A 72,089-nucleotide genomic window follows, 5' to 3' on the forward strand; every position below is an offset into this window, starting at 1 on the left:
TATTTGACCCTGCTGGTCATCTATCAATGTTTGATCATCTTGAAGAAGTATCTGGCCTTAATGGTCGTGTACTCTTATAATCTCCCCTCGGCACAGCCACAAGAGGACTGGACACCCCTCAGACCATGGTTCCTCTCTAGGTTACTTCCTAGGTTCCTGGATTTATAGGGAGTTTTTCCTAGACACCTTGCTTCTACATCTGCATTGCTTGCTGTTTGGGGGTTTAGGCTGGGTTTCTGTCTAAGCACTTTGTGACATCTGATGTAAAAAGGGCTTTATAAATGCATTTGATTTAATTTGATAGAGTAAAGTGAGAAACCTGAAATTACGTGTAAAATAACACATGGGCAGAGCGTGATTCGGATCCTAAGTTTGGTTTCCACTAGTTACCACAGCCACAAATTTGGCAATATCAAAAGAATTCATGAAAACTCCGTATTCGTGGCCTGGCCTTTCAGAAAAGGCATGTTCGACCCTCCCTCAGGAAGACGTTTCCCGTTTTCTAAAACCTTACATTCTGCACATTTTCAAGACAACATAAACATAAGCAGGAGGCTGCATAAAGTGTTTAGTGCGTAAAAGAAACACATGAACAGAACATTGGGAGTTTTAGAAAACAGGAAAAGGCATCCTGCTGGTGGGACAAACACAAGTCACAGAGACACTTCGTTTAGTAATGATCAAGCGCTGAATGGAAAGGGAAAGGGGATACCTAGTCAGTTAGTTCCACAACTGAATGCATTCAACTGAAATGTGTCTTCCTCATTTAACCCAACCCATCTGAGTTAAGCTACTGACCTCTCCGTGCTGATCACAATGACTTGTCTGTTCCTGTTTTCGTTTCCTGTAGAAACAAAGTAACATGAATTACGTATTTCATTGAACATTTTACTCCTACTCAACAATAGATACAAAATGAGACCACAGTGCTTTAGGCAATGCAGATTTGATTGAATTGAGCTCTTAGGCACACGACTCTGAGCTACTCACCTACACAGCCAGACTATACAGCAGATGTTAATGCAGAGAACCACTCCTCCAATAGCAGATGGAATTGTGAAGAGCAATAACTTCCGTAGGCCATGTTCAGCATGATCTGTGTTAAGACAAACAGACAGAAACAATTGTGGCTTTCAGGAGAGTTGACAAGTCTAAAACAAGTGTTATATTCCTTTGCTTTTTGACAATATAGTAAACAATTGGGAGATAATAACCAAATAATAACATTATAACATTCAGTATTGATGGTTTGCAATAATTATCACAATAATTGATATTTTTGTTCATATCAAAATTCAACTTCAGAAATGTGCATATTTATATCTAGCATTACAGAATACAGTTTCTTCTCCACATGTTACAATATAAACAGAACATTACTTCCATTACCTGTGAGGTTATTAGTGATGGTCAAATTCCACTCCATTGTCCGTACACCACTTTGATCATCTGTTATTTGACAGCTGTAGCTCCCTGTGTCATGTAACTCTACATTAAAGATAGTCAGCTTTGTAGGCGGATCAACACTCATCCTGTCAGAGGTGAATCTTCTTTCAGTTTTATTCAGTGTGTCACTATGAGAGAAAATGAGAACTGTGTCCTTCTTCCAGATGTATGATGCATCCATCTCTGAGTTATTGCAAACCAAAGTAACAATTTCTCCCAAAGAAGCTGATTTATTTTTCTGATATTTTGTTGTGTCAGCTGCTGACTCTATGGGACAGAAAACAACAAAGACAATGTTGTAAGTACTTTACTTTAAATGACATTGTGAGATTTTTTTTATATTTTAAGAAGTCATAAGAATGCAAACCAAACACACACAGACAGGTAGGTAGGCAGGCAGGCAGGCACAGACACAGACACAGACACACACACACATACACACACACACAAACACACTGTACTATGATCATCCACTGTAGCTTACCTGTAGAGACAAGGAACAGCATGATGACCACAGACACCAGGTCCCAGGACAGGAAGGTTTCCATGACGATATTGGACGTAGCTGACTGACAGAGAGAGAAATGGACAGAGTGGAGTGGAACGTCAGGGTCTGAGATCAGTGTCACAGCTAGCTAACCAGGAACCACTCAGAGAGGGCAGGACATGAACATTTTGGGTAGTCTGAGGTGCATGGTAAACAGAGGAAGTGGTCGTGTGAGAGAGAAGCACAGCAGTGAGTTTGCCTTAAATATCCCAGTCATTCAACTCAGAGACATTACACATATCCACTCAGCATTTTATTACTGAGTGATTTACTGTGTGCTCAGAGTTGGATTTCAAGGTGAATTTCATATCCAAAGCCTCATTCCCCATCGATGATCCCGTCCCCGAAAACTGTCAGACTGGCCAATAGCTTCTTCCCCTCGACCATCAGGCTGCTGAATAGCCACTAAGCAGCTATCTGCTCCCCCTGTCCCCCACTTGCCACCTGGACTTACCCACACACCAGGGTGTCACCAGTGTTTTATGTTCATGTTAGCTCTAGTGTTATTGTGTTCCATCAGGAATCTGACACCAAAGACTTGTGGCGAGCAGAATCAACAACCTCTGCATCATTCAAGACTGTTGCTTTGTGAGAAGGTGGTAAAATTGACAGTTAGCCGTTGCTATGTAAATGCCAGCTGAAATGTACCCAGGCCTTGCCTTGGCTCCGAGACAGAACAGGTCTGCCAAAGCCATGGCCCAGTGAGACACAGGTGCCAGCCCAGGCAGTTGGAAACAGAAAAGTTTGAGCCTTTTGGGTAAAACACTGGGCTAAATCCTCAGTGGAAATACACCAAGAGAGTGCAGGAGTCTGGCCTAGTGGTAGCGCTGCCCACTCCATACCACACATCCCCCTGGCAACGGGGATTTGAGCCCTGTCTTGGCCACTCTGTCTGAGCCATAGAAATAGATTATATTAAATGTTTTATGATCTGAGCCCCTTCTATCTAACCCTCTCTGTATTTCTCACTGACATTTCATAAAATAAACCACATAAAGTGCTGCAACTCTAAGGGGTCTGACACCCCAGAACATACTACATTCTGAACTACCTCAGTGTAGAATGTAGTACATGACATTAAGATCAGTTTCACATTGACTCAATCACATTAAATCACTTGGTGTTTTTCAATGCTTTTGACCATTTAGTTCTGGTTTTTGATCTTTACATTTGGGATGAAATGATCAACTCAAGAGTCTGCCTATATACTCATGCGATCCATGGGTAACTATTAGTTTTGCTATTTTGTTAGTTTATGTGTGTACTGTCGCAAACAACTGTTGACAATTTTATGTTAGTCTAATGTACAGAGGTGTGAGACAAATATGCTTAAGAGTGGCTGGGGTAGTCAAACTGATACAGGATGTGTTTGTGTGGTCTGAGAGGGGAGGGGGTAGAGAGAGAGTGTAAGACTGAGAGAGTTTTTTTCTTCTTCTTTGAAACAGTGTTCTGAGGAAATACCACAGTATAAAGGGTGTGAGGTTACATTTTGGAACATGCACTCATCAATTCCATTCAGGTGCTGCCTTGACTTTGACAGAGAGATAGGCATCTGTGGAGAGCTAATGTATTCAGCTCAGAGGAAGTAACTGTTTGTCACTTCCTGAAACCCCTGAGGGTTCGCCAGTAAGCGGGGCAGCAGGTAATGCATACTTCATGCACATGGAACAAACAGTAAACGTGTGCACTTAAGTACACCATTCACACAACCACAGAAACACACAAGCACACACAAACTCACACAGTTAAATAACGTTGAAGTAAACTATAAAAGTTGAGTTCTGTCAACTTTCTGTGATTCAAATCAAATTCTCCACCTATGCATCATAGTTCTATTGTCACATACAGATAGTGGTTTTGACTCTTTCATCAACCATGTTTACCTGCTTTAATGATGGTGTTGGAGTTGCGTTTGGCCACGCAGTCGTGGGTGAACAGGGAATACAGGAGGGGACTAAGTACACATACCTGAGGGGCCCCAGTGTTAAGGATCAGCATGGCAGACGTATAGTTGCCTACTCTTAACACCTGGGGCGGCCGGTCAGGAAGTCCAGGATCCAGTTGCAGAGGGAGGTGTTTAGTCCCAGAGTTAACTCAGAAAGGAGAGAGAGTGTCCTAAGAACCTTACTCTATTAAATAAAACAACCATTTGGTGCATAAATGTAACATAATCTTGTAATCCTGCTACCACAAGGTTTACTAGAAAATTTCTTCCATCCTACCCAAATTTCCTCATCTGTTTTGGTGCTTCCCTTTTGCACTATGCTTTTCCGTGCGCAAACTTTTACTATACCACAGGTCAATATAGTCTAACTGTCTATCCTGACCTCTATCCACCATTCATAGTGACAATAGCAGTAGGTGGATTGTGTGTCCATGAAAGATTGCATGAAAGAACAGCGAAGACATGAGACACACAGCTCAAAAAGTTCCGCTATTAATAACGTAGACTAGCCTACAACACCACAATGCAATGAATAATTGCGTTGTTGTTTTCAAGTGAGTACAACATTCAACTCTAGGCTGCAGTGAAAATGTCATTTGAATAACAGCGCAAAAATCCCTTTGATTTGAATGTTTCTTTACATTTGGATAAGTTGTTGGTCTACTCTGGACAGTTTACAGCATTTAGAAAGGCACAGTAGCAGGCCAGTCTGGCTGTATTTTTACTTCTGGTACTGAGATGCGCTGCCTATTGCAGATCATCAAGTCATCCTGTAATAACGTGACCACATGTGCTCCCTACAGGCAGAGTTATTCAGGAAAGCTTAAAGATGCAATATGTAATTTTTTTGGCGCACTAACCAAATTCACACAGAAATGTGAGTTATAGATCTGTCATTCTCATTGAAAGTGAGTTTATGAAGCACTAGATCTGTTCCATGTGCACTATTTCTATGCTTCCCGTTCTTAACTTTTGTTTTGGCATCTTTTACTTTCGGATTTGTTGACCAGCTTGAACCAGCTGAAAACACAATATTTTTGGTTATGGAAAATATATGAAACAGCGGTTTAGATGGTACAATGATTATCTACACTATCATTGCTTGTTTTGTAACATAAACTGAAATTAGGCAAACTATTACAATTTTTGCAACCAGGCAATGGCAGAGCAATTTCAGCATAGGGCACCATTAACGGCCACTCTGCCTCCTCTCCAATCCGAGCAGCTATTCATTGTGCACGTAGAACCTAACGCTTCAAAATAGCCTAAATATTTATCAAAATCAAATCAAATCAAATCACATTTTATTGGTCACATTTACATGGTCAGCAGATGTTAATGCGAGTGTAGCGAAATGCTTGTACTTCTAGTTCCAACTGTGCAGTAATATCTAACAAGTAATCTAACAATTTCACAACAACTACCTTATACACACAAGTGTAAAGGAATGAATAAGAATAAGTACATATAAATATATGGATGAGCGATGGCCGAACGGCATAGGCAAGATGAAGTAGATGGTATAGAGTACAGTACAGTCGTGGCCAAAAGTTTTGAGAATGACACAAATATTAATTTTCACAAAGTCTGCTGCCTCAGTTCGTATGATGGCAATTTGCATATACTCCAGAATGTTATGAAGAGTGATCAGATGAATTGCAATTAATCACAAAGTCCCTCTTTGCCATGCAAAGGAACTGAATCCCCCCAAAAAACATTTCCACTGCATTTCAGCCCTGCCACAAAGGGACCAGCTGACATCATGTCAGTGATTCTCTCGTTAACACAGGTGTGAGTGTTGACGAGGACAAGGCTGTAGATCACTCTGTCATGCTGATTGAGTTCGAATAACAGACTGGAAGCTTCAAAAGACAGGTGGTGCTTGGAATCATTGTTCTTCCTCTGTCAACCATGGTTACCTGCAAGGAAACACATGCTGTCATCATTGCTTTGCACAAAAAGGGCTTCACAGGCAAGGATATTGCTGCCAGTAAGATTGCACCTAAATCAACCATTTATCGGATCATCAAGAACTTCAAGGAGAGCGGTTCCATCGTTGAGAAGAAGGCTTCAGGGCGCCCAAAAAAGTCCAGCAAGCGGCAGGACCATCTCCTAAAGTTGATTCAGCTGCGGGATCGGGGCACCACCAGTACAGAGCTTGCTCAGGAATGGCAGCAGGCAGGTGTGAGTGCATCTGCACGCACAGTGAGGCGAAGACTTTTGGAGGATGGGCCTGGTGTCAAGAAGGGCAGCAAAGAAGCCACTTCTCTCCAGGAAAAACATCAGGGACAGACTGATATTCTGCAAAATGTGCAGGGATTCGACTGCTGAGGACTGGGGTATTGTCATTTTCTTTGATGAATCCCCTTTCCGATTGTTTGGGGCATCCGGAAAAAAGCTTGTCCGGAGAAGACAAGGTGAGCTCTACCATCAGTCCTGTGTCATGCCAACAGTATAGCATCCTGAGACCATTCATGTGTGGGGTTGCTTCTCGGCCAAGGGAGTGGACTCACTCACAATTTTGCCAAAGAACACAGCCATGAATTAAGAATGGTACCCAACACATCCTCCGAGAGCAACTTCTCCCAACCATCCAGGAACAGTTTGGTGACGAACAATGCCTATTCCTGCATGATGGAGCACCTTGCCACAAGGCAAAAGTGATAACTAAGTGGCTCGGGGAACAAAACATCGATATTTTGGGTCCATGGTCAGGAAACTCCCCAGACCTTAATCCCATTGAGAACTTGTGGTCAATCCTCAAGAGGCGGGTGGACGAACAAAAACCCACAAATTCTGACAAACTCCAAGCATTGATTATGCAAGAATGGGCTGCCATCAGTCAGGATGTGGCCCAGAAGTTAATTGACTGCATGCCAGGGCGGATTTCAGAGGTCTTGAAAAAGAAGGGGCAACACTGCAAATATTGACTCTTTGCATCAACTTCATGTGATTGTCAATAAAAGCCTTTGACACTTATGAAATGCTTGTAATTATACTTCAGTTTTCCATAGTAACATCTGACAAAAATATCTAAAGACACTGAAGCAGCAAACTTTGTGGAAATTAATATTTGTCATTCTCAAAACTTTTGGCCACGACTGTATATACATATGAGATGAGTAATGTAGATTATGTAAACATTATATAAAGTGGCATTGTTTGAAGTGACTAGTCATACATTTATTACATCCCATTTTTTATTCTTAAAGTGGCTAGAGATTTGAGTCAGTATGTTGGCAGCAGCCACTCAATGTTAGTGATGGCTGTTTATTAGTGTGATGGCCTTGAGATAGAAGCTGTTTTTCAGTCTCTCAGTCCCAGCTTTGATGCACCTGTACTGACCTCGCCTTCTGGATGATAGCGGGGTGAACAGGCAGTGGCTCGGGTGGTTGTTGTCCTTGATGATCTTTTTGGCCTTCCTGTGACATCGGGTTGAGTAGGTGTCCTGGAGGGCAGGTAGTTTGCCCCCGGTGATGCGTTGTGCAGACCTCACTACCCTCTGGAGAGCCTTATAGTTGTGGGCGGAGCAGTTGCCGTACCAGGCAGTGATACAGCCCGACAGGATGTGCATCTCGATTGTGCATCTGTAAAAGTTTGTGAGTGTTTTTGGTGACAAGCCAAATTTCTTGAGCCTCCTAAGGTTGAAGAAGCGCTGTGCGCCTTCTTCACCATGCTGTCTGTGTGGGTGGACTATTTCAGTATGTCCGTGATGAGTATGCCGAGGAACTTAAAACTTTCCACCTTCTCCACTACTGTCCTGTCGATGTGGATAGCAGGGTGCTTCCTCTGCTGTTTCCTGAAGTCCATGATCATCTCCTTTGTTTTATTGACGTTGAGTGTGAGGTTATTTTCCTGACACCACACTCCGAGGGCCCTCACCTCCTCCCTGTTGGCTGTCTCGTCATTGTTGGTAATCAAGCCTACCACTGTAATGTCGTCTGCAAACTTGATGATTGAGTTGGAGGCGTGCATGGCAACGCAGTCATGGGTGAACAGGGAGTACAGGAGAGGGCTGAGAACACACCCTTGTGGGGCCCCAGTGTTGAGGATCAGCGAGGTGGAGATGTTGTTTCCTACCCTCACCACCTGGGGGCGTCCCGTCAGAAAGTCCAGGACCCAGTTGCACAGGGCAGGGTCGAGACCCAGGGTCTCGAGCTTAATGACGAGTTTTGAGGGTACTATGCAGTTAAATGCTGAGCTGTAATCGATGACAGCATTCTTGCATAGGTATTCCTCTTGTCCAGATGGGTTAAGGCAGTGTGCAGTGTGATTGTGATTGCGTCATCTGTGGACCTATTGGGGCAGTAAGCAAATTGGAGTGGGTCTAGGCTGTCAGGCAGGGTGGAGGTGATATGATCCTTGACTAGTTTCTCAAAGCACTTCATGGTGATGGAAGTGAGTGCTACGGGGCGATAGTTGTTTAGCTCAGTTACATTAGCTTTCTTGGTAACAGGAACAATGGTGGCCCTCTTGAAGCATGACTGGGATAGGGATTTATTGAATACGTCCGTAAACACACCAGCCAGCTGGTCTGTGCATGCTCTGAGGACGCGGCTAGGGATGCCGTCTGGGCTGGCAGCCTTGCAAGGGTTAACACATTTAAATGTTTTACTCACATTGGCTGCGGTGAAGGAGAGCCCACAGGTTTTGGTAGCGGGCCGTGTCAGTGGCACTGTATTGTCCTCAAAGCGAGCAATGAAGTTGTTTAGTTTGTCTGGGAGCAAGATGTCGGTGTCCGCGACGGGGCTGGATTTCTTTTTATAATCTGTGATAGACTGTAGACCCCACCACATACGTCTCATGTCTGAGCCGTTGAATTGCGACTCTACTTTGTCTCTATACTGACGCTTAACTTGTTTGATTACCTTGCGGAGGGAATAGCTACACTGTTTGTATTCGGTCATGTTTCTGGTCGCCTTGCCATGATTAAAAGCAGTGGTTCACACTTTCAATGTTGCGCGAATGCTGCCATCAGTCCACGGTTTCTGATTGGGGAAGGTTTTAATAGTCACCGTGGGTACAACATCATTTGCTAATAAACTCACTCACCGAATCAGTGTATACATCAGTGTTGTTGTCTGAGGCTATCCGGAAAATATCCCAGTCCACGTGATCAAAGCAATCTTGAAACGTGGAATCAGATTGGTCGGACCAGCGCTGAACAGACCTGAGCACGGGCATTTCCTGTTTAAGTTTCTGTCTATAGACTGGGAGCAACAAAATGGAGTAATGGTCAGACTTGCCGAAAGGAGGACGAGGGAGGGCTTTGTATGCGTCACGGAAGATAGAGTAGCAATGATCCGGGGGGGGTATACACGGTTGTGATTTATGTATTTACATAAATATTCAGACCCTTTGCTATGAGACTCGAAATTCAGCTCAGGTGCATCCTGTTTCCATTGATCATCCTTGAGATGTTTCTACAACTTGATTGGAGTCCACATGTGGCCAATTCAATTGATTGGACATGTTGGAAAGGCACACACCTGTCTATATAAGGTCCCACAGTTGACAGTGCATGTCAGAGAAAGAACCAAGCCATGAGGTTGAAGGAATTGTTCGTAGAGCTCCGACACAGGATTGTGTCGAGGCACAGATCTGGGGATGGGTGCCCCAAAATTTCTGCAGCATTGAAGGTCCCTGATAGAAGAATTTGTATGTTTAAGATAATGACTAAAGTATTCCACCCTGAAATGTGTGAAAGGTGTTAGAGTCTAGGCCATTGTGTTTCTATTTCGCAATATGAGCAGGGTATAGTTGAGACATTCAACTGAACTGTCGACTTGTGATAACGGTGAAACTAATAACTGGAAAGAGGCCTCCCCACCCACCCTCGGGAGGAGAAAAACTGTTAGAAACGGCTAGGCTTGCAGAAGATGATGAAACATGTTGCAGAAGTGTGATAAACAATGTATGTGAACTGTGGAAAAATACAGCCCACCTAAAGCGAGGTGGAGTTTCTACTGATGTGAGTTCATTTGTGTGTGTGATATAAAAAGACTGTGTTCTCATTTTGAAGACAGAGCGCTCTCTGAATAAAGGACTGATATATTGCAGAATCTGAGACTTTGTCTACTTCTCTATTAACTGAAGCCTTACAACCTTCAGGAAATAGACAAAGCTTTGAGTAGTAGTTGAATTCAACCATTGAGATAAAAAATTATTGTGACAGTCCCCAAGAATACAGTGGCCAGAGACATGAAGACTCTGGCAAGTGTGCTAGTCCAGTGTCACTTTGATTATGCCTGCACGTCATTGTTCACCAGCAGCCACAAACATCTAAAGAATAAGCTTAAGACCAGTCAAAACAAGCTTGTAAGCACTGTACTTAAACTCCTCCCTCATGCTCATCTGGAAGTTAAGCATTTTTTTGTCTATATCTCTGGAATCTGTCTGTATGTATCTACGTAATTGTATACCTAGTTATGTCAGAAAAAAGGGACCACATTGGAATTAAGTCCCCGACTTTATTGTGCAATCCCAATTTTTTTGTTCTGAGTGTATACGTGGATTTCTTTTCTTGTGACAAATAAAACCAATCAATCAATCCAAACTGTACAGCTGCCATTTGATGAATGGAAAGAGACATCTGTTACAAAACACCAAAAAGTTTACTTTAATTCTGATTGTCAGGCCAAGCCCTCAATACTGGGTAGGCCTACAAGGTAGAGATGAATGTATTTTCTGGCCCCTACCTTTCTCTTTTCTCTCTCTCTCTCCCTCTTGCACACACAAACACACACACACACACTCACTTTTGCTCTCTGTTTCTACATTTCTCAAGGGCATAAAAACAAACAAACAGGCATGTTTGTTTAACATTTCTGGGTCCCCCTTTATTTTTATTGTCTGGATAGTCCATCTGTACATGGTCATACTATCAACAAACTATCTGTTGATAAGCAACTGCTTGCTAAAGTTACTGTTAGGGTTAGGGCTAGGGCAAGGGTTAAGTTTAGGGTGAGGATAAGGGTTAAGGTTAGGGCTAGGGCTAAGGTTAGGGTTAGTAGATACAGTAGTTAGTTGAAATGTTACTGATGTAGATAGTCTGTCGCAGTCTGTAGATAGTCTGCATAGTGTATAGATAGTCCATCTGATATACAGATGGACTATCCAAATGAAGTTTTACCAATTTCTGTCCATGGCTGATAGGTGTTTGGTTTAGACACTGTGTAAGCAATGATGAAGGGGAATGAGATGACTTCTGCCCATCTGTCCTGCTCCTCTAACCCTGGTCCCTCACCCCATACGGGGTAGAGAGGACCACCTTCCATATGGTGAATATGAATATAGGATCCTTTTTGTGTGTGTAAGGGACTGATGCAAGCAGTAAAATTTGATTTAAAAAACAGATTAGAAAACACCTTATGGAACAACGGGAACTATGAATCATCACAAACATAGGCACAGATACATGCATACACACACACATGATAACATACGCACTATACACACATACACATGGATTTAGTACTGGTAGTGGTAGAGTATGGGCCTGAGGGCACAGTGTGTTGTGAAATCTGTGAATGTATTGTAATGTTTTTAAAATTGTATAAACTGCCTTAATTTTGCTGGACCCCAGGAAGAGTAGCTGCTGCCTTGGCATATTATTGCGTAAGTAAATTCAAGCCATTCAATTTAGTATGATATGTTTTGTATGGTATGTATTAATTTGTGGATGGCCATGATCCATTTCGTATGATATGTTACGAATTGCAAGTTGTCCTGGATGAGATCCAACACACAACTTTTGGGTTGCTAGATGTTTGCGTTATACACCTACCCATCCACCCCGACCAACCACCCTCCTTTAGTTTTTGCCATAAAGATGCACTATGCAGAAATCGCTCCGCCATTTCCTGGGTGCAAAAATGTGAATAGTTGGAAAAACAAGCAAGTATAGCATAGAGAATCATTGTACCATCTAAACCACTGTGAAATATATTTTACATAAGCAAAATTATTGTTTTTTCAGCTGTTTGAAGTTGGTGTACAAAACTGAAAGTAAAAGCAAAAATGAAACTTAAGACTGGGAAGCACAGAAATAGCACATATTGAACAGATCTACCGCTTTTTTGGTTTGCTTTCTTTCTTTCTTTTTTATTTTTTTTAAATCACCTTTATTTAACCAGGTAGGCCAGTTGAGAACAAGTTCTTTTTACAACTGCGACCTGGCCAAAGCAGTGCGACAAAAACGACAATACAGAGTTAGACATTAACAAACGTACAGTCAATAACACAATAGAAAAATCTATGTACAGTGTGTTTAAATGTAGTAAGATTAGGGAGGTAAGGCAATAAATAGGCCATAGCGAAATAATTACAATTTAGCATTTACACTGGAGTGATGGCTGTGCAGATCATGATGTGCAAGTAGAGATACTGGTGTGCAAAAGAGCAAAAAAATCAATAACAACATGGGATGAGGTAGTTGGGTGTGCTATTTACAGATGGGATGTGTACAGATACAGTGATCGGTAAGCTGCTCTGACAGCTGATGCTTAAAGTTGGAGAGGGAGATATAAGTCTCCAGCTTCAGGGATTTTTGCAATTCGTTCCAGTCATTGGCAGCAGAGAACTGGAAGGAAAGGCGGCCAAAGGTGGGGATGGCTTTGGGGATGACCAGTGAAATATACCTGCTGGAGCGCGTGCTACGGGTGGGTGTTGTTATGACAGAGTCGAAGCCTTGGCCAGGTCGATGAAGACAGCTGCACAGTACTGTCTTTTATCGATGGCGGTTATGATATCGTTTAGGACCTTGAGCGTGGCTGAGGTGCACCCATGACCAGCTCGGAAACCAGATTGCATAGTGGAGAAGGTAGGGTGGGATTCGAAATGGTCGGTGATCTGTTTGTTAACTTGGCTTTCGAAGATTTTAGAAAGGCAGGGCAGAATGGATATACCGTAGGTCTATAACAGGTTGGGTTTAGAGTGTCTCCCCCTTTGAAGAGGGGGATGACCACGGCAGCTTTCCAATCTTTGGGGATCTCAGACAATATGAAAAAGAGGTTGAACAGGCTAGTAACAGGGGTTGAAACAATTTCGGAGGATAATTTTAGAAAGAGAGGGTCCAGATTGTCTAGCCCAGCTGATTTGTAAGGATCCAGATTTTGCTGCTCTTTCAGAGCATCAGCTGTCTGGATTTGTTTGAAGGAGAAGCGCGGGGGACTTGGGCAACTTTCTGCGGGGGGTGCAGAGCTGTTGGCCGGGGTAGGGGTAGCCAGGTGGAAAGCATGGCCAGCCGTAGAAAAATGCTTATTGAAATGATCAATTATTGTAGACAAATTACAGTTTTAGAAACTTTAGGGTGATTTCTATCCAAAGCCAATAATTATATGCATATTATAGTTACTGGGCAGGAGTAGTAACCAGATTAAATCGGGTACGTTTTTTATCCGGCCGTGTAAATACTGCCCCCTAGCCCTAACAGGTTAACTTCTCTAGGGTAGGGGGCAGTATTTTGACGTCCGGATGAAAAGTGTGCCCGTAGTAAACTGCCTGCTACCCAGACCCAGAATGTAGGATATGCATATTATTAGTAGATTTGGATAGAAAACACTCTGAAGTTTCTAAAACTGTTTGAATGATGTCTGTGAGTATAACAGAACCCATATGGCAGGCAAGAACCTGAAAAAAAAAAATATATATAAAAATCCAACCAGGAAGTGGGAAATCTGAGGCTTGTAGTTTTTTCAAGTGATTGCGTATCTAACTCACAGTGACTTAGGGTTCATTTTGCACATCCTAAGGCTTCCACTAGATGTCAACAGTCTTTAGAAAGTTGTTTGAGGCTTCTATGGTGAACAGGGAGCGAACAAAGGAAGTTGTTGACTCAGGAAAGCACATGAGTTCATTGGCGCGCATTCACGTGAGAGGTAGCTGTGTTCCATTAAATTTTTCAAGACATTGGAATCGTCCGGTTGGAATATTATTGAAGTTTTATGTTAAAAAGGCCCTAAAGATTGATGCTATACATCGTTTGACATGTTTCTACGAACGTAAATATAACTTTTTTTGACTTTTCGTCATGAAATTTTCAGCGCACTTCCTACATTTGGAGTAGCTTACTGAACGCGCAAACAAAAAGTAGGTATTTGGACATAAATTATAGACTTTATCAAACAAAACAACATTTATTGTGGACCTGGGATCCCTGGGAGTGCATTTTGATGAAGATCATCAAAGGTAAGTGAATATTTATAATGCTATTTATGATTTTAGATGACTCCAAAATGGCGGGTATGTGTATTGCCTGCTGTTGTTTTCTGAGCGCCGTACTCAGATTATTGCAAAGTGTGCTTTCCCCATGAAGCTTTTTTTAAATCTGTCACAGCGGTTGCATTAAGGAGATGTTTATCTATAATTCTTTGAATAACAGTTTAATATTTGATCAATGTTTATGATGAGTATTTCTATAAATTGATGTGCTCATTCACCGGGAGTTTTGGAAGGAAAAACATTTCTGAACATTACGGGCCAATGTAAAATGGAGTTTTTGGATATAAATATGAACTTTATCGAGCAAAACATACATGTATTGTGTAACATGAAGTCCTATGAGTGCCATCTGATGAAGATCATCAAAGGTTAGTGCTTAATTTTAGCTGTATTTCTGGTTTTTGTGACACCTCTCCTTGGTTGGAAAATGGCTGTGTGGCTTTTATTTTTTAGGCGCTGTCCTAACATAGTCTAATGTTTTGTTTTCGTCGTAAAGCCTTTTTGAAATCGGACAATGTGGTTGGATTAACGAGAATCTTATCTATAAAATTGTGTATAATACTTGTATGTGTGAGAAATTTGAATTATGAGATTTTTGTCGTTCTGAATTTGGCGCCCTGCTTCACTGGCTGTTGAATAGTATGTCCCACGGGTTGGACGGTCACGTCCCACATACCCAAGAGAGGTTTTAAGTAAACTGTTTTAGGTAACCATACCAAACATAACATGTCATAGTAATTTCAGGGGGAAAGATTTTTTGTTTTGTTTATTATGTTACGTCTAGTCTATGAGACCAGGCTGCAGTTATACGTGCTGCAAACATTTTGTAATGTCTGCACAGCTATTTGCTCATCCGACAAACCACAAACGGACAATAACCCGCAACCATAAACCAGATAGGTCTAACTGTGAGCAAGTTCTCTCCTGTTCTCAAAAAAGTAATGTACAGTAGTACAGTGTAATGATGCGAATCCAGGTTTTAGAACATATGAACAAACTGCCACATTCTCCTATTGCCATTACTGTCAACAGGGGTGAATTATTCGGGACCGCAAAATATGCCTGGTCCCCTTTGGACCTTGGATTAGGAATGTTCTGTCGGTAAATGTTCCAGGGCTCAGGACATTTATTTTCATTGGTCACGTCATAGCGGGGAGAGACTGTAGACTACGAATTCCTCAGCGCTCCTGAAATCCCAGACCTCTCTCTCGCCTCTGTTACCGGCACACATTCATCGAACTCCTCCTCGCAGCAGACGCCTGAACGAAGCCGCTTTCCAGAAGGGTATAGAATAATTGTCATAAAAATAGATTAAATATTGCTCTTTATTCCTTGATTATTTAACCATTTTACTTGACATTAACCTATAACAGGATTTTATTTTCCTTTCTCTCTTCCCAGATGTTGCGAAATGTCCCCTTCCTTGTACTGCTGGCCGTAGCGCTCTGTCAAACCGAGGTAAAAGTTGGACTTCAGATTGTTTTGTTAACTTGTGATCAATGCAAAATTTTATATAATATTACGATTGTCATAAGTTAGGCTACTCCGATATTAAACAGGAAAGGTTATGTTCCCTTTACGGCATTATGGTTTGGTGCGTTTATGCTATTCTGTCACATGACGGCACAGCTGAAGCACTTAAAATGTAGGCTAGTCTAGTTATGTTTGTGATAAACGCAATACTAATAGTCTTTATAGATGTATTTTAGATACTTTTGGTGCTGTAGTGTATGTGGATACCCCTTCAAATTAGTGGATTCTGTTATTTCATCCACACCCGTTGCTGACAGGTTAATACAATCACGCACACAGCCATGCAATCTCAACAGACAAACATTGGCAGTAGAATGGCCTTACTGAAGATCTCAGTGACTTTCAAAGTGGCACTGTCATAGGATGGCACCTTTCCAGCACGACAGTTCGTCAAATGTCTGCCCTGCTATAGCTGCCCTGGTCAACTGTATGTGCTGTTATTGTGAAGTGGAAACATCTAGGAACAATAACTGCTCAGCCGCAAAGTGGTAGTCCACACAAGCTCACAGAATGGGACTGCCGATGGCTCTAGTGTGTACAAATAATTTGTCCTCGGTTGTGATACTCACTACCGAGTTCCAAACTGCCTCTGGAAGCAAATTCAGCACAATAACTGTTCGTCGGGAGCTTCATGAAATGGAGCCTAAGATCACCATGTGCAATGCCAAGCGTCGGCTGGAGTGCTGTAAAGCTCGCCACCATTGGACTCTGGAGCAGTAGAAACGCGTTCTCTGGAGTAATGAATCATGCATCACCACCTCGTAGTCCGACAGACAAATCTGGGTTTGAGAACTAATGTATAGTGCCAACTGTAAAGTTTGGTGGAGGAGGAATAATGGTGTAGGCCCATTAGTTCCAGTGAAAGGAAATCTTAACTCTACAGCATACAATTACATTCTAGACAATTCTGTGCTTCCAACTTGGTGGCAACAATTTGGGGAAGGCCCTTTCCTGTTTCAGCATGACAATGCCCCCGTGCACAAAGCGAGGACTATAAAGAAATGGTTTGTCGAGATCGGTGTGGAAGAACTTGCCTGGCCTGCACATAGCCCTGACCTCAACCCCCATCGAACACCTTTGGGATGAATTGGAATGCCGAATGCGAGCCAGGCCTAATCGCCCAACATCAGTGCCCGACCTTACTAATACTCTTGTGGCTGAATGGATCAAGTCCCCGCAGCGATGTTCCAACATCTAGTAGAAAACCTTCCCAGAAGAGTGGAGGCTGTTATAGCCGCAAAGGGGGGACCAACTCCATATTAATGCCATTGATTTTGGAATGAGATGTTCGACAAGCAGGTGTCAATACTTTTGGTCATGCAGTGTATATTCTTCATGATTATCCAAAGGTTTTTTTTTTAATGGGAGAATAAAACGGGGCATTATCCAAGGCACATTGCTCATTATGAGACTTAATTAGGGAGACAATTAGTCCTAGCCAGTTCAATTAAACTACTACAGGGACCATTACATTTTAATTGCAAGAACGTCTTCCAAATCCGTTTGTAGATTATGATGCCCACACAGCACATTATTTTATCATCATGATTTGTAGGCCAACTAAAACAAGCACAGATATTTATCTTTGATGATGTAGTTTAGCTATGTTCTTGTCTTCTATACCCGTGAATTTCCCCTCAGTGTTTGTTAAGTTGATGAAGTGATAGTGTTGCATGTAGATGAGGATGCTCATTGTTTTCTTTGTCGCCATGGGTAACAAGCAGAGTTAATAGACAGCTGGGATAACTATAGGTAGGTGTGTGTGTGTGTGTGTGATAACGCTCTCCTGGGTGGGTCTCACACATTGTGGTGCTGAAGTAAAGTGATGGGAGATGAGGTGTCTTGAAACTGCACACTGTTAGTACTGTCACACACTGGCATGCTCACACACACACAACACAAACACACACCAGGTGTATGGGTCAGCACCGTACCTCATTTGGCAGCTGTTGAGCACCTGGTTTGATGTCATGTATTTGGGACGTTCTCATGTTGACCTGCTTTAAGTGGGTCTAGATGTCACGTGTGAGTTATGTATTTGTCAGTTGCTGTGTGAAGTAGGGCTAGGATTGGGTTGCATGTCATTGCAGATTGGGGTTAGATTGTGGAAAACACGTTGGAATTCTAAAGATTTTCAGGTGTTAGGCTACTTTGGAATTTATTTGCTTTTCAGGATTACCCTAGTGTTTGGAGTGAGATTATGGGTCATGGTTTGGAAGGGGTTTGTTTTGGAGGTGAGGTTTTTCAGGGTTGTAGCACTCTGTCTAGATGTTGGAGGTATACTGCAGGGTTAACTAAGTGAGCCTCTACTCTACATTGTCCTTACATGTCCATACAGTCATCATCACTATCAGTACCACTGTCTGCCACATTACTCACAGTGGAAACTCTACCTCCAGGCCCTCTGCTGACCTTCTAGTGCTGACCCTGTCATTGCCTGCTGAAATATGGGCTTTGAGTGTGTCTTTATTGGATGTGTGACCTCTCTCATTGGTGAGCTCTCTCATTGGTGTGCTCTCTCATTGGTGTGCTCTCTCATTGGTGTGCTCTCTCATTGGTGAGCTCTCTCATTGGTGAGCTCTCTCATTGGTGTGCTCTCTCATTGGTGAGCTCTGGCATTGAGAAGACTGAGTACAAGCCAGTGTGTAGAATGTGGCTGTGGAGTATGCGTGGGAGGCATTATAAAGACATCTATTGTTTAAAGGTAATTGCCCTGGTAATATGCAGCCTGTTGACAGACCAAGTTGGAATGTTAGGGTGGGCCGCTAGTACACTGTTTTAAGGCAGTCTAGGGGATTGTTTAGTTATACAGTGTATTGGTATGGTGGTCTTCAGTGATCATTTCAAGTCTCAATCCCTATTGTGTACTTAGTGTAGCAGCATAGCAGCAGATACTGTACCTCAGGGTGTATGTGTGTGTGTGTGTGTGTGTATGTATGTTTGTGTGTGTGAGTGCTGTTTGATGGCTTTTTATATTGCTGGCATGAGAATGCTAAGTTATTCAAATGTAGACGCGGACTCTAGATTTATTATGAAGGAGAGAATGCCCAGGTGCTTTCTGAGGCGAGACATTGCTGTGTTTGCAGATAAAAGGCTCAGAGAGAGTTCTGAGCTCCCAGCTATTCTCTGTGTCTGTGTGGAGACTGAGGAGAGATATGCATCTGGTACATAAGATGTTGACATATCCCCCCAAACGTTGACAGTGAGATGCCAAGGCTGTGTGGAAACACACACACACAACCACACACAAACATACATACACACACACACACACACACACACACACACACACACACACAACCATACACACACACACACAACCACACGCACGCACACATGCACACATGCACACATACACACACACACACACACACACACACACACACACACACACACAACTGTGGATAGATACAGTGGATAGATACGCTCCACTCACACACAGTGGATAGATACGCTCCACTCACACACAGTGGATAGATACGCTCCACTCACACACAGTGGATAGATACGCTCCACTCACACACAGTGGATAGATACGCTCCACTCACACACAGTGGATAGATACGCTCCACTCACACACAGTGGATAGATACGCTCTGTCTTAAATGAGATATAGATGAGGACGAAGGGTCAAAACGTTAGAATACTGACGGTTTGCAATTAGTTTTACACTTGTTCTACAGTATAAACAAATACAAATTATTGCGTCTACACTTTTAACTATTGTTTGTAGAATCACAACCCTAATGTTGGTGAGTAACATTTTTAGCAATGTACAAAACTACATTTAGCAGACTACGTTAGAGCCCTAGTAGAGTCGCTGCCTCCCAGGCTGAGGTATATTAGCTGACTAGAGCTGACAGTGACAGAATCGCTGCCTCCCAGGCTGAGGTATATTAGCTGACTAGAGCTGACAGTGACAGAGTCGCTGCCTCCCAGGCTGAGGTATATTAGCTGAGTAGAGCTGACAGTGACAGAGTCGCTGCCTCCCAGGCTGAGGTATATTAGCTGACTAGAGCTGACAGTGACAGAGTCGCTGCCTCCCAGGCTGAGGTATATTAGCTGAGTAGAGCTGACAGTGACAGAGTCGCTGCCTCCCAGGCTGAGGTATATTAGCTGAGTAGAGCTGACAGTGACAGAGTCGCTGCCTCCCAGGCTGAGGTATATTAGCTGACTAGAGCTGACAGTGACAGAATCGCTGCCTCCCAGGAACCATGCTCTGTAGCTGTTGATGACTGTTCTCTCGTTGGTAGGTGCTGCCTGGCTATAAATACCAAACCCAAGTGGAGTGAATAGAGCAGGACCATGGGGGATTGAACAGCCTGTCCTCTGTCTCTATTAGTCAGGACTGTTCTAATTTTTCTAGCTCTAGACACACACACACACACACACACACACAGAGAGAGACAGCGAGAGAGGAGAGAGAGCATAGATGTCATGCGTCGCTGTCTTCTATGATTGTTTTATAACACCATCCTCTCTTTTCTGTATCTAACAATGTTAGCTCCATCTCTCGTCATCTTGTGTGTGTGTGTGTGTGTTTATTTGTGTGTGTGTCAGGGGAAAGGACCAGGCACAGAGATAGCACTTGGCAGCAGGCCCAAACATCAGGCCCAAATTGGCAGGCAGTTAATACCAAGCAGATCCCTGGGGGACACACACACAGCCTAATTTCAGTGCAGCTTCAATACGAAACGGTTTATGACTCACAGTAATTGAATGTGGACAATAGGTCATGGTTGTTTATGCCAGATGAAATGTCACGGACATATTCAACTCTTGAATTTACAACTTGATGATAAATGTGTTCTCCAACAATCATCTGAACATTCCACTCCCTAAAATGGCTGTCCATTCTAAGCATTCCATCATATATTGTAGAGGTCTGCAAACAGGCACACTTCCTTCTCCAAACACAGTTCCAGCCATTAGCCCTGACTATGAAGTATCCTTTAAATGCCAGGATGTCATACTCATTTCAGCTTTTCATCTAGTAGAATTCGCTGCGGAAGAGAATCGTCTTTTCGCACCCACGCTGAGGCATGAGAGCCTGACGAACCAGCGGATGCAGGGGAGCCCAGAGATCTGTTTCAGGCATGAGACCTGACGTCATTCCCACCGGAAAAAAAAAAAATCCCTGATGCTTCCCTTGGGTGAGGTGTCATTCTATAGCTCTGGGAGTCGGGAAGCAAGTTCAGGGAGTGAGTGTTTTAATAAATAAACAGAACATAATACAAAACAAGAAATACAGACATGAAACAGAAACAATAACACCTGGGGAAGGATCCAAAGGGAGTGAGAGATAGGGAAGGTAATCAGGGAAGTGATGGAGTCCAGGCGAGTCTGATGACACACAGGTGCACGTAACAATGGTGATAGGTTATTTCCCTCTCTCTTTTTCACTTTAACTCCCCTCTTGTCCTCCCTCCCCTTCTTTCCTCCCTCCCCTGCTGGAGCTTAATAAGAAACGTGTGTCTGAGAGCTATGAGGGGACCGTCTTCTCTCTGAGCGTTTGATTGGGAGGGGGAGTATAGGCATGATGTCATCAATGGTGAGATGCAGAGCATCTGTGAGCCATTAGTTTAAAACTCCACTTACACACTTCTATAGAGGGGTGCATGTGTATGGGCATTGGTCTGTTCATTCATAGTAGCATGGATTAACACTAATCTCACTGACCTTTCATTATGGTTGTTGTTAGAAATACTGTGGTCACAAAGGTAGCTACATATTCAGCTGCAGGTGAAAAGAGAGGGAGCAGATGAAGTGATAGGAGTAAGGGATGGGTTTCATCCTTGCCTTTAATTGGCTACCTTGTGGGGCATTATCAGTCAATGCATTGCGTCGCCATGTTAGCGTGCTTGTTTACTATCTCTAAATCAATGTTCAAAATGCTAATGAGTGCAGTGGTACACTCTGGGAAGGGACGAATGGTGGTTGTAAAGTGACCCCTCAGCAGGAAGCATCGATCCAGCTGCTGACTCAGTGGATCATCACACACACACGTACACGCACGCATTCCCACGCACGCACACACACACACACTGTGTGTGTGTGTGTGTGTGTAATGAGTTCTCCTTTGACAGATTTAGCCCGGTGCTAAGGATGTGAAGGGGACTCTTATCGGCAGTAGAAAATGAAAGAGGGATTTTCAGAGAAAGGCAGGAAAGAACAGAGCTCCTTTTAACTCCAATCTGCTTCAGCATGGGGTCAATAAACCTGCGGTAGAAGTAAAATGGAGTTCAGACCTCCATCCCGCTCCTCCACCCCATCCCCCTTTTTCTTCCAGTCTCTGACTCATTTTCTGCAGCTCAATTCCTATCACTTCTCCCTCTCTCGGTCTCTGTCTTCTCCTTCTTCCATCCCCCCTTTTCTTGCTATCTCTGACTCTCACTACCCCTTTTCCCTCATTCTCCACTCTCCTTCTCTTCTTTCTCTATCACTCAGTGACTCTCTCTCTTCCCTTCTCTCTCTCTCCTCCAGGCAGCATTGCATAGCTGGCCTCAATTCACAGGGACATCTCACCCAGCCCTACATTTAAACAAGGAGAAGGATAGTCAGAAAGCAAGTTGGTGAGGACAGGGAAATAAGACGTGAGAGAAAGAAATAGGAAAGGGAGGTATACATGAGAGTGACAGATATTTTTTTTTAGATAAGCTGGATGTCTGTCTTTCTTGGAACACCTGTTATTTTCCCAGAATACACCTCTACCACCTGTAAAGAGAGAGAGAGAAAAGGATATAGAGAGTATGAGAGATCACTGACTCATCAAGGTCCAGGCAAGAAGCAACTCTAAAGGGAATTATCAATATTTCCAGTCACAATTTTCATTTATACCTCATAATGACTTCCATCATATTAATAAAATGAAGCCTGGTTTGTTATATAGCTAGTGTAAACCTATAGGAGCTCCTATCTAGCTATGGTTCAGCTAAACAGTTTGTCTAGCTAGCTTTAAAATTTGAGATTCTTCAAAGTAGCCACCCTTTGCCTTGATGAGAGCTTTGCACACTCTTGGCATTCTCTCAACCAGCTTCATGAGGTAGTCACCTGGAATGCATTTCAACTAACAGGTGTGCCTTGTTAAAAGTTAATTTGTGGAATTTCTTTCCTTAATGCGTTTGAGCCAATCAGTTGTGTTGTGACAAGGTAGGGGTGGTATACAGAAGATAGCCCTATTTGGTAAAATACCAAGTCCATATTATGGAAAGAACAGCTCAAATAAGCAAAGAGAAATGACAGTCCATCATTACTTTAAGACATAAAGGTCATTCACTCTGGAAAATTTCAGAACTTTGAAATTTCTTCAAGTGAATTTGCAAAAACCATCAAGCGCTATGATAAATCTGGCTCTCATGAGGGCCGCCACAGGAAAGGAATGCCCAGAGTTACCTCTGCTGCAGAGGATAAGTTCATTAGAGTTACCAGCCTCAGAAATTGCAGCCCAAATAAATGCTTTGCAGAGTTCAAGTAACAGACACATCTCAACATCAACTGTTGAGAGGAGACTGCGGCCTTCATGGTCAAATTGCTGCAAAGAAACCAATAATGAAGGACACCAATAGGAAGAAGAGACTTGCAGTGGACTTGCATCTGTTCTTTGGTCTGATGAGTCCCAATTTTAGATTTTTGGTTCCATCCGCCATGTCTTTGTGAGATGCAGAGTAGGTGAATGGATTATCTCCGCATGTGTGGTCCGCATGTGTGAAGCATGGAGGAGGACTGTGATGTTGTGTGGGTGCTTTACTAGCGACACTCAGTGATTTATTTAGAATTCAAGGCACACTGAACCAGCATGTCTACCACAGCATTCTGCAGAGATACGCCATTTCCATCTGATTTAAGCTTGGTGGGAAAATAATTTGTTTTTCAACAGGACAATGACACAACACACCTCCAGGCTGTGTAAGGGCTATTTGACCAAGAAGGAGGGTGATGGAGTGCTGCATCAGATGACCTGGCCTCCTCAATCACCCAACCTCAACCCAGTTGAGATGGTTTGAGATGAGTTGGACCACAGAGTGAAGGAAAAGCAGCCAACAAGTGCTCATCATATGTGGGAACTCCTTCAAGACTGTTGGAAAAGCATTCCAGGTGAAGTTGGTTGAGAGAATGGCAAGAGTGTGCAAAGCTGTCATCAAGGGCAAGGTTGGCTCTTTGAAGAATCTCAAATATATTTGTTTAACACTTTTTTGGTTACCACATGATTCCATGTGTGTTATTTTATATTTTTGATCTCTTCACTATTATTCTAATTTACATAAGTTTTCATAAGAGTCAATACTTTGTAGAAACACATTTGGCAGTGATTACAGCTGTGAGTCTTTCTGGGTAAGTCTCTAAGAGCTTTCCACACCTGGATTCTGCAACATTTGGCCATTTTATTATTTTCAAAATTCTTCAAGCTCTGTCAAATTGTTTGTTGATCATTGCTAGACAACCATGTTCAGGTATTGCCATATATTTTCAATAGATTTAAGTCAAAACTGTAACTAAGCCGCTCTGGAACATTCTGTGTTCTTGGTATCCTACTCCAGTTTACATTTGGCCTTGTGTTTTAGGTTATTGTCCTGCTGAAAGGTGAATTAATCTTCCAGTGTCTGGTGGAAAGCTGACTGAACCAGGTTTTCTGCTAGGATTTTGCCTGTGCTTAGCTTAGCTCCATTTAGTTTATTTTCATCCTGAAAAACTCCCCATTCCTTAACAATTACAAGCATAACCATAATACCACTATGCTTGAAAATATGGAGAAAAAGGGGGATACCTAGTCAGTTGTACAACTGAATACATTCAACTGAAATGCATCTTCCGCATTAAACCCAACCCCTCTGAATCAGAGAGGTGCGGGGGCTGCCTTAATCGACATCTTCATCGCCTGGGGAACAGTGGGTTTGCTAACCGCCTTGCTAAGAGGCAGAATGACAGATTTGTACCTTGTCAGCTTGGGGATTCGATCCAGCAACCTTTTAGTTACTCACCCTATGCTCTAACCACTAAGCTACCCCATAGTGGTACTCAGTAATGTGTTGTATTGGATTTTTCCAATTGAGGACATCTCCTTTGTCTTGATCATGTTGAGGGAGAGGTTGTTGTCCTGGCACCACACTGCCAGGTCTCTGACCTCCTCCCTATACGCTGTCTCATTGTTGTCGGTGATCAGGCCTACCACTGTTGTGTCATCGGCAAGGATTTTTTGTATTGAGGACAAAAAGTGAATTGCTTTGCCACATTTTTTGCAGTGCTACTTTAGTGCATTTATACAAACAGGATGAATGTTTTAGAATATTTTTATTCTGTACAGGCTTCCTTCTTTTCACTCTGTAAATGAGGTTAGTATTGTGGAGTAACTACAATGTTGCTGATCCGTCTGGAGTTTTCTCCTATCACAGCCATTTAACTCTGTAACTGTTTTAAAGTCACCGTTGGCCTCACTGTGAAATCCCTCAGCACTTCACTTTCTCTCCTTCAACTGAGTTAGGAAGGACGCCTGTGTCTTTGTAGTGACTGGGTGTATTGATTTACAATCCAAAGTGTGATTAATAATGTCACAATGCTCAAAGTGATATTCAATGTCTACTTTTTATTAGTACCCATCTACCAGTAGGTACCATTCTTTGTGAGGCATTGGAAAATATCCCTGCTCTTTGTGGTTGAATCTGTGTTTGAAATACACTGCTCGAATGAGGGACCTTACAGATAATTGTATGTGTGGGGTACATATCTACCTCAATTACCTTGTACCCTTAAATCAAATCAAATGTTATTAGTCACATGAGCCAAATACAACAGCTGTAGACCTTACAGTGAAATGCTTACTTACGAGCCCCTAAACGACAGTGCAGTTTAACAAATATGGATAGGAATAAGAGATAAAAGTAACAAGTAATTAAAGAGCAGCAGTAAAAAATAACAATATATACAGGGGGGTGCCGGTACAGAGTCACAGTGCGGGGGCACAGGTTGGTTAAGGTAGTATGTACATGTAGGTAGAGTTAATTAAAGTGACTATGCATAGATGACAACAGAGAGTGGCAGTGGTGTGGAGAAGGGGGGGCAATGTGAATAGTCTGGGTAGCTATTTGACTAGATGTTCAGGAGTCTTATGGCTTGAGGGTAGAAGCTGTTTAGAAGCCTCTTAGACCTAGACTTGGCACTCCGGCACCGCTTGCCGTGTGGTAGCAGAGAGAACAGTGACTAGGGTGGCTGGAGTCTTTGACAATTTATAGGGCCTTCCTCTGACACTGCCTGGTATAGAGGTCATGTGTGGCAGGAAGCTTGGCCCCAGTGATGTACTGGGCTGTTCGCACTACCCTCTGTAGTGCCTTGCGGTCGGAGGCCGAGCAGTTGCCATACCAGGCAGTGATGCCACCAGTCAGGATGCTCTCAGTATGTATCATTATTTAAGTGACCAGTGTTAAATGACTATGTACAAATGACAGCAGTCTCTAAGGTGCAGGGTAGAATACCCGTTGGTAGCTGGTTAGTAACAGTGACTAAGGTTCAGGGTAGGGTTATGGGTGGAGGCCGGTTAGTGGTTACTATTTAACAGTCTGATGGCCAGGAGATAGAAGCTGTTTTTCAGTCTCTCGGTCAAAGCCTTGATGCATCTGTACTGTCTCCGCCTTCTGGATGATAGTGGAGTGAACAGGCTGTGGCTCGGGTGGCAGAGGTCCTTGATGATCTTCTTGGCCTTCCTGTGACACTGGGTGCTGCAGACGACCTGGAGGGCAGGCAGTTTGCTCCCGGGGATGTGTTGGGCTGATGACACCACCCACTCGAGAGCCCTGCAGTTGCAGGTGGTGCAGTTGCCGTACCAGGTGGTGATAAAGCCCAAAAGGTGCATATGAGGGGCAAAGACACATTTCTCCAGCCTCCAAATTTCTTCACCACACTGTCTGTGTGAAGGGACCATTTCAGGTTGTCAGTGATGTGCACACCGAGGAACTTCACTGTGGTAGATGAAGGAACCAATCTATATTTTCAGACTGTCAGAGTATTTATCTGGTCAATATGGCAGTGTATTATCTCTGTTGTTTGTAACAGTGTGTTATATGTGGACATATGATTGTATTATAAATTGTATTTTAATGTTTAAGAACTCTTGGAAGGTGAGACCAAATGAGGACTAAAAGAGATCCTAATAATCATTCCATTGTGTCTCTGTCAATGTTGATGTGGGCGTGCTTTCTCTGCTGTCTCCAGTAGTCCACAATCAGTTCCTTCATTTACATTTAAGTCATTTAGCAGACGCTCTTATCCAGAGCGACTTACAAATTGGTGCATTCACCTTATGATATCCAGTGGAACAACCACTTTACAATAGTGCATCTAAATCTTTTAAGGGGGGGGGGGGTTAGAAGGATTACTTTATCCTATCCCAGGTATTCCTTAAAGAGGTGGGGTTTCAGGTGTCTCCGGAAGGTGGTGATTGACTCCGCTGTCCTGGCGTCGTGAGGGAGCTTGTTCCACCATTGGGGTGCCAGAGCAGCGAACAGTTTTGACTGGGCTGAGCGGGAACCGTGCTTCCTCAGAGGTAGGGGGGCCAGCAGGCCAGAGGTGGATGAACGCAGTGCCCTTGTTTGGGTGTAGGGCCTGATCAGAGCCTGAAGGTATGGAGGTGCCGTTCCCCTCACAGCTCCGTAGACAAGCACCATGGTCTTGTAGCGGATGCGAGCTTCAACTGGAAGCCAGTGGAGAGAGCGGAGGAGCGGGGTGACGTGAGAGAACTTGGGAAGGTTGAACACCAGACGGGCTGCGGCGTTCTGGATAAGTTGTAGGGGTTTAATGGCACAGGCAGGGAGCCCAGCCAACAGCGAGTTGCAGTAATCCAGACGGGAGATGACAAGGGCCTGGATTAGGACCTGCGTCGCTTCCTGTGTGAGGCAGGGTCGTACTCTGCGAATGTTGTAGAGCATGAACCTACAGGATCGGGTCACCGCCTTGATGTTAGTGGAGAATGACAGGGTGTTGTCCAGGATCACGCCAAGGTTCTTAGCACTCTGGGAGGAGGACACAAGGGAGTTGTCAACCGTGATGGCGAGATCATGGAACGGGCAGTCCTTCCCCGGGAGGAAGAGCAGCTCCGTCTTGCCGAGGTTCAGCTTGAGGTGGTGATCCGTCATCCACACTGATATGTCTGCCAGACATGCAGAGATGCGATTCGCCGCCTGGTTATCAGAAGGGGGAAAGGAGAAGATTAATTGTGTGTTGTCTGCATAGCAATGATAGGAGAGACCATGTGAGGATATGACAGAGCCAAGTGACTTGGTGTATAGCGAGAATAGGAGAGGGCCTAGAACAGAGCCCTGGGGGACACCAGTGGTGAGAGCGCGTGGTGCGGAGACAGATTCTCGCCACGCCACCTGGTAGGAGCGACCTGTCAGGTAGGACGCAATCCAAGCGTGGGCCGCGCCGGAGATGCCCAACTCGGAGAGGGTGGAGAGGAGGATCTGATGGTTCACAGTATCAAAGGCAGCAGATAGGTCTAGAAGGATGAGAGCAGAGGAGAGAGAGTTAGCTTTAGCAGTGCGGAGAGCCTCCGTGACACAGAGAAGAGCAGTCTCAGTTGAATGCCCAGTCTTGAAACCTGACTGATTAGGATCAAGAAGGTAATTCTGAGAGAGATAGCAGGAGAGCTGGCCAAGGACGGCCCGTTCAAGAGTTTTGGAGAGAAAAGAAAGAAGGGATACTGGTCTGTAGTTGTTGACATGGGAGGGATCGAGTGTAGGTTTTTTCAGAAGGGGTGCAACTCTCGCTCTCTTGAAGACGGAAGGGACGTAGCCAGCGTTCAAGATGAGTTGATGAGCGAGGTGAGGTAGGGGAGAAGGTCTCCGGAAATGGTCTGGAGAAGAGGGGGGGGGGGATAGGGTCAAGCGGGCAGGTTGTTGGGCGGCCGGCTGTCACAATTCGCAAGATTTCATCTGGAGTGTGAGCAGGACCAGTGGTGTCGTTTGACTTAACAAACGAGGATCGGATATCGTCAACCTTCTTTTCAAAATGGTTGACGAAGTCATCCGCAGAGAGGGAGGAGGGGGGGGAGGAGGATTCAGGAGGGAGGAGAAGGTAGCAAAGAGCTTCCTAGGGTTAGAGGCAGATGCTTGGAATTTAGAGTGGTAGAAAGTGGCTTTAGCAGCAGAGAGAGAAGAGGAGAATGTAGAGAGGAGGGAGTGAAAGGATGCCAGGTCCGCAGGGAGGCGAGTTTTCCTCCATTTCCGCTCGGCTGCCCGGAGCCCTGTTCTGTGAGCTCGCAGTGAGTCGTCGAGCCACGGAGCAGGAGGGGAGGACCGAGCCGGCCTGGAGGATAGGGGACAGAGAAAATCAAAGGATGCAGAAAGGGAGGAGAGGAGGGTTGAGGAGGCAGAATCAGGAGATAGGTTGGAGAAGGTTTGAGCAGAGGGAAGAGATGATAGGATGGAAGAGAGAGTAGCGGGAGAGAGAGAGCGAAGGTTGGGACGGCGCAATACCATCCGAGTAGGGGCAGAGTGAGAAGTGTTGGATGAGAGCGAGAGGGAAAAGGATACAAGGTAGTGGTCGGAGATTTGGAGGGGAGTTGCAATGAGATTAGTGGAAGAACAGCATCTAGTAAAGATGAGGTCAAGCGTATTGCCTGCCTTGTGAGTAGGGGGGAAGGTGAGAGGGTGAGGTCAAAAGAGGAGAGGAGTGGAAAGGAGGAGGCAGAGAGGAATGAGTCAAAGGTAGACGTGGGGAGGTTAAAGTCACCCAGAACTGTGAGAGGTGAGCCATCCTCAGGAAAGGAACTTATCAAGGCGTCAAGCTCATTGATGAACTCTCCAAGGGAACCTGGAGGGCGATAAATGATAAGGATGTTAAGCTTGAAAGGGCTGGTAACTGTGACAGCATGGAATTCAAATGAGGAGATAGACAGATGGGTCAGGGGAGAAAGAGAGAATGTCCACTTGGGAGAGATGAGGATTCCAGTGCCACCACCCCGCTGGCTCGATGCTCTAGGGGAATGCGAGAATACGTGGGCAGACGAGGAGAGAGCAGTAGGAGTAGCAGTGTTATCTGTGGTAATCCATGTTTCCGTCAGCGCCAGGAAGTCTAGGGACTGGAGGGTAGCATAGGCTGAGATGAACTCAGCCTTGTTGGCCGCATACCGGCAGTTCCAGAGGCTGCCGGAGACCTGGAACTCCACGTGGGTCGTGCGCGCTGGGACCACCAGGTTAGAGTGGCAGCGGCCACGCGGTGTGAAGCGTTTGTATGGCCTGTGCAGAGGGGAGAGAACAGGGATAGACAGACACATAGTTGACAAGCTACAGAAGTGTTGTTTCTTGTATTATTGTCTCTTGTGTCTTTAGAGAACTGTTTCACTTTGATATCCTTTTTCTTCTGTCCTGATTTTCTCTTTCTTTTCTTCTGTTAACTAGATATTCTTTGTTATTCTTCGTTAGCTAGCTAGCTTCTTCCAAAAGAGTCCCTAGCAACTGCTTAGCAACTGGTAAACAATTCAGATAGCTAAGATAACTACAATTGTATGAAAAATAGTAACTTTTTTCAAAAGCCTATCTTCTTTGTTTGTTGCTTGTTTTTTCTCCTATTCAGTCTTGCAGTTTTCTTTTGCTTTTTTCCGAAGTACTTCACTCTAAAAACCATGTAAATTTCAATATTTGTAGGAGCTCAATTTTTCAGCAGCTGCTGCTCAATTTGGAACTCCGGAACATAGTTTGGTTGAGGGAGAAGTTATTTTCCTGGCACCACTGCGTGGCCACGCAGTCATGGGTGAACAGGAAGTACAGGAGAGGGCTGAACACGCACCCCTGTGGGGCCCCCCTGTTGAGAATCAATGTGGCAGAGGTGTTGTTGCCTACCTTCACCACTTGGGGGCAGCCCGTCTTAAAGTCCAAGATCCAGTTGCACAGGGAAGGGTTCAGATCCAGGGCCCTGAACTTAGTGATCAGCTTGGAGGGCACTGTGGTGTTGAAGGCTGAGCTGTAGTTGATGAACAGCATGCTTACATAGGTATTTCTCTTGTCCAGGTGGGATAGGGCATGTGAGATTAAATTACTTACATCAGCCATGGAGTCGAGAGCTGATGTCTGTCTTACTGGAGTGGTACAACTTTCGCCACAAACTCCCAGAAGACACTCTGGCTCTTTCATTGCCATGATAATGAGTAATTTCCCTTCATATAGAGCACTGACAGGTTCTCTCTATCTCTACTTAAGTGAAAGTCTCTCACATTCACTGCTGTATGTGGCAGCCATTAGTTACCATGCCAGCCATGCTTTAGCTCACCTCAAGAGAGGACACGCAGGGGTGTAAACAGGATGTGGCCAGTAGTAAACCTCAACCTCTGGGTGTAACATGACTTCACATCAGTGGAAGAACCCTGCCAACATAATGTTGTGATAGAGGCAGTCTTTGATGGCATGAGCAAAAGTGAGTGTGTGTGAACAGTAGAACTCTACCAACTGTATTGTGTAGAAAAGATATGGTGTCATGCAGAACACACACTAACGGTCTGAAAATCCTAAAAGATTTTGATTTCATTTTATTGGTTTCATTCAATCACTCCATACCTTTTAATTTTTCTGTGCTCTTTATTTCCTTTGTTTCTTTAAATCTCTGCCTCCTCTCCCCTGAAACAAGGGCAGTACACTTGCCAAGTAGTTCACATGAGCAACAGGCCTGCCAAGCACAGCTTCACAGCCCTCTCAGCTACCCCTTCTCGTTCACAATGTTTGTGTGTGTGTTTTCAGGTTTGTTTTTACTTTTCCACTAAACAGGGTTGTTTGTTAGTGTGTGTAACGATGTCCCCTGAGAGTCAGGAAGCAAGTTCAGGGAGTGAGTGATTTCCTCAATAAGCGAAACGTAAAACACAACAATAAACACGAACAACGCAGACATGAAACTGAAACAGAAACAATGACGCCTGGGGAAGGAACCAAAGGGAGTGACATAAACTCAGCAAAAAAAGAAACGTCCCTTTTTCAGGACCCTGTCTTTAAAAGATAATTCATAAAAATCCAAATAACTTCACAGATCTTTATGGTTAAGGGTTTAAACACTGTTTCCCATACTTGTTCAATGAACCATAAACAATTAATGAGCATGCACCTGTGGAACGGTCGTTAAGACACTAACAGCTTACAGATGGTAGGCAATTAAGGTCACAGTTATGAAAACTTAGGACACTAACGAGGCCTTTCTACTGACTCTGAAAAACACCAAAAGAAAGATGCCCAGGGTCCCTGCTCATCTGCGTCAATGTGCCTTAGGCATGCTGCAATTAGGCATGAGGACTGTAGCTGTGGCCAGGGCAATAAATTGCAATGTCCATACTGTGAGATGTTTAAGACAGCACTACAGGGAGACAGGACAGAGAGTTGATCGTCCTCGCAGTGGAAGACCACGTGTAACAACACCTGCACAAGATTGGTACATCCGAACATCACACCTGCGAGACAGGTACAGGATGGCAACAACAACTGCCCGAGTTACACCAGGAACGCACAATCCCTCCATCAGGGGTGATGGTCGGATTCACGTTTATTGTCGAAGGAATGAGCGTTACACCGAGGCCTGTACTCTGGAGCGGGATTGATTTGGAGGTGGAGGGTCCGTCATGGTCTGGGGAGGTGTGTCACAGCATCATCAGACTGAGCTTGTTGTCATTGCAGGCAATCTCAATGCTGTGCGTTACAGGGAAGATATCCTCCTCCCTCATGTGGTACCCTTCCTGCAGGCTCATCCTGACATGACCCTCCAGCATGACAATGCCACCAGCCATACTGCTCGTTATGTGTGTGATTTCCTGCAAGACAGGAATGTCAGTGTTCTGCCATGACCAGCGAAGAGCCTGGATCTCAATCCCATTGAGCACGTCTGGGACCTGTTGGATCGGAGGCTGAGGGCTAGGGCCATTCCCCCCAGAAATGTCCAGGTACTTGCAGGTACCTTGGTGGAAAAGTGGGGTAACATCTCACAGCAAGAACTGGCAAATCTGGCGCAGTCCATGAGGAGGAGATGCACTGCAATACTTAATGCAGCTGGTGGCCACAGCAGATATTGACTGTTACTTTTGATTTTGATCCCCCCTTTGTTCAGGGACACATTATTCAATTTCTGATAGTCACATGTCTGTGGAACTTGTTCAGTTTGTCTCAGTTGTTGAATCTTGTTATGTTCATACAAATATTTACAAGTTTGCTGAAAATAAATGCAGTTGACAGTGAGAGGATGTTTATTTTTGCTGAGTTTATATATAGGGGAGGTAATAAGGTAAGTGAGGGAGTCCAGGTGAGTCTGATGACGCGCAGGTGTGCGTAACGATGGTTACAGGTGTGTGCCACAACGAGCAGCCTGGTGACCTAGAGCGCCGGAGAGAGAGAATACGTAACAGTACTCTCTCCCCGGCGCGTTCGGTTCCAGCCGCAGGACGCCAACCAAAGGGACGATCACGGGAATCAGGAGCGGACTGGTCACCCCTGTTGATGCGCGGGAACCTGACAGACCGGCTGAGGCAGGGGAGCCTGGTAATCCGGCTGAGGCATGAGATCCTGACGAGCCGGTGGAAGCAGGGGAGCCTGGCAATACAGCTGAGGCATGAGAGCCTGACAAACCGGCGGAGACAGGGGAGCCTGTAGCGGCTCCCGGACCTGACATCATTCCCACTGAATCAAAAAAAAACTCCCTGATGCTTCCCTTAGGTGAGACGTCATTCTGTAACGATGTGCGCTGAGAGTCAGGAAGCAAGTTCAGGGAGTGATTTAATCAACAAATGAAACATAAAACATAACACAAACAACGCACCGACATGAAACTGAAAATATAACGCCTGGGGAAGGAACCAAAGGGAGTGACTTACACAGTTGAAGTCGGAAGTTTACATACACTTAGATTGGAGTCATTAAAACTTGTTTTCAACCACTCCACAAATGTCTTGTTAAGAAACAATAGTTTTGGCATGTCGGTTAGGACGTTTACTTTGTGCATGGCAAATGACACATGACAATTATTTACAGACAGATTGTTTCACTTATAATTCACTGGATCACAATTCCAGTGGGTCAATAGTTTACATACACTAAGTTGAGTGTGCCATTAAACAGCTTGGAAAATTCCAGAAAATGTCATGGCTTTAGAAGCTTCTGATAGGCAAATTGACATCATTTGACTCAATTGGATGTGTACCTGTGGATGTATTTCAAGGCCTACATTCAAACTCAGTGCCTCTTTGCTTGACATCATGGAAAAACCAAAAGAAATCAGCCAAGACCTCAGAAAAAAAATTGTAATCCTACGCAAGTCTTGTTCATCCTTGGGAGCAAATGTCCAAAGGTACCACGTTCATCTGTACAAACAATAGTACCAAAGTATAAACACCATGGGACCACGCAGCCATCATACCGCTCAGGAAGGAGACACATTCTGTCTCCTGGAGATGAATGTACTTTGGTGCGAAAAGTGCAAATCAATCCCAGAACAACAGCAAAGGACCTTGTGAAGATGCTGGATGAAACGGGTACAAAAGTATCTATATCCACAGTAAAACGAGTCCTATATCGACATAACCTGAAAGGCCGCTCAGCAAGGAAGAAGCCACTGTTCCAAAACCATCATAAAAAAGCCAGACTATGGTTTGCAACTGCACATGGGGAAAAATATTGTACTTTTTGGAGAAATGTCCTCTGGTCTGATGAAACAACAATGGAACTGTTTTGCCATAATGACCATCGTTATGTTTGGAGGAAAAATAGGGAGGCTTGCAAGCCGAAGAACACCATCCCAACTGTGAAGCACGGGGGTGGCAGCATCATGTTGTGGGGGTGCTTTGCTGCAGGAGGGACTGGTGCACTTCACAAAATAGATGGCATCATGAGTTCTGAAAAAGCGTGTGCGAGCAAGGAGGCCTACACACCAGCTCTGTCAGGGGGAATGGGCCAAAATTCACCCAACTTATTGCGGGAAGCTTGTGGAAGGCTACCCAAAACGTTTGACCCAAGTTAAACAATTTAAAGGCAATGCTACCAAATACTAATTGAGTGTATGTAAACTTCTGACCCACTGGGAATGTGATGAAAGAAATAAAAGCTGAAATAAATCATTTTCTCTTCTATTATTCTGAAATTTCACATTCTTAAAATAAAGTTGTGATCCTAACTGACCTAAGACATAGAATTTTCACTAGGATTAAATTCCAGGAATTGTGAAAAACTGAGTTTAAATGTATTTGGCTAAAGTGTATGTAAACTTCCGACTTCAACTGTATATAGGGAAGGTAATCAGGGAAGGGATGGAGTCCAGGTGAGTCTGATGATACACAGGTGCACGTTACGATGATGGCAGGTGTGCGCCATAACGAGCAGCCTGGTGACCTAGAGGCCGGAGATGGAGCACACGTGAGAGTGTGTATTTTCTTTTCCACCAAACAGGGTTGTTTGTTAGTGTGTATTTGTTTGTGTAGGTGTGTCTTAGCTTTGTTTATTTGTGTTTATTTCTGGGGGGGGGGCTCCAGATGTGGATACACCCTGTTTTAAACACACACACAAGGAATGTGGGGGAACTCCCTGGAGGCTCCTGTGACCTGCCCTCTGTCCAATCAGTTTTCAGGAATCTAATGCCAGGCTACCATGGAGGTCATAAGGGGGTTATACAGCCTATTGTACTGTACTAACTAGAGAGAGAGGAGAAAGGGGGGCATAGAGCAAGAAACCTGGGTGAATGCCATTGCCAACCAGACTACAAATCTGTTCCTTTGGTGGAAAAGCAAACACACACCCACACAGAAAAAACACACTAACACACAAACCTGCCTGGTGGAAAACCTACAATGCACCCTACACACAAACACACATAACACTTCTTGGTGGAAGAAAAACAAAGACAACCACAAACAAACACACACTAACACCCCGCCCCCCTCACCCACACACACAGACCATGGCTGAGTCATACTGTAATCCATCTTCAAAGCCCTCCCTGAGGGCCAGTAGAGTGGTATGGTCATTTCAGACAGTTAGCTACAGATGGCCAGAGAGAGGATCCTGTTTAAACCTACAGTTCCTCTCTGATTACCCCAGCAGAGATAGATGGGTTGCTGCTGCTAAGCTTAGTTTAGTTTAGCTTAGCTTAGCTTAGTTTAGCTCCAGCTCCACTGCACAATTTCTAGAAATAAAGCCTGCAGAACCACCCTGACATTTAGCTAATGAGTGCTCAGAGTGAGAGAGCAGTTTTTGTTCCACCTGCTCCAAATGGGGAGTTGCTATGGTGACAGGAGATGCAAGGCTCAGAGAGAGAGACACGTGGGGGGGATTGCTCAGACCTAGCAAGGGTCCTGGCTAATTGGCAGTATGCCACTGCACGCACACACACACACACACATTGAGGCTCTTAAAATCTTGGGTAAAGTAATGGACTTTGTTTATTTGAATCAATAAGGTAAAACACATTCTGTCCCATCTGAGCCAATAGCAATTAAGAGTTGTCTGGGTGTGATTAATGATTGGCTTATGAATGGGTATCAATCAGCTTAGACCCTATTCCCACTATGAGACATGAAGGGGAGTATGAGGAGCGGAGTGGTGAAAGAGATTTCTTCTTTTCAATTCACATTACATCCTTCCCTTTCGTTGTGGCTGGAAACGCGATGTTCTTGGCAGCTCAAATTGATCGTAAATATCACAGTAGCCACTAGCTAGTAAGCACAAACTATTTAAAAATCCAAGCAACTTTTCTTCTAAAACATATTACAATATTGAATAAAGCAACCAAACTATATTACACTCTTGAATAATACAAACAATCCACAAGCATGTGCAGACAATTAAAGGGTTCATTTTCTTGCAAGCTAGCTAACTAACAATATGCTTCATGATCAAGTAATGTTAGCATAGCAATAATGAATGTTTACTCCTCCCATATAAAAGTACAGTAGCGTTATCATAGTGTCATTTTTATCGAATCAAATTGTATTTGTCACATGCTTCGTAGTCTACATCTGTTGTTTAACAGTGGAATGCTTACTTATGGGCCCTTTCCAACAACGCAGAGAGAAACATTTTAAAATAATAGAAAGGTAATAACACAAGGAATAAATACACAATACGTAATGACAACTTGGCTATATACACGGGGTACAAGTAGCGAGTCGATGTTTTGTGCATAATGTTGCCGCTACCGTCTGACACGAAAGTCGGTGGAAGCATACTCGGACCAAAGCGCAAAGTGATCTGGGTTCCACATCTTTATTATAAAGTGAAACTTCAGCAAATACAAAACAATAAACGAACAGACGAAACGTGAAGCAAGTGAAGTGCTCACAGGCAACTACACATAAACAAAACAAGATCCCACAAAACACAGTGGGGAAATGACTGCCTAAATATGATCCCCAATCAGAGACAATGATAAACAGCTGCCTCTGATTGGGAACCATACCAGGCCAACATAGAAATAGAACAACCTATATTACCCACCCTAGTCACACCCCAACCCAACCAACATAGAGAATAAAAGGCTCTCTATGGTCAGGGCGTGACACCGTCTCTTATGACCGAAAATAACTTCTAGACATCAGGACTGCGATTACTCACCACGGACAAGCAGAATCCTTTTTCTCCTTTCACAACTCTGACGAGCCCGAGGCGGAGGATATACGGCTCACTCGGGAACAAGCCCCGACCCCAGTGATCTGCGTGAAGAGGTGGTGGAGAAAGAGAGGCCGGAGGACGGGCTGCCTTCTGAGGAGTCGGAGGCAATCGAATAAACCCCCACTACCCTCAAATCTGCTAGCAAACATGCAATCTTTGGACAATAAAATGGCAGAGTTATTGCGAAGATTAGATTACCAAAGGGACATTCAAAACTGGAACATCGTATGCTTCATGGAGTCGTGGCTGAACGACGACAATATCAACATACAGCTGGCTGGTAATACGGCAGGATAGAACAGTGGCGTCTGGTAAGACAAGGGGCGGAGGATGATGTATTTTTATAAACAACAGCTGGTGCACGATATCTAAGGAAGTCTCAAGCTATTGCTCAGCTGAGGTAGAGTTTCTCATAATAAGATGCAGACCACGTTACCTACAGAGAGAGTTTTCATCTATATTCTTTGTAGCTGTTTACATACCACCACAGTCAGAGGCTGGCACTAAGATAGCATTGAATGAGCTGTATCCCGCCAAAAGCAAACAAGAAAATGCTTTAATGCAGGGAAACTTAAATCCGTTTTACCAAATTACTATCAGCATGTTAAATGTGCAACCAGAGGGAAAAGAACTCTGGACCACCAATACTCCACACACAGACATGCATACAAAGATCTCCCTCGCCCTCCATTTCGCAAATCTGACCAAAATTCCATCCTCCTGATTACAAGCAAAAATTAAAGCAGGAAGCACCAGTGTCTAGATCAATAAAAAAATGGTCAGATGAAGCAGATGCTAAGCTACAGGACTGTTTTGCTAGCATAGACTGGAATATGTTCTGGGATTCCTCAAATGGCATTGAGAAGTACACCACATCTGCCATTGGCTTCATCAATAAGTGCATCGATGACGTCGTCCCCACAGTGACCGTACGTACGTACCCCAACCAGAAGCCATGGATTACTGGCAGCATCCGCACTGAGCTAAAGGATAGAGCTGCCGCTTTCAAGGAGCAGGACTCTAACCCGGAAGCTTATAAGAAATCCTGCTATGCCCTCCGACGAACCATCAAACAGGCAAAGTGTCAATACAGGACTAAGATCGAGTCGTACTAAACCGGCTCTGACGCTCGTCGTATGTGGCAGGCCTTGCAAAACATTACAGACTACAAAGGGAAGCACAACCGAGAGCTGCCCAGTGACACCAGACTACCGGACTAGCTAAACTACTTCTATGCTCGCTTTGAGGCAAATAACATTGAAACATACATGACAGCACCAGCTGTACCGGAAGACTGTTTGATCACACTCTCCGCAGCTGATGTGAGTAAGACAGGTCAACATTCACAAGGCCGCAGGGCCAGACGGATTACCAAGACGTGTACTGCGAGCATGCGCTGACCAACTAGCAAGTGTCTTCACTGACATTTTCAACCTGTCCGAGTCTGTAATACCAACATGTTTTAAGCAAACCACCATAGTGTCTGTGCCCAAGAACACTAAGGTAACCCGCCTAAATGACTACCGACCCATAGCACTCATGTCTGTAGCCATGAAGTGTTTTGAAAGGCTGGTCATGGCTCACATCAACACCATTATCCTAGAAACCCTAGACCCACTCCAATTTGCATACTGACCCAAAAGATCCACAGATGATGCAGTCTCTATTGCACTCCACCCTGCCCTTTCCCACCTGGACAAAAGGAACACCTATGTGAGAATGCTATTCATTAACAACAGCTCAGTGTTCAACACCATAGTGCCCTCAAAGCTCATCAATAATCTAAGGACCCTGGGACTAAACACCTCCCTCTGCAACTGGATCCTGGACTTCCTGACGGGCAGCCCCCAGGTGGTAAGGGTAGGTAACAAAACATCCGCCACGCTGACCATCAACACAGGGGCTCCTGATGGGTGCGTGCTCAGCCCCCTCCTGTACTCCCTGTTCACTCATGACTGCACGGCCAGGCACGACCACAACACCATCATTAAATTTGCCAATGACACAACAGTGGTAGGCCTGATCACCGACAACAACGAGACAGCCTATAGGGTGGAGGTCAGAGACCTGGCAGTGTGGTGCCAGGACAACATCTCCCTCAACGAGATCAAGACAAAGGAGATGATTGTGGACTACAGGAAAAAGAGGACCGAGCACGCCCCCATTCTCATCGACAGGGCTGCAGTGGAGCAGGTTGAGAGCTTAAGTTCTTTGCTGTCCACATCACCAACAAACTAACATGGTCCAAGCATACCATGACAGTCGTGAAGCGGGCACGACAAAACCTATTCCCCCTCAGGAGACTGAAAAGACTTGGCATGGGTCCTCAGATCCTCAAAAGGTTCTACAGCTGCACCATCGAGAGCATCCTGACTGGTTGCATCACTGCCTGGTATGGCAACTGCTTGGCCTTCGACTGCAACGCAGCTACAGATGGTAGCGCATACAGCCCAGCTTCCTGCCATCCAGGACCTCTATACCAGGGGTTGTCAGAGGAAGGCCCTAAAATTGCCAAAGACACCAGCCACAGACTGTTCTCTGTGCTACCACACAACAAGCGATACCAGAGTGCCAAGTCTAGGTCCAAGAGGCTTCTAAACAGCTTCTACCCCCAAGCCATAAGACTTCTGAACATCTAATCAAATGGCCACCCAGACTATTTGCATTGCCCCCCCCCATTTTACACTGCTGCTACTCTAAGTTATTATCTATGCATAGTCACTTTAATAACTCTACCTACATGAATATATTACCTCAATTAACCAGTGCCCCTGCACATTGATTCTGTACCAGTACCCCCTGTAGGCAAGTCAGTTAAGAACAAATTATTATTTACAATGATAGCTTAGGAACAGTGGGTTAACTGCCTTGTTCAGGAGCAGATTTCTACCTCGTCAGCTCAGGGATTCAAACCAGTGACCTTACAGTTACTGGGTCAATGCTGTTAACTGCAAGGCTACCTGCCGCCACAATGGGAATATGACCAACAATGCAGTTTCAAGAGAAATAGCTCTTTAATTATTTGTTACTTTTATTTCTTCTTTTTTTAGGTATTTTTCTTGAAACTGCATTGTTGGTTAAGGGCTGGTAACTAAGCATTTCACTGTAAGGTCTACACCTGTTGTATTCGGAGCATGTGACAAATAACATTTTGATTTGATACAACATTTGATTTGATTTGAGCTTGTATTTGCATGCGTGCGACTATGTATGTGTGTGCGTTTGCTGGTTGTATTATTGTGGTTTCTGAGGGGTTGAGAGTGATGGTGTCATTTTCATGTGGTTTTGTAGTGAAACTGACAGTATCGTAATTTAGAGTATTTTAGTAGCACACTGAACCTCACCCCTTCTGTTTGAAATAGAATCAGAGGTTTCAAACACTGGCCGCTCTGAGAATAGTGTAACAGTTCCACCTTGTGTCTGATATATGTTATAACAGTATTTTATCCAGGGCGTGTGTCCTTAGTGCTGACAGTGTGCTTACGTGTGAGTTTTAAATACCAAAGCTGTGTGTGTGTGTTTTCAATACTAACAGTGTGTGTTTTCTTTTTCGTCAGGAGGTGCAGACTAAGAGTAAGGTTTGTGCCAATGTGTTCTGTGGCGCAGGAAGAGAGTGTGCAGTCACTGAGAAGGGAGAACCCAGCTGCTTGTGTATAGAGGTGAGTCAAATCATGGTCATATGCACAGGATAACCGGTGCTGTGAAATGCTTACTAGAAAACTTCCTCACCATGCAAGGTTAACAATAAGTATAAGACTAGAGCATTAGTACGTAAATAGTCAAGACAAATACTGCACTACTGTTCAAAAGTTTGGGGTCAGTTAGACATTTCCTTGTTTTCCATGAAAACATACATGAAATGAGTTGCAAAATAAATAGGAAATATATTCAAGACGGGGGTAGAAGCTGTTTAGAAGCTTCTTGGACCAAGACTTGGCGCTACGGTACCGCTTGCCGTGCGGTAGCAGAGAGAACAGTCTATGACTAGGTGGCTGGACAGTTTTTAGGGCTCTCCTCTGACACCGCCTGGTATAGAGGTCCTTCATTGCAGGAAGCTTGGCCCCAGTGTTGTACTGGGCTATTCGCAGTACCCTCTGTAGTGCCTTGCGGTTGGAGGCTGAGCAGTTGCCATACCAGGGAGTGATGCAACCAGTCAGGATGTTGTCGATGGTGCAGCTTAAGAACCTTTTGAGGATCTGAGGACCCATGCTGAATCTTTTCAGTCTCCTGAGGGGGAATAGGCTTTGTCGTGCCCTCTTCACGACTGTCTTGATGTGCTTGGACCATGTTAGTTTGTTGGTGATGTGGACACCAAGGAGCTCTCAACCTGCTTCACTGCAGCCCCTTTGATGAGACGGGGCTTTGTCTTGATCACATTGAGGGAGAGGTTGTTGTCCTGGCAACACACGGCCAGCTCTTTGACCTCCTCCCTATAGGCTGTCTCGTTGTTGTCGGTGATCAGGCCTACCACTGTTGTGTCATTTGCAAATGTAATGATGGTGTTGGAGTCGTGCCTGGCCGTGCAGTCATGAGTGAACAGGAAGTACAGGAGGGGGCTGAGCACGCATCGCTGAGGGGCCCCTGGGTTGAGGATCAACGTGGCGGATTTCTTGTTACCTACCCTTACCACCTGGGGGCGGCCCGTCAGGAAGTCCAGGATCCAGGTGCAGGGGTAGGTGTTTAGTCCCAGGGTCCTTAGCTTATTGATGAGCTTTGAGGGCACTATGGTGTTGAACGCTGAGCTGTTGTCAATGAATAGCATTCTCACATAGATGTTCCTTTTGTCCAGGTGGGAAAGGGCAGGGTGGAGTGCAATAAAGATTGCATCATCTGTAGTTCTGTTGGGTCAGTATGCAAATTGGAGTGGGTCTAGGGTTTCTGGGATAATGGTGTTGATGTGAGCTATGACCAGCCTTTCAAAGCACTTCATGGCTACAGACTTGAGTGCTACGGGTCGATAGTCTTTTAGGCAGGTTACCTTAGTGTTCTTGGGCACAGGCACTATGGTGATCTGCTTAAAATATGTTGGTATTACAGACTCGGAAATGGAGAGGTTGAAAATGTTTGAAGATTCTTGCCAGTTGGTCAGCGCATGCTCGCATTACACGTCCTGATAATCCGTCTGGCCCTGCGGCCTTGTGAATGTTGACCTGTTTAAAGGTCTTTCTCACATCGACTGCGGAGAGTGTGATCACACAGTCTTCCGGAACAGCTGGTGCTCTCATGCATGTTTCAGTGTTATTTGCCTCGAAGCAAGCATAGAAGTAGTTTAACTCATCTGGTAGGCTAGTGTCACTGGGCAGCTCTCGTCTGTGCTTCCCTTTGTAGTCTGCAATGGTTTGCAAGCCCTGCCACATCCGACAAGCATCAGAGGTGGTGTAGTGCGATTCAATCTTAGTCCTGTATTAATGCTTTGCCTGTTTGATGGTTCGTCGGAGGGCATAATGGGATTTCTTATAAGTTTCCGGGTTAGAGTCCCACTCCTTGAAAGCGGCAGCTCTAGCCTTTAGCTCAGTGTGGATGCTGCCTGTAATCCATGGCTTCTGGTTGGGGTATGTACATACGGTCACTGTGGGGACGACGTCATCGATGCAGTTATTGATGAAGCCAATGACTGATGTATTGGTGTATTCCTCAATGCCATTTGAGGAATCCCAGAACATATTATTGTCTGTGCTAGCAAAACAGTCCTGTAGCTTAGCATTTGCTTCATCTGAACACTTTTTTATTTATTTGGTCACTGGTGCTTCCTGCTTTCATTTTTGCTTGTAAGCAGGAATCAGGAGGATAGACTTATGGTCAGATTTGCCAAATGGAGGGCAAGGGAGAGCTTTGTATGCGTCTCTGTGTGTGGAGTATAGGTTTTTCCTCTGGTTGCACGGATTTAAGTTTCCCTGCATTAAAGTCCCCGGCTACTAGGAGCACTGCCTCTGCGTGAGCGTTTTCTTGTTTGCTTATGGTGGAATACAGCTCATTCAATGCTGTCTTAGTGCCAGCCTCTGACTGTGGTGGTATATAAACAGCTACGAAAAATACAGATGAAAACTCTCTAGGTAGATAGTGTGGTCTACAGATTATCATGAGATACACTACCTCAGGTGAGCAATAGCTCGAGACTTTCTTAGATATCGTGCACCAGCTGTTATTTACAAAAAATACATCGTCCTCCGCCCCTTCTCTTACCAGACGCCGCTGTTCTATCCTGCAGGTATAGTGTGTAACCAGCCAGCTGTATGTTGATAATGTTGTCGTTCAACCATGACACCGTGAAGCATAAGATGATACAGTTTTTAATGTTCCGTTGGTTGTTTAATCTTTCGTGTAGCTCGTCGATTTTATTCTCCAAAGATTGCACGTTTGCTAGCAGAATGGAAGGAAGTGGGGGTTAAATTCGATCGCCTACAAATTCTCAGAAGGCAGCCCGCACTTTGGCCCCTTTTTCACCGCCTCCTCTTCACGCAAATCGAGGAGATCTGGGCCTGTTCCCGAGAAAGCAGTATATCCTTTGCGTCAGGCTTGTCAGAGTCGTGAAAGGACAAAAAGGATTCTGCTAGTCCATGGGTAACTGCAGTCCTGATGTCTAGAAGTTATTTTCGGTCATAAGAGACGGTAGTGGCAACATTATGTACAAAATAAGTTAAAAAAAGTTACAAACAACGCAAATAAACTAACAAAAAAAACACCAATAGGTTGGAAAACGTCTGCCTTCCTCTCCGGCGCCATCTTACAGCTTCTTCCTCTGTCGAGTGTCTGTTCTTTTTCCCATCTTAATCTTTTTTTTTTTTGGCCAGTCTGAGATATGGCTTTTTCTTTGCAACTCTGCCTAGAAGGCCAGCATCCCGGAGTCGCCTCTTCACTGTTGACATTGAGACTGGTGTTTTGCGGGTACTATTTAATGAAGCTGCCAGTTGAGGACTTGTGAGGCATCTGTTTCTCAAACTAGGCACTCTAATGTACTTGTCCTCTTGCTCAGTTGTGCACCGGGGCCCCTTTGCGCTGTTCTGTGAAGGAAGTAGAACACAGCGTTTTAAAAGATCTTCAGTTTCTTGGGAATTTCTCACATGGAATAGCCTTCATTTCTCAGAACAAGAATAGACTGACAAGTTTCAGAAGAAAGTTCTTTGTTTCTGGCCATTTTGAGCCAGTAATCAAACCCACAAATGCTGATGCTCTAGATACTCAACTAATTTAAAGAAGGCCAGTTTTATAGCTTCTTTAATAATAACAACATTTTTCAGCTGTGCTAACATAATTGCAAAAGGGCTTTCTCATGATCAATTTGCATTTTAGCTACAATAGTCATTGACAACATTAACAATGTCTACACTATATTTCTGATCAATTTGATGTTATTTTAATGGACAAAAAAATTGGACATTTCTAAGTGACCCCAAACGGTAGTGTATATCACTAAAATATTGTATAAAACAACAGAACGTGATATATTGAAGAGAAATACAGAACATACTGCCTGTACTATGAATATACTTGTTAGTGAGCTTGTGCGTGCGTGTGTGTGACTATGCATGTGTGTGCCTGCGTGTGAGTTTATCAGCATGTGAGGGTGTTGTGTGTTCAGGTATGCCACTTTTGGCATGATCTTTTTATTCAGTGTCATTAAGAAATGGCTGATCTTTTTATTCAAGGTCATTAAGACTCTATCTCTTTCTCTCTTCTCCCACCCTCTCCCTTTACCGCTCTCTCTTTATCTCTGCCTCTCTCCTCCCACCCGCCTTCTCAATCTCTTTCTGTCTTTCTCTCTCTCTCTCTCTACCCTTCTCTCTCTCTCTAGAGCTGTAAGCCCCACAAGCGTTCAGTGTGTGGCAGTAACGGTAAGACATACCGCAACCACTGTGAGCTCCACCGAGACGCATGTCTCACCGGCCTCAAGATCCAGGTGGCCCACGACGGACACTGCCAGGGTGGGGGAAAAAACATGTACAGTGGGGGGAAAAAGTATTTGATCCCCTGCTGATTTTGTATGTTTGCCAACTGATAAAGAAAGGATCAGTCTTTCATTTTAATGGTAGGTTTATTTGAACAGTGAGAGACAGAATAACAACAAAAATATCCAGAAAAACGCATGTCAAAAATGCTATAAATTGATTAGCATTTTAATGAGGGAAATAAGTATTTGACCCCCTCTCAATCAGAAAGATTTCTGGCTCCCAGGTGTCTTTTATACAGGTAACGAGCTGAGATTAGGAGCACACTCTTAAAGGGAGTGCTCCTAACCGCAGCTTGTTACCTGTATAAAAGACACCTGTCCACAGAAGCAATTAATCAATCAGATTCCAAACTCTCCACCATGGCCAAGACCAAAGAGCTCTCCAAGGATATCAAGGACTAGATTGTAGACCTATACAAGGCTGGAATGGGCTACAAGACCATCGCCAAGCAGCTTGGTGAGAAGGTGACAACAGTTGGTGCGATTATTCGCAAATGGAAGAAACACAAAAGAACTGTCAATATCCCTCGGCCTGGGGCTCCATGCAAGATCTCACCTCGTGGAGTTGCAATGATCATGAGAACGGTGAGGAATCAGCCCAGAACTACACGGGAGGATCTTGTCAATGATCTCAAGGCAGCTGGGACCATAGTCACTAAGAAACAATTGGTAACACACTACGCTGTGAATGACTTAAATCCTGCAGCGCCCGCAAGCTCCCCCTGCTCAAGAATACATATACATGCCCGTCTGAAGTTTGCCAATGAACATCAGAATGATTCAGAGGACAACTGGTGAAAGTGTTGTGGTCAGATGAGACCAAAATGGAGCTCTTTGGCATCAACTCAACTCGCCGTGTTTGGAGGAGGAGGAATGCTGCCTATGACCCCAACAACACCATCTCCACCGTCAAACACGGAGGTGGAAACATTTTGCTTTGGGGGTGTTTTTCTGCTAAGGGGACAGGACAACTTCACCGCATCATTTGACGGGGCCATGTACTGTCAAATCTTGGGTGAGAACCTCCTTCCCTCAGCCAGGGCATTGAAAATGGGTCGTGGATGGGTATTCCAGCATGACAATGACCCAAAACACACGGCCAAGGCCACAAAGGAGTGGCTCAAGAAGAAGCACATTAAGGTCCTGGAGTGGCCTAGCCAGTCTCCAGACCTTAATCCCATAGAAAATCTGTGGAGGGAGCTGAAGGTTTGAGTTGCCAAACGTCAGCCTTGAAACGTTAATGACTTGGAGAAGATCTGCAAAAGGAGTGGGACAAAACCCTCCTGAGATGTGTGCAAACCTGGTGGCCAACTACAAGAAACGTCTGACCTCTGTGATTGCCAACAAGGGTTTTGCCACCAAGTACTAAGTCATGTTTTGCAGAGGGGTCAAATACTTATTTCCCTCATTAAAATGCAAATCCTTTTATAACATTTTTGACATGTGTTTTTCTGGATATTTTTGTTGTTATTCTGTCTCTCACTGTTCAAATAAACCTACCATTAAAATTATCGATTGATCATTTCTTTGTCAGTGGGCAAATGTACAAAATCAGCAGGGGATCAAATACTTTTTTCCCCCACTGTACATACACACACACTTTCTTGTTAACTTTGTGTGTGTATAGCACATGACTGACCTATATTGCTATCTGATGCCTATATACTCAGGGGCATAATCTCTGGTTGTCATGACACAGTCAGTGATACGTGTGAGCTGTCAGGTCAGCTGTTGGCCATATAAGGCTATCCTATCATCATCCGACAGACAGGCGACATATATGGTCCCAGGCTCATCTTCGATTTAGCTAGTGTTGAACTTTGAACCTATACGCCCAATGACCTCTTCTTGTCTGTCTGTTGGCCTGGACATTGATCAGGTTGATGATGAATCAGTTACTCCCCCCTCCTACTGTCACAGAGGCCATCATGTCATGGTGTCCATGGGCATTATTGGTTATTGTGGCAGTGTGACAATGACATGGTGAAAAACACTAGATGGGAAACGAACACTAGATATTGTAAAACAATGAATTAAAGCTGTTCTCTTTCTCTCTGTGTTCCTCTCTTTTGCATCTCTCGCTCGCTCTGTCTCTCTCTCTCTCTCTCTCTCTCTCTGTGTCTGTCTGTTTCTCTCTTTCTCTCTCGTTCTCTCTCTCTCTCTCTCTCTCTGTGTCTTTGTCATCTGCAGAGAAGAAAGCAGAGCATGCAGCCGCCAGCCCGGGTGAGTGAGTGTGACTTGAGATCTGTGTGCTCTGAGCCAATAAGACCTCTGTATCTCAGCTCTTATTTCCTCTAGTCCTTATGGAGCTTTATCAGACATAGCTATATCAGTGTTCTACTGATCTCTTATTGCACTAGTGATAAGCACTCTTCAGTTAACTGATAGGGAGTGTGCAGGTTTAGGCCTCAGGACTGTACATTTGGGCACATAATGAGCTGGGAGGTACTGGTGTGCTCTGGACAGAACAGGGATTGTGTGCATTCCCTGTATCATACTAGTGTCAAAATGGCTTGAGTACCTGTTAGATTGTGGATTTTGATTGTGTCACATATCGCTCTCTCTCTATGGCTCTGTCCCCCTCTCTCTCTCTCTCTCTCTCTCACTCATACACCCCCTTCTCTCTCTCTCTCTCGCTCTCTCTCTCTCACCCCCTCTCTTTCCTTCTCTCTCGCTCTCGCCCTCTCTCACACACTCAACCCCCCTCTCTCTCACCCCCTCTCACCCCCCCCTCTTTCCTCTCTCTCTGTCTCTCCAGTGGTGTGTTATGTAGCAGATCGTAATGAGTTGAGGCATCGTGTGATCCAGTGGCTGCAGACTGAGGTGGTCCCAGACGGCTGGTTTGTCAAAGGCTCCAACTTCACTGAAATCCTGGTGAAATACTTCAAGGTGTGTGTGTGTGTGTGTGTGTGTGTGTGTGTGTGTGTGTGTGTGTGTGTGTGTGTGTGTGTGTGTGTGTGTGTGTGTGTGTGTGTGTGTGTGTGTGTGTGTGTGTGTGTGTGTGTGTGTGTGTGTGTGTGTGTGTGTGTGTCAAACAAGCATTTCAGTTGTGATATCTGTTCTATGAAGTCCAAAACTATGAACTTGAGACATGTTTTGTAGAAACAGCTTTATATGTTTTGGACCATATGGAAAATTAATTAGTCACACTGATAAAAGCTGTCTTCACCTTCCACATAGCACATAGCATTTGTCATCAGCTGTTACAACTAGGAGAGGTGACTGGAAACTATTGGGTCTTCACAGGAGGGACACCCCTTAACCTTCAGCCCCTCTCTCACACTGGCCAGCCTATGGTCTCCTGTACCCACCACACCATATCACTAATCACATACCCCCCATCTTCATTCCCTAACCCTCTCAGACTGGCAGTGTGCTGATCTAAACACTCAGAGGGTAACCTCTATCCCTCCATCCATCCCTTCATCCATCCTCTCTTCCTTTCCACCCTAAATCATCAAAGCTACCTCAGACCCTGCCTGATCATTTATGTGACAGCCATCTCAGTCATGTCAGTGGACAGCCGTAACTCTCCTTAATGACCGTCCCCATCCTGTGGTGAAGGACCCCTGGCCCTGCCACTCTCCCATTGGCTCAGAGAGGGCATTAAAAGAGGAATTGCCATCAATGTTCAGAAAAGTTTAATTTATCTCCACTGGTTACTGTTTCTTATACACACATGGAAACATGAGAAAGATTCATGTGATATCAAAACACCATTGTTCTCCGATCTCCTCCAGTCTCCTCTATGTGCCTCATTTGTCTGAGAGTTCCATTAACTTTCCACAGAGACAGAGCACAGTGATATAATGGAGCCTTTGGTATACAATGCATTCGGAATGTATTCAGACCCCTTGACTTTTTCCAAATTTTGTTACATTACAGCCTTATTCTAAAATGGATTGAATAAAATAAATTCCTCAGCAATCTACACACAACACCCCATAATAACAAAGCGAATACAGCTTTTTTGAAATGTATTAAATGTATTAAAAATAAAAATCAGAAATACCTTATTTACATAAGTATTCAGACCCTTTGCTATGAGACTCGAAATTGAGCTCAGGTGCATCCTGTTTCCTTTGATCATCCTTGAGATGTTTCTACAACTTGATTGGAGGCCACCTGTGGTAAATAAAACCTGTCTATATAAGGTCCCACAGTTGACAGTGCATGTCAGAGAAAAAACCAAGCCATGATGTTGAAGGAATTGTCCGTAGTGCTCCGAGACAGGATTGTGTCGAGGCACAGATATGGGGAAGGGTACCAAAACATTTCTGCAGCATTGAAGGTCCCCAAGAACACAGTGGCCTCCATCATTCTTAAATGGAAGAAGTTTGGAACCACCAAGACTCTTCCTAGAGCTGGCCGCCCGGCCAAACTGAGCAATCGGGGGAGAAGGGCCTTGGTCAGCGATGTGACCATTGTTCACTCTGACAGAGCTCCAGAGTTCCTCTGTGCAGATGGGAGAAACTTCCAGAAGGACAACCAGCTCTGCAGATCTCCACCAATCAGGCATTTATGTTAAAGTGGCCGGACGGAAGCCACTCATCAGTAAAAGGCACATGACAGCCCACTTGGAGTTTGCCAAAAGGCACCTTAAGACTCTTAGACCATGATAAACAAGATTATCTGGTCTGATGAAACCAAGATTGAACTCTTTGACCTGAATGCCAAGCGTCACGTCTGGAGGAGACCTGGCACCAACCGTACGATGAAGCATGGTGGTGGCAGCATCATGCTGTGGGGATGTTTTTCAGCGGCAGGGACTGGGAGATTAGTCAGAATCGAGGCAAAGATGAACAGAGCAAAGTACAGAGAGATCCTTGATGAAAACCTGCCCCAGAGAGCTCAGGACCTCTGACAGGGGCGAAGTTTCACCTTCCAACAGGACAACGACCCTAAGCACACAGCCAAGACAACGCAGGAGTGGCTTTGGGAAAAGTCTCTGAATGTCCTTGATTGGCCCAGCCAGAGCCCGGACTTGAACATTGTGTGTAGATTGTTCAGGGGGGTAAAAACTATACATTTTAGAATAAGGCTGTAATGTAACAAAATGTGTAAAAAGTCAAGAGGTCTGAAAACTTTCCGAAGGCACTGTAGTTCTCTCTCTCTCTCTCTCTCTCTCTCTCTCTCTCTCTCTCTCTCTCTCTCTCTCTCTCTCTCTCTGTTTATATATATATAAAATAGTTCAATACATGATAATATATAAACATAGTTCAATACATAATATATATATGTCTGTCAATCTCTCTATAGAATATAACTCTATGACTGTTAAAGATGTATCCCTTAAATTCGAGGACGGCTCTACACTGTAATGGAAAACTGTAATTTATACTGTAATTCTGGGTATTATCAACTGTAAAATACTGTGAAAGCATTATACTGCAGCATACTGTAAATGATGATGCATTGTGGGAAAATGTTGTGGGCGGGAAATAGTTGCTGTATTTCAAATGGTACTGTAATTCCACCCCACAGAAAAGAGTACTGTACCTTAATTTTGGTGCGCCAAAAACATTTGGATCACTAATGGGTGCATGGTATTGTTGTTTTTTGAGGTGTCCTTTGCAAGATGCTATATTTGTTGCACCCGTGAGTGCTGTACCAATTTAACTCGTGTTTATAGTGCCCCATCAATTTAAAATGTAGAAGGGATAGAGTGCAGTGGCAAGTCTTAAACCTTTGGTCTGTTTTGCTAAGTAATTGCTGCCAGTTTGGAAGCCTTTGTTAAGGCCTCTTGAAGTGGAAGTGATATAAAACACCAAATATTAATTGATATGCTGTACTGTGTAAATACATTACCTTGCAGCCAACCTTTCACCAATTCAATGTAATTCCAGTAAAATACTGTGAAATCTCCCCCACAATGACTTTCATTCATTAGTTAATTAATTTATTCATTATGATTACGGTAGCATTTACTTTTTTACAATGCAATACAGTCAATTTTATGTATTGAACTATGTCGTTACACAGTACTTGCTTTACTATTGTATTTAGATTACAGTAGGTATACTGCACTATGAAATACAGTGTCCTACTTACCGATAGCTGCCTGTAAGTTACTGTCAAATTCACTTGAACCCCTTTACAGTGTAGGGTTGTCAGGCGACCGATGACCACTGGTGATGACCGCAACAGACAGTCTCAAAGTGCAAAGTTCACTGTGGATTAGCAGTCTTGGAAGCAGAGTTTTTATCAGGTAGAGGGAGATATTTAGAAAATGATTGAGAGAGGAACTGATATGACCAGAAGAAAAGTGAGAGTGTGTGTGTGTGTGTGTGGGGGGGGGGTTATGCTTAAAGGCTAAAATATATTTAGAATTATACCCAATCCCCCCCACCACTCTCACTTTTCTTCTGGTCATATTAGGTTTATTAGGTTTTCTGGTTATTATTCACTTTTAGGATATTATATTGGCCTACAGAGGCCCATGACACTCTTCTATTCTCTACTCCTACTAACTCTGCTAGTTTCTGTGTGTGTGTGTGTGTGCGTGTGCGTGTGCGTGTGCGTGTGTGTGTGTGTGTGTGTGTGTGTGTGTGTGTGTGTGTGTGTGTGTGTGTGTGTGTGTGTGTGTGTGTGTGTACAGAACTACGACAATGGTGACTCCCAGCTGGACTCCTCAGAGCTCCTTAAGTTCATCCAACATAATGACTCCAACGTGGACATGCAGTCATACGCAGACCAGGAGAGCAACAAGCTGCTCAGGTCAGTGTGTGTGTGTACTTGTGTGCATGCTATTTCACCTTTATTTGTATATATATATACATTATCAGTCAAAAGTTTGGACACACCTACTCATTCAAGGGTTTTTCTTTATTTTTACTATTTTCCACATTGTAGAATAATAGTGAAGACATCAATACTATGAAATAACACATATGGAATCATGTAGCAACCAAAAAAGTTGATTTTATATTTGAGATTCTTCAAAGTAGCCACCCTTTGTCTTGATGATAGCTTTGCACATTCTTGGCATTCTCTCAACCAGCTTCATGAGGAAGTCACCTGGAATGCATTTCAATTAACAGGTGTGCCTTGTGTAATTTATTTCCTTCTTAATGCGTTTGAGCCAATCAGTTGTGTTGTGACAAGGTAGGGGTAGTATACAGAAGACCAAGTCCATATTATGGCAAGAACAGCTCAAATAAACAAAGTGAAATGACAGTCCTTCATTCAAGTGCAGTGGCAAAAACCATCAAGCGAAATAAATGCTTCGTAGAGTTCAAGTAACAGACACATCTCAACATCAACTGTTTAGAGGAGACTGCATGAATCATGCCTTCATGGTCGAATTGCTTCAAAGAAACCAGTACTAATGAACACCAATAAGAAGAAGAGACTTGCTTGGCCAAGAAACATGAGCAATGGACATTAGACCGGTGTAAATCTGTCCTTTGGTCTGCTGAGTCCAAATTTGAGATTTTTGGTTCCAACCGCCGTGTCTTTGTGAGATGCAGAGTAGGTGAACGGATGATCTTCGCATGTGTGGTTCCCACCGTGAAGCATGGAGAAGGAGGTGTGATGGTGTGGGGTTGCTTTGCTGGTGACACTGTCAGTGATTTATTTAGAATTCAAGGCACACTTAACCAGCATGGCTACCACAGTATTCTGTAGCGATATGCCATCCCATCTGGTTTAAGCTTAGTGGGACTATAATTTATTTTTCAACAGGACAATGACCCAACACACCTCCAGGCTGTGTAAAGGCTATTTGACCAAGAAGGAGAGTGATGGAGTGCTGCATCAGATGACCTCATCTCCATAATCACCCGACCTCAACCCAGTTGAGATGGTTTGGGATGAGTTGGACCGCAGTGTGAAGGAAACGTCGCCAACAAGTGCTCAGCATATGTGGCAACTCCTTCAAGACTGTTGGGAAAGCATTTCAGGTGAAGCTGGTTGAGAGAATGCCAAGAGTGTGCAAAGCTGTCATCAAGACAAAGGGTGGCTACTTTGAAGAATCTCAAATATAAAATATATTTTGATTTGTTGAACACTTTTTTGATTACCACATAATTCCATATGTGTTATTTCATAGTTTGAATGTCTTCACTGTTATTCTACAATGTAGAAAATAGTAAAAATAAAGAAATACCATTGAATGAGTAGGTGTGTCCAAACTTTTGACTGGTGCTGTATATATTGTTTTTATATATATATATTTTTAGCTCAGTAGACAGAAAAATATGACACTTTACAAAACAGGTAATTCACACGTTCTCATAGATCATCATATAATGTTTGCAGCCTGTCTACGTGTGGTGTAAATTTGATCCATGTACATAACATACCATAAATGTATATGTGTATACCTATAAAGTACCTATATCATATACAGTATCGATATCATATTCTCAGCTGTACAGTAGAGGGTTTCTGAGGAGCTGGTGCTATATTAAGCCCTACTGTCCCTCTCTGCCTTGAACCTTGTGTAACCCAGGCCTCCTGTGGTTGACCTTAACCTCACAGACACATGTCCTGTACATGATCAGAGCCTGGGTTTCCACTGTGCTGCTCACTTGAGAAGTGTTGCAATGCTTCTGTAGGTTTGGACATAAGAAGCTGATGTAACAAGCTGATGTAATCAGCCACTTCTATTGCCCACACATGAGTAGGGCCCTGAGTTTTTACAGGCCTTGTGACTTGACCGGGAAAAACTCTTGATCCTACAAATGAAGGATTGAAAATAATATTCTGTGGGCAAAACATTCCGTTAACTTTACTTTATCAGACACCCAGCACAGTCAGACACTATGCCCAATAACCATCTCAACAGCTACACTGTCACGGTTGTCATAGGGTAAAGCAGACCAAGACGCAGCGGGGAAATGTGCACTCATCTTCTTTTTATTTAAACGGACAAAGAAGGTAAACCAAAATAAATACGTACACAACAAAAAAAAACACACCAACCAATCACAGGCCGGTAAGGCACAGCGCTATACACAGCACAATCTCCCACAAATACTAAAAACAAACACATACCTATTTATAGAACCCTCAATCAGAGGCAACGAGAAAACACCTGCTTCCAATTGAGGGTTCAACCCCCAGTTAACTAAACATAGAAATACAAATAACTACACTGAACATAGAAATACATAAACATAGAACAGTCATGTGCACTCTGGAGTGGGTTTTCATCAAGGATCAAGGACAGCATGATACTGCCACCACCATGCTTCACCGTAGGGGTGGTGCCAGGTTTCCTCCAGATGTGACGCCTGGCATTCAGGCCAAAGAGTTCAATCTTAGTTTCATCAAACCAGAAAATCTTGTTTCTCATGGTCTGAGAGTCCTTTAGATGCCCTTTGGCAAACTCCAAGCAGGCTGTTATGTGCCTTTTACTGAGGAGGGGCTTCCGTCTGGCCACTCTACCATAAATGCCTGATTGGTGGAGTAATGCAGAGATGGTTGTCCTTCTGGAAGGTTCTCCCATCTCCACAGAGGAACTCTGGAGCTCTGTCAGAGTGACCATTTGGGCTCTTGGTCACCTCCCTGACCAAGGCCCTTCTCCCCTGATTTCTCGGTTTGGCCGGGCGGCCAGCTCTAGGAAGAGTCTTAGTAGTTCTAAACTTCTTCCATTTAAGAATGATGGAGGCCACTGTGTTCTTGGGGATCTTCAATGCTGCAGAATTTTTTTGATCGATACCCTTCCCCAGATCTGTGCCGTGACACAATCCTGTCTCGGAGCTTTATGGACAATTCCTTTGACCCGATGGCTTGGTTTTTGCTCTGAAATGCACTGTAAACTGTGGGACCTTATATAGACAGGTGTGTGCCTTTCCAAATCATGTCCAATCAATTGAATTTACCACAGGTGGACTCCAATCAAGTTGTAGAAAGATCTCATGATCAATAGAAACAGGATGCACCTGAGCTCAATTTCGAATCTCACAGCAAAGAGTCTGAATACTTATGTAAATAAGGTATTTCTATTTATTTATTTATTTGCAAAGAGAATCTAAACTGTTTTTGCCTTTGATATTATGGGGTATTGTATGTAGATTGATGAGGGGAAAAATGTATTTAATCCATTTTAGAATATGGCTGTAACGTAACAAAATGTGGAAAAAGTCTGGGTTCTGAATACATTCCGAATGCACTGTACTTAGCTATGAGTACAGGCAGTGAATGTGAATCTGTGTGTGTGTTTCTCTCTGCTCTTCCCAGGAGCCTGTGTGTGGATGCCCTGATCGAGATGTCCGATGAGAACACTGACTGGAAGCTGAGCTTCGATGAGTTCCTCAACTGCCTGAAGCCCGGCTTCAACCCACCTGAGAAGAGTGAGCTCCCAGACACATGACCGTTGACTCAATGACGCTATGATGACAACACTGCACACCACTGCTGACACCACACATGTTTTTTTTCCTCAGTTTATTTCACAAATACCTCTATATCAACCTCTTAGACACATGCAGTCAACATACAGTATGTGTTTACAGTGCATGGGATGTACATATGTTAATCAAAATAGCAAATTTATTCGCCACAACCATAGGCAAATCCACTGTAACTCACCCAAACATACTTGAAATGCACTGCAACAAAAACATCTCAATGTGATTTATTTACAGACAACTGTATTTTTTCTTGGTCTTTTGTACTGTACCAAGTTGATCAGAAGTTGTGTATTAATGATGTAGGGGAAAGTTCAGTGTGATAGCAAGAGCGGTTCTGGGAGAGAGCCCTATGACTTCACTCACAGCTGCAGCAGGCAACAGCACACATTCCAGTCCGGAACACAGAGCCTACCCTGGGGCCTCACCAGAGCCAAGGTCATAGATAATGGAGTGCTTTAACATACTGTACACACACTCTCTATTGCTCTAGTGCTCTCTTTCTGCTGCGGACTACAGTACTACTCAACTGCGCTAAATGTTTTATTTAGACATCTAGAACAAACCGATTCAAGTAAAACAGAGGATATTTAATCATTTCTGGTCACTTGAACAGACACTTGAACAGTGTTAGATCCGGTGTGTATGCGAGGCACTAAATTCTATGTGCCCCCCTCTTCTGCAGAGTGTGCCCTGGAGGATGAGACCTATAAGGATGGGGCTGAGACACAGGTGGAGTGTAACCGCTGTGTGTGTGCCTGCGGCAACTGGGTCTGCACCGCCATGACCTGCAATGGTGAGGAGAGGCAGACCAGCACACCTGTATAGACACACTGGCTCATCTACAAGTCATCTGAACCACATACTGGGCTTACAGATAAGGACTCAACACCTGTCTTTCTCTCTCTCCAATTGATCCTGTAATTCTTTCATCCTTTGCATCTCTTTCTTAGATAAGACAGCGGTCGTCGAGGAGACCGGGGAGGCAGGGCAGGAGATGACCGAGGAGGAATGGAGCCTCCGTGTGGCCGAGCTCAACAAGCACCAGGTCAGCAACCGGGGGGGGGGGGGGGGGGGGTCACAGTTCAAGGGACAGACTGGGCCACTCTCCAATCTCCCCAGACATATGGGGTAGCTCTGGAATCTGTCTATAAAGAGTTGGGCGAGTTGTGCTTTATTGATGACTATCCTTGTGTAGACCGTGTGTGTGTGTGTGTGTGTGTGTGTGTGTGTGTGTATTGCTTTAGTTAAATTCACGAGGGAGCAGTTCTGGCTCTCCACAATAGCAGAGTCAGCGAGTTCATGTACTCTGTCCTCAAACAGAATATCTTCCAACAACAACTTACAGCCTTGTGGGCTGAATTTATTAATACAAAAATGTTAGCCAATATTGCAGTTAAGAACCGGTAGAGATCCCTACACAAGAGGAACTAAGGGACAATCATCATCGACACTGTGTAGAGGAAAATGGGGTATTGAGTGTGGCTATGTATTTGTAACTATCTAACTATGGCTACATGGCATACAATTGTTCTTCTCATGACAATATTTACCACTCTCCTCCCACATCTGCTTTCTCTCTCCCTCTCTCTCTTTCAAAAACAGGAAACAGTGGAGAAGATGAAGGCCATCACAAAGGAGGCCTAAGATGCCTAAAGAAGGAGGGCGTGAAGGAAAGAGAGAGATAAAAAAGACTTCACTCTTCTTCCATACTTGATAAGGCCCTGTGCTGTTGCTGAATTTACTCATATGTTAATTATTATAGCTGTTTGTTTATGTGTGTTAGATGCAGGGCAGTCAAGAGTATTATTTGAGTTTCTTGAGTTAAGTACTGTCTTCATGTTCTATTGTTTTACTGCACCCCTGCACCAGGAATGGGGCCATTTTTACTGCTGACTTTAAGTATTGTTTTTCTATCTATACATTATAAACACAGTGTTTATTGTTATGGCTTTTTTTTGTAAAATAGCAAGCGGTAAATTGTTGGCGATGAGAAAAATTTGAGATGTTTGGAGTGAACTGTTGAGACACCTTTCTCCATCAAGGAAATAAAATCACCTTTAAAGTCCTTCCAGATGTATTAGAGGAATGTTGAGCAAGACAATGATAGTGTCCCATTGTAGGGGAAGGGGATGTCTTACTACTACTTGATACTACTTGACCAATGCACTTCTCCCTCCATGACTAGCAGCATAGTTTCAGGCCTTAGTGGATTGTCCCGTTTAGTTAGAATCGTTTGCTTCTATGTACAATTTGTTATATGTTTGATTTGGAGATCATATGTGATTGCAATGGCTCCTGTGCTGTATTCCGTCAGCTCTCTCTGGTGCTTTTTTTAGAAACATTGAAGCGTAGATTGTAGAATTGAAGCAACAAGCACCAAGCACAGAGCTGAGTACAGCATGGAGAGAACTAAAACCAAAGCCTGACGATGACTATGATATTGATGTACGATGATGTACGAACCCCTCCAGGCAAAGCATTTCTCTGGACCCAGCAACAACACTATACCTGTGCTTGTCAAAGATCAGTCATAAGGATTAGCCTTGCTGTCAGCAAATGTAGCTTAGATGCATCTCTAACTCAGAGTGCATGCTTATATGAAATAATATGTGTCTGTAATGAAGGAGTGTTTTTGAGAGAGTGTGTACTGCCTACAAGTGTGTGGTGGTGTGTCATATTTGTTTTGTTATGTTTTATTTGTCAAAGTCCCACTTATCTTGAGAATAATTTCTGGTTATATCAGTGCCTTAAAACCCAAACATAGGCCTGCAGACATACACTGTAGAGGTCTCGTGTCCTGCAGCCTTTAGGCCACAATTGGAATGGGCAAGACTATTCATGGCAGAATTTTGGTAAAAATTTTAGAGCTATGTGGTTTAGTCCTTGTTAAGTGTTTGTGAAAAAGTTGAATAGCTAGGTTAAAACTAGGTTTATATTCTTAAAGGAATGCAGAGTCTATAATGAATATGTATGTCAATAAAATAAAACCCATACAGTACTACAAATGTCTCAATCTCTCGTAAGTGTGTTTGTTTATGTGTGTAGTGATGGGGAGGGGGAATGTATGTTACATACATATTGGGATATGTATGTATATATATTTTTGCCGATATAGGGTATCATATCAATTTGACAATTTCGCAATACAATTTCACAATATTTTTTTAGCTAGTTTGCTGTACCTGCACAAAAACTCCAGTATTTCTCCTTCATAGCTTGTTCTCCATCATCTTTTTAAATAAGGAGCCCATTTGATTTCACGTTTTATTTCCATGACTGATCAAAACTTGTTTTCTCGTGGCTCTCTCTTGTCCCTATGCAGCAGTCAGATGGTGAGCAATATGTTTGGAACATCGAATCGCAATAAAGTCACAGTATAGACTCGCAATACATATAGAATTGAAAGTATTGTGAGACTCGCAATACATATTGTATCGGCACCTAAGTATTGTGATAATATCGTATAGTGAGGTCTCTGTCAGTGTTGTGTGAATGTGTGCCTGTGCTTGTGTGTGTGTCTGTCTGTGATCCTTCATGTCCAGACATTTAAATGAATCACATTCATGCGTCAGAGCTCAGTCTATACGAGAAGTGTTGCTGTTGTGGTTTTCTACAGAAACTCTAGCCTACATTCCATTGATATTGCTCCAAGAGGCATTGTTCCAATGTCATCTGGTCCATACAGTGGCTGTAATTTGAGAATACCTTTTAAGTCCCTTAACATTCAAGCCTCTTGTGGTTTAATATGTGAACAAATGCCAAGTTTGTATAGAGTGCAAGGGCAGTGTGTTCCCAGGATAGTAAAAAAACAATGTTATCTGGAAAAAGTCTGTATTTCTCATGTCATGTGTTTACCCTGAGACTAGTCTGCCAGTGGTATCTTAGCACAGGTCACAGTGACCTACTGAAGATCAATTCATTCTTCCATCTACCCCCTCCCCCATACAGGTCACAGTGACCTACTGAAGATCAATTCATTCTTCCATCTACCCCCTCCCCATACAGGTCACAGTGACCTACTGAAGATCAATTCATTCTTCTATCTACCCCCGCCCCCATACAGGTCACAGTGACCTACTGAAGATCAATTCAATCTTCCTTCTACCCCCGCCCCCATACAGGTCACAGTGACCTACTGAAGATCAATTCATTCTTCTATCTACCCCCTCCCCCATACAGGTCACAGTGACCTACTGAAGATCAATTCATTCTTCCATTCGGTCATCTGGTCCATACAGTGGCTGTAATTTGAAAATAGCTTTTAAGACACTTAGCATTGCAAACAGTGCATCTTTTTGTATTCTGCTAGGCAGCATTGTGTGTTATGATGGATATGGGGGAATTTAGGTTGCTTTTATAACCAGGTTGTGCAAGCAACACTTCTTTTTTTTAAATGTACACACTCGTGGGCGTTCTTGCACAATGTAATATCACTGGATGATTGCATAATATCCAAGGGCAAGGGGACCAGGGAGCAGACTGCAAATTGAGTTAATTACCACCTTCAACTTTCTCCCAGTTTTAGGCACCCATTACAACATTTATGCACAACGATTATTCTGTTTACTAGTAAACGGTGACTAACGTCGTGATGTTACTCTATAACTAGATCAGATCCAACTTAGATAATGCATGTAAAACAATGAAAGGGTTAAATTAGGGCGGAGCTACTACTGGCCAACCCCGAAACATGTACTATATATATATACTAAACAGTTGCTTTGTCAATTGTACCAGCCATGTTCTGACAAATCATAGTGAGCTATTCCACACAGTCATCTTTTCCAAGTGAATTTACCGACACAGGTTTATTTATTTCCTGACAGATGCAGTTGTAGCCCACTGCTTGGGAATACATTCTTAGCGACAATGTGGGTCGCCACCATTCGGCCACTGCAAGGAATATTGATTTGAAACAGACAGCAACTCGGGGCCATTGGACTCCCATAAAGAGTTTGCAACCACCACGTTGTTCAGAATATTGAAGAGTAGCCTACACTGCGAAATGGATTTGCATGAAGGAGCCGCGAACGGTCATTGTGAAGGTGTTTTAGACCTGTCGCGTCGGAATTTGAACAGTTTGAGCTTGGTCAATATCAGCGAGGAGCGAAAGAGAGACACCAAGCAGTTGTGTCTAAGCTTCAATCGATTGGCCTCGCTGCCCGGATCAGTTTGCATGTTCTACAACCTCGAGTTTCTGGACATTAGCAACAACGGACTATCGGTCATCTGTGAAGACATTACTCGGTTAACTAAGCTCAGAACACTAATATCCAAGAACAACCGTCTGGACGAATTCTCGCTGCCTAAGGAGTTTGGGTCTTTGCCGTTGGAGGTGTTGAATCTAAGTGGCAATCGATTTGAGGAGATGCCAGCGCAGTTCCTGAAGTTGCAGCGGCTACAATCACTTTCCCTCGGGGGAAACAGATTACAAAGTATTCCTGCAGAAATAGAAAACTTAACCAGGTATGTAGACTACATAACTTGACGTGCACGGCCTCGCCAGCTGCTAAAGAAAGTGATGGGTCCCGTTGCAAACAAACGGATCTTGTTGAACGTCGGGGACCGAATCGTATTAGTGAAAGAGCTGTCCATTTGGCTCGCCGAGTTGCATACTCCGTTTTGAGCTCAAAACATGTTTCTGCAAAGTTACAAAATAAGTATCTAGAGGGTGACACAATAAATAGTGGGGAGAGCGCGTAAATTTGGTCCATGCAGAATGTTTTTTTTTTTTCAGTGAATTTTTGGGAGGGCAACTTCCTTTTTCAAGCGATCTAATAGTGTGGCCAGTTAAACATGTATTTCAACGCACATTTCACGATCTGACATAATGGTAGTCTACTTGACTTTACATGGGCGATTTGCATTTGTTTCGTGGTTCCAGGGCGATTTAAGCATTTTGAACAAAGAGCCGTCTGGGAGCCAAATGAACCGGCTCTTTTACGTGAACGGAGCCAAATGAGCTGGCTCACGGAAACCGTTGAATGCCCATCACTATACAGCTACGGCGTTGTCGCATTAGCTGGTTACAATGTTGCAGTTCACCATGGTTTCCACTAGATAGCACAGTCACAATTGGCTATGGGCCTATCATAAAAGTTAAGGAAAACCTAACTTTGCTGTTTTTTTTGTTGTTGCTTAATTTAAGGTTTGGGTTAGGCATAAAGTTAGGGTTAGGATTAAATTCAAACATATTTTTAAATAGGCTGGGTTTATGACTTTGTGGCTGTAGTAACAAGTTACTATCGTTCCACAGTGTTTGCATCACAACCTTTCACATAGTTAGCAAAAGTGTCAACTGCCTGATACTGTCACAATGGCCAGCTTAGGCCTAGTGTGGTCAGGTTTACGGGCGACGAGTGAGCTCAGTGGGTACAGGCCACTTCAACTGCCACTGCTGCTGGGGGTTTGGGTTTTGTAAAGGCTTAAGTGATGCCATTACATCAATGCAGAGGCAGAGCGGTGGGAGCAAGCTGTGCTGTGCTGTCTTGTAGCCTACTTCCATGGATGCTTACCTTCACAAAAACAATGCGCTCCCTTGATTGCCAGGACTATGGTTAAATGGATTTTAACACATCCTCAGTCCTTCAGTAGGCTACTGTATCAGTACACTGAAGCAGACTTTAAGTCCTAACCTGTAGGTTTTTCAGGAAATTAAAACGGTATACTATCACAACTTGCAGCTAATCACAATTACCATGCAATCAGGCCTTGACCAACACTGGGCCTGGGCTTGCCAGAATAGATTTCGACCCTATGCTTGCTTACAGCTGCGCTGGGGTCGGACAGGCTTCCTGTTTAGATTAAGACACAGCGGCGGCAGATATGACTCTGAAAATGTACCTCAATTCAGGGATGAGAAATGCATTGAACTCTCAATTGTTCCATTATGCTGTTACACCGAGTCACTCATTCTTCTCTCTCCTAATGGGAACTTGGAATACAACACATTTGTTATCCCTGGATTGTGGTACGTTTTCTGAACCATATCTCACACCAGCTCCGCCGTGTCTTAATCTAAACAGGAAGCCTGTCCGACCCCAGTGCAACTGTTATCAAGTGTAGGGTCAGGATCTATTCTGGCCGGGGCATGACTGACTGCCTAAGTTGCTCAGAGGAGGACATGAATATGGTTCATGTAGTGGGGTACACATTGTACAGTTTACACGGTAACAGCCTCTGGGATGACTAACTCTCTTATTTATCAATTCCACACAAACACTCACTTCCACATAGTCAAGTCACACATGTATGCAGAGATGTCATGATACAGACACATTCAAGCCTCTCGTGGTTTAATATGTGAAAAAATGCCAAGTTTGTATAAACTGCAAGGGCAGTGTGTTCCCAGGATAGTAAAAAACAATGTTATCTGGGAAAGTCTATTTCTCATGTCATGTGTTTACCCTGAGACTAGTCTGCCAGTGGTATCTTAGCACAGGTCACAGTGACCTACTGAAGATCAATTCATTCTTCCATCTACCCCCATACAGGTCACAGTGACCTACTGAAGATCAATTCATTCTTCCATCTACCCCCGCCCCCATACAGGTCACAGTGACCTACTGAAGATCAATTCATTCTTCCATCTACCCCCGCCCCCATACAGGTCACAGTGATCTACTGAAGATCAATTAATTCTTCCATCTACCCCCGCCCCCATACAGGTCACAGTGACCTACTGAAGATCAATTCATTCTTCCTTCTACCCCCGCCCCCATACAGGTCACAGTGATCTACTGAAGATCAATTCATTCTTCCATCTACCCCCGCCCCCATACAGGTCACAGTGACCTACTGAAGATCAATTTATTCTTCCTTCTACCCCCGCCCCCATACAGGTCACAGTGACCTACTGAAGATCAATTCATTCTTCCTTCTACCCCCGCCCCCATACAGGTCACAGTGACCTACTGAAGATCAATTAATTCTTCCATCTACCCCCGCCCCCATACAGGTCACATTCTTCTAATATCAGTGAGCACAGTTTAGGTTCTGACTATATAGCCAATTAACATTATAAAAGATAAGGCATTGCAAAGTCAGATCAGTGGGTGCAACCTCGATGTGGGTCATGTCAAGCAGTAATAAACAGTAGCCTATTTATAGACTAACCAAAGACAAGTGTGTAAGTACTTTGACTTCAGCTGCAATAGATCCTGATTGGCTTTAATAGTTCACTAACCCTGACCCTATTGGCTGACTGTCATCAACTGATTTGATCATTGCTTTTTAGTGACATTCTTTAAAAAAGTATGCCCGGTCATGACATACTTTATATGGGCAAATAAAACTCATAGGAAGATGTAAAAAAAAATCCTAAGTCTGAGGGTGGTTTTAACCTTCCAGACTTGGACTTGTATCAACTCATTATATTTTGGACATCAGAGCAAACTTGAGGGAATCCTATTTGAGTCAGAAGTATATTCCAATAATGGTTAAGCTATAGAAAACCTTGCAGAGAGCCTGATTTATTGACAGTCTCTTAGAGGAAAAGTAAACTATTGGAACCAAGACTTTTAAAAATAACAGATATTGGCACAAGATGGAGGGAATTTTGGAACATAATTAATTAACGGAAATGTATGCTTATTCCAGTATAAACTACAATTTATTATACAATGGCCAAAATTCACAAATTCCACAGCACAATGTGTAAAACTACAATGACTCAGTAATCCATGCCTTCTGGGAATGTTATAAAGTCCAAAAGGTATGGGTAGAGTTAGAAAGTTGGCTGTCAGAACTATTAGTCTGCAAATTTCAAGCCATGGCATATGAGGATGCAGTAAGATACTTCTTCTTGTTAATCATCTTGAAAGATTTTTTTACTTTAACACTGGAAATCAACCAATCCTCCGTTAACACAATGGAAAGGTCAAATGCTTCATTATCTAAATGTTGAAAGTGCTTGGGCGATGGAGAAAAAACAAATGGTGCAGTTTGAGGCCATGTGGCGGAGAGTAATAAGTGTGCTGGAGATTGGGGTGTGAGCATGAGGGTCTGGGCAGATGTGATGTAGTTGCTGTTGCTGATGTCATTTTGTATGTGTATGTTTTTTGTATTGTAGGATTTTTTTTATATTTTATTAAACAAAGGAAAAAGTGGACAATGGGAAAAAGCTTCAAAATGGTATATTATAGTCTGTAGTTGGAGAAAGTTACACTGCTTTGAAAGTTTAAGGTGTAACCCCACTTGAGAAGAAAGGCCCAGTGCATACAAAATGTATATTTAAAAGAAGAAAAAAAGTTAAAATGCAATTTGACACAGGTTGGAATAATACTGTAAACTTTGAAAATGATAATGCCCTTTTTATTGTAAGAGCTTTTTGACAGGACTGCCTGAAATCTCATCCAATTTTGGTGGGGTGGATTTTTGGCCTTCCATGGTGATGTCACCATGTGGTCAATTTTGTTAATAGACCAATAACAAAGTTTCAAATAAGGGTGGACAGTATCCCGATTTTTTTTTTTTTTTTTTTTTTTTTTTTTTTTTTTTTTTTTAATTTTTTATTTTTTTTAATTTTTCACACCGTTTCTGTCCCATACTGGGAAATACGGTATTACCAGAAGTGCACACAAAGGGCACAATTTTTTTTATAATTTAAAAAAAAAATACTAACAATAATTCATGTTTTTTTGGAGGGGTGCACATAACCATTTAGGCAACAGGGATCTTGATCCAGGAGGGGATTGAATGTCTCTGCTGTAAACCCAGGTCTCTACTGATGCAATGCCTTAGACCTCTGTGCCACTCGGGAGGCCCCTTTCTGATCATTTTAATTTAAAATAATTTAATTTAATTGTTACCCAGAAACAGAGCTCCAGGGGCCCCAGGGCTTGACTTCCAGGGGCCCCACCCACCCGTGTGGGGTAACTGTACAGAGGAGGCCATTATGTGCCAAGGACACAGAATGGCCTCCTCTGTCCCAGTTGCTGCTGTATTATCAGTTCTGCTGACGGCTCACTTTCAGTGTCAGGCAATTACATCTCCCTTTCACTCCCTGTTTCTCTTTGCCTGCTGCTCCCCTCTCTCTCTCCATTTTCCCAGTGTTCAGCTGTCCTTTCACTCTTTCTTCCTTTCAGAGGGAATGTGATGAAACACTTGGGAATGTGTACATTTCTGTTTTGAGATGTGGATAATACATTTATCTAATCTTTTTCTCTCTGCCTCAGTCAGTCATCTGTTTTGTATGGGACTACCCCACATGGTTGTGGTGTAGGCTAAGCAGCAGACATTTGATTACACTCGACCTAAACTTCACTCTAGCCATGAGAGAATGTTTTGGACTCTACCTCTGGCGGCCTCTACGCAAGTCAGAGTAAACGCACACGCAGGCAGGCTAAAGACAGAGCTAGAAATTGTGGCACTTCTCTGTGGTATGTGTACAGTGTGTGTCTCTAGTGTCTTCCCTTTCAAACTGTTTGTTCAGCAGCTCCACTGCTCGAGCCCTTTGATGCCTTTCACTCACTGTGTTAACACATCGCTGTCACATACAGCATCTATGTCAACACATGGGAACCCCAGTGTAGTACTGATGTGTCAAAACATGGCTAGCCGCATATGCACTTGGAACTGCCCAGTAAACAGTATGTTATGGTGTTTTTGATGTCCCAAAGACCATCTGGGTTCATGCTGTACTTGTTACTGTCATGTTAATTGTCACTTGATATGATGCTAAACATATTTAAACCTCTCTGTCAGTCTGGAGCTTCTGTATTTGGGTGGTAACCTGATCACCTCTATTCCTCCTGAGCTGGCCAACCTGCCCTACCTCAGCTACCTGGTCCTGTGTGACAACCGCATCCAGGGTGTACCCCCGCAGCTCACCAGGTAACCATAACGCTAACCATAAAGCTAACCATAACACAACTACAACCCTATCTGGAGCATACTGCCACAGCTCACCAGGTAACCAGAAAGCTAACCATAACACAACTACAACCCTATCTGGAGCATACTGCCACAGCTCACCAGGTAAACATAACGCTAACCATAACACAACTACAACCCTATCTGGAGCATACTGCCACAGCTCACCAGGTAAACATAACGCTAACCATAACACAACTACAACCCTATCTGGAGCATACTGCCACAGCTCACCAGGTAAACATAACGCTAACCATAACACAACTACAACCCTATCTGGAGCATACTGCCACAGCTCACCAGGTAAACATAAAGCTAACCATAACACAACTACAACCCTATCTGGAGCATACTGCCACAGCTCACCAGGTAAACATAACGCTAACCATAACACAACTACAACCCTATCTGGAGCATACTGCCACAGCTCACCAGGTAAACATAACGCTAACCATAACACAACTACAACCCTATCTGGAGCATACTGCCACAGCTCACCAGGTAAACATAACGCTAACCATAACACAACTACAACCCTATCTGGAGCATTCTGCCACAGCTCACCAGGTAAACATAACGCTAACCATAACACAACTACAACCCTATCTGGAGCATACTGCCACAGCTCACCAGGTAAACATAACGCTAACCATAACACAACTACAACCCTATCTGGAGCATACTGCCACAGCTCACCAGGTAAACATAACGCTAACCATAAAGCAAACCATAACACAACTACAACCCTATCTGGAGCATACTGCCACAGCTCACCAGGTAAACACAACCGTAATATAACCATAACACGATAATACTGCCACAAGACTGTGATAACCCAACCATATTCAAAGCATACCTCCACAACAACTCAACTGGTTAACAGAACCACATCCATCATGGACTATCATAACCAAAACTAAGTCTAGATTTTTGTCTATAATAACGATGACCATGCCATCTCTCTCCCCTCAGGCTCCACTCCCTGCGTTCCCTCAGTCTCCATAACAACCTGCTGACCTACCTGCCCCGGGAGATTCTCAGCCTAGTGCACCTGCAGGAGCTCAGTCTCCGTGGCAACCCCCTAGTTGTGCGCTTCGTCAAGGAAATGACCTATGACCCTCCGTCGCTGCTGGAGCTGGCGGGTCGTACCATCAAGAGCCGGAACGTTCCATACTCGCCCTGCGACATGCCCTGCCACCTGCTGCACTACCTAGACCTGGCCAGCAAGTGCCCCAATCCTAAGTGTGCTGGTACGTTTACTACACATTAGCTTCTCATTGGACTGTGTGTCTGTATTTCTGTACCTGTCTTGTCTGTATATAATGTATTATATGTCTGTCCTATTTTAGTGTGCTTATTCGATGTCTTTCTGCTTTCTCTCTCCACAGGTGTGTACTTTGACTCATGCGTGCGCCACATCAAGTTTGTAGACTTCTGTGGGAAGTACCGGCTGCCCCTCATGCACTACCTGTGCTCCCCAGAATGCACCTCACCCTGCAGCTCCAACCCCCAGAGTGACGCAGAGTCAGAGGATGAGATCAGCGTGCCCGCTGACCGCCTGCAGAAGGTGCTGCTGGGATAGCAGGAAGTGGAGAGTCCTATGGTCATAACCATGATCAAGGAATGAAATCTGACCCCTCTGGTCTCTCGTGTGTGTGATGCTAGACTCAGACATAAACACTCATATGAGAGATCTCTTTAGGGGTGTGTGTGTGTGTCCCCGGGAACCTATTGACTGTCACTATAGCGATCTAAAATTGGGGGACAAATTGTGAGGGATCTCCTGGATAAGCATAGGAGGGCAGTAGAAACATAACTATTGCCAACTCGCTATGTTAGCCATTGAAAGGGGTTTTCATGATTTTCGAACACCATCACGCCTTTCCTGAGAATCAGGATATGAACAATGTGAGATTTCCAAGTGCTGGAAAAGTGTCTGACCCTGTACTCGGTGAAAGCTTTGTTTTCTCTCACACACAGGAAGTCGATCTAGGTTGGCAGAGTGTGTATGGACACCTCACAGCACAATACACACATTTACTGTGAAAGGAGAAGACCAAACTAATCTGACAAGATACAATGAAAGTTGGTATTTCCAGCCCTGGGTTTTCTCTAAATATAGACAGTTATAGATGTCTTTTGATCTGTGTGGGAACATTTACACAATGTCCTCAGATGGTACATCTTCAAGGTGAACAGGTTCTACAGTAGTTGGCCTTTAAGACATTGTTAAGACTAAAAACGCTCGTCTAATGTTACAATGCTATGGAGAAGTGGAAGTGAAATTAAGTGGATGGAACAGCAACAAAACAAACATTACGTTTTGCACCCTGAAATATGTGACAATTCACCATTTGAGTTTGTCTTTTGTTTCCTGAAAGTGATTTTCTATTCATGATCCTAAACCAATGTGAAAAAAGCATTTTTCTTTTGTAGCCTGTACTGCGCTTATACAAATCCATCATTCTGTCTTGACACACAATGGCTCACACACTAATACAGTGCTTTTATTGAAGATGACTTATGGAATATAGCACTCATACAGGTCAACGATCTGTACTAAAGTATGTGCACTTTTCCCCTTTAATATAGACTGTACAGTATATAATATCCCTAATAAAGTTTGATTTGAATATCTAAAATGTGTGGGATATCTGAATTGTCACGTGCTATGGTGAGGTATAACTTGCAACATCAGCTGATCTGTCTAGTTAGCTTATAGTCCACATCCCGTATCTGCTGAAGCAATAATGACTTCTCCTTAGGTTCTGACGTCATTGTTTGCTATGTAGACTAAACTGTATGGAAGGAGAATCAGTGAGCCTGTCATGCCAAATAGTGTCCATTTTTGTTTGTTTGACAGCCTGTTGCAAAAATGACTACAATGAATTTCCACAGTATCTTTCTCCAGGACTAACTGCCAAACGTTTGACAGTTGGAATTATGCTAGAATGCAAGACTGTGTGCACTTGTACATCAGCTTGACAAAGCATTTTGTTTTGTGCCATTGTAGTTAGAATGAGTTGCTTTCAGGACTGATTCGTCTGGTTCATTTGAATGCAGAGGGACCTCGTCTTTAACCCAGCACTAGAGATGCCAGGGTGAGCGCATTCTGCCTACCTGTCTCAATTTGCAGATTTATATAGTTACCCTGCCAAGACCTAGTGATATAAACATCTCCCTGCTACGCTCTTAATCTTTTTCTCCTTTCTCCCTCTCTCTGCCCTTCGCTCAGCTTCTCTCTCTGCCTCTTTCATTCGTTTTTTCCTTTCACCCGAGTAGGGACAGATGTTTCACTTGTTTTGTCTGTTTGCCCACAAGTGTTCAGAGAGCTCAAAGTTCTGTGTCAGTCTGTCTGTCCTGCCGTCCTCATTCAGGCCTGGGGTCGCTTTAACTCTGACCCCTTTATCTGTTCTCTCTGACACACTCATTTCACTGTGAGAAGCTGATATGCTGACAGGGTTGTGCTCCGAATGCTCTCCGTATCTGCTGGATATGAGTGTGATATGTATTTCAGATGTTATCCACCACCATGATTCCTTCTCTCAACAGCAGGTATTTCAGAGAAGCCTACTTACTGTATGTTACATCAGCCAGGTGTGTGTGGAGCCGTTACATCTAGTTCCTATGTCAGAGTGTGTGCGTGCTTGTGTGTGTGTCAGCTGCAATCCGAGACAGAGACGCTGAAGCAGCCATGATGAAACTGAGCCAGAGTGAATTAAACAGGGAGAGGAGATGAGCGCTCTGTCACCAGCCAACACAGGTCAGGAGTGTACACTCACAGATCACAAGTCACAACTCCGACACTTTGAATACAAAACAGGGAAGTCTAAATCTTGAACTCAGAATTCAGAGCATAACTAAGAGCTTGGGACTTGGACCTCTGAGTTTGGTGAGTTGGATCTCTTCCATCAGCACAGCTGTGACTCTGCTTGTCTGTCAGCAGTAAATGGAAGAGAAAGACCCAAGATCCACAGAGTACCAATACTCTGGACAACTGAACTTCCTGCTAAAGGTAAAGACAGATTGTGTGTGTGTACATATAGTATGTACTGTATGCAGGCTAATACCACCTGATTGATGTCTGACAGGGTTTTTGCTCTGCCATATAGAGTCTACAATGCACAGTAGAGGTGATCTGTGGCTTAAAGAACAGAGTGGTTTGACAAGGGGGATTTTGATACTGTAAGCCTCTTATCACCTTTACTACACCATTCATTCAAATCAGCTCACCCTCAACACTATGACTTGGCTGCGTGTGCCTCAACTAACGTACATTCCTGACCTCACACATGATGAACTTCACATCTGTGCGTACGCACAAACACACGCATGCACACACACTCACTCACAAACACACACACTCCAATCAGCACACGATGCCACACACTCCAGACCCTGACAATTGGACCTTGTCCTGGGATTAGCAGGGGACTGCTAATCTGCCGCCTCTGGGCTCTCTGGGGGAGGGGAGGTGGTGATGGAAGCACGAGAGGAACGAGGAGGGAGGGGTGTGATTGTCCACTGTTATGTAACCATGTTAGATCACCATGGTGACGAATAAATAATAGAAAAACATCTAAGATCACACCCCTCTCATCTCACTTCTGTCTGCACTCCTTTATCCTCCCACCTTTCTCTCTTGTTGCTTCTGCCTGCACTCCTTTATCCTCCCACCTTTCTCTCTTGTTGCTTCTGTCTGCATTCCTTTATCCTCCCACCTTTCTCTCTGGTTGCTTCTGTCTGCATTCCTTTATCCTCCCACCTTTCTCTCTTGTTGCTTCTGTCTGCACTCCTTTATCCTCCCACCTTTCTCTCTTGTTGCTTCTGTCTGCACTCCTTTATCCTCCCACCTTTCTCTCTTGTTGCTTCTGTCTGCATTCCTTTATCCTCCCACCTTTCTCTCTTGTTGCTTCTGCCTGCACTCCTTTATCCTCCCACCTTTCTCTCTGGTTGCTTCTGTCTGCACTCCTTTATCCTCCCACCTTTCTCTCTTGTTGCTTCTGCCTGCACTCCTTTATCCTCCCACCTTTCTCTCTGGTTGCTTCTGCCTGCACTCCTTTATCCTCCCACCTTTCTCTCTTGTTGCTTCTGTCTGCATTCCTTTATCCTCCCACCTTTCTCTCTGGTTGCTTCTGTCTGCACTCCTTTATCCTCCCACCTTTCTCTCTTGTTGCTTCTGCCTGCAAATGTCTTGTTCTACCCCTCTCTCCTAATCCATCTTTTCTCTCATGTCTTTTCCAGCACCTCTCAAACCTCTCCATGCTGTTCTAATTTCTTATAACCTCTCTCCAATCACCTCTGGCTCCATCTGCCTCTGTTTGATATGGGTCACGTTGGGCATTCTGGATCTGTGTGACTGTCAATCCCCTTCCTTCATGTGGCCAGAAGCACATAGCGAGAGGCAATATAGTGGAGGCAATTCAGTTGCAGCATCAAGGAATAATATACACAACAGAGTTTTTTTTACATTTTTAGTCATTTAGCAGACGCTTTTATACAGAGCGACTTACAGTAGTGAATGCATACATTTCATTTCATGCATTAAAAAATTTTAAAAAATTGTACTGGCCCCCCGTGGGAATCGAACCCACAACCCTGGCATTGC

General features: G+C 43.9%; 3 protein-coding genes across 4 annotated transcripts in view; 2 read left to right on the forward strand and 1 right to left on the reverse strand.

Moving 5' to 3' along the window:
* The window catches only part of LOC115161171 (uncharacterized), a 22,241-nt gene extending 20,089 nt beyond the window's left edge, over nt 1–2,152 (reverse strand). Inside the window, exons 1-4 of the mRNA XM_029711954.1 lie at nt 1,931–2,152; nt 1,390–1,713; nt 991–1,096; nt 799–844 (exon numbers count right to left, since the gene is read on the reverse strand). Of these exons, the coding sequence (XP_029567814.1) occupies nt 799–844; nt 991–1,096; nt 1,390–1,713; nt 1,931–1,994 (540 nt within the window). The 5' untranslated portion in view covers nt 1,995–2,152. The remainder of the gene's footprint in view (nt 1–798; nt 845–990; nt 1,097–1,389; nt 1,714–1,930) is intronic.
* Nucleotides 2,153–15,088: 12,936 nt separating this feature from the next.
* LOC115161164 (follistatin-related protein 1) lies at nt 15,089–58,614 on the forward strand. 2 transcript variants are annotated; one of them, XM_029711941.1, is made up of 11 exons: nt 15,089–15,443; nt 15,561–15,617; nt 40,861–40,962; nt 45,096–45,135; nt 47,442–47,474; nt 48,010–48,140; nt 51,850–51,968; nt 55,437–55,549; nt 56,292–56,402; nt 56,560–56,654; nt 57,212–58,614. In XM_029711941.1, the coding sequence occupies exons 2-11, from the start codon at nt 15,561–15,563 to the stop codon at nt 57,251–57,253; spliced, it is 843 nt and encodes a 280-aa protein (XP_029567801.1). In that variant the 5' UTR covers nt 15,089–15,443; the 3' UTR covers nt 57,254–58,614. The 2 variants fall into 2 exon arrangements, with proteins under 2 accessions (XP_029567801.1, XP_029567800.1); XM_029711940.1 differs by having other exon boundaries at nt 15,093–15,443; nt 45,096–45,225.
* A 1,732-nt stretch (nt 58,615–60,346) lies between these two features.
* Nucleotides 60,347–69,123, forward strand: lrrc58b (leucine rich repeat containing 58b). Its single transcript, XM_029711938.1, has 4 exons — nt 60,347–61,075; nt 66,314–66,442; nt 67,454–67,731; nt 67,870–69,123. Exons 1-4 carry the CDS (start codon nt 60,615–60,617, stop codon nt 68,061–68,063), a joined length of 1,062 nt encoding a protein of 353 aa, XP_029567798.1. The 5' UTR covers nt 60,347–60,614; the 3' UTR covers nt 68,064–69,123.
* Nucleotides 69,124–72,089: the final 2,966 nt, after the last annotated feature.

The sequence above is a fragment of the Salmo trutta genome, chromosome 24, assembly GCF_901001165.1.
Source record: "Salmo trutta chromosome 24, fSalTru1.1, whole genome shotgun sequence".
NCBI lineage: Eukaryota > Metazoa > Chordata > Actinopteri > Salmoniformes > Salmonidae > Salmo > Salmo trutta.

Excerpts from the sequence above, each read along its gene's own strand:
- LOC115161164 (XM_029711940.1), top strand. The coding sequence starts at position 15,561 with ATGTTGCGAAATGTCCCCTTCCTTGTACTGCTGGCCGTAGCGCTCTGT. Across the intron at positions 45,226-47,441 it reads CCACGACGGACACTGCCAGG|AGAAGAAAGCAGAGCATGCA; the intron begins GTGGGGGAAAAA and ends TGTCATCTGCAG. Across the intron at positions 48,141-51,849 it reads TCCTGGTGAAATACTTCAAG|AACTACGACAATGGTGACTC; the intron begins GTGTGTGTGTGT and ends GTGTGTGTACAG.
- lrrc58b (XM_029711938.1), top strand. The coding sequence starts at position 60,615 with ATGGATTTGCATGAAGGAGCCGCGAACGGTCATTGTGAAGGTGTTTTA. Across the intron at positions 61,076-66,313 it reads GAAATAGAAAACTTAACCAG|TCTGGAGCTTCTGTATTTGG; the intron begins GTATGTAGACTA and ends CCTCTCTGTCAG. Across the intron at positions 66,443-67,453 it reads GTACCCCCGCAGCTCACCAG|GCTCCACTCCCTGCGTTCCC; the intron begins GTAACCATAACG and ends CTCTCCCCTCAG.